Source organism: Saccopteryx bilineata, chromosome 3, assembly GCF_036850765.1.
Source record: "Saccopteryx bilineata isolate mSacBil1 chromosome 3, mSacBil1_pri_phased_curated, whole genome shotgun sequence".
NCBI classification, from domain to species: Eukaryota; Metazoa; Chordata; class Mammalia; order Chiroptera; family Emballonuridae; genus Saccopteryx; species Saccopteryx bilineata.
The window spans coordinates 255588684-255658732 of NC_089492.1; the positions used below are offsets into that span (position 1 = coordinate 255588684).

Sequence of the window (70049 nt, forward strand, 5' to 3'; positions counted from 1 at the left end):
CCCATCCCTGTCCCCGTAGGAGTTCCCTTTCCCAAGAACTTTCAGCAGGTCTGCACCAAGATCCTGACCCGCCTCTTCCGCGTCTTTGTCCACGTTTACATCCACCACTTCGACAGCATCCTCAGCATGGGAGCTGAGGCGCATGTCAACACCTGCTACAAGCACTTCTACTATTTCATCCGCGAATTCAGCCTCGTGGACCAGCGGGAGCTGGAGCCACTGGTGAGGCCAAGCCCCTACTACTCTCGCCCACCAGGGCCAGCCTCTGAGTTTTCAGATCCAAAGGCTACCTGCTTTAAGAACATCCAATACCTAAGGGGATAAATTAGGGCAAGGCAATTCATTTAACAATCCCTCTGTACTTTCATAGAGAATTCGTTCAAATGTCAGTTTACAAACCCAGATCTGCAGCCTGGAGTTGGGGTGGGGTTGGAAAGGGGCCAGGTTCAGGGAGAAGAGCAGCCAGTCCCTACGGTTTGCGAAGGGGTTGCCTGGCAGGTTGAGTTTTGATTAACTCTCCATCCCCTCCCCACCCCCCAACCTTGTGTCTCTACAGAGAGAGATGACAGAGCGGATCTGTCACTGAGCCCAGGCCTGGACATTATTGCTCGTCAGATCATCTGAACATAGAGTGGCTAGGGGAGGGGAACCTCGGGAGTCTGGTGGCAAAGGAACTTGAAGGCTCTGGGACCCCTCCACACACCCAAAGCCCCTGGACTTCTGGTTCTTAGGAGTCTGCCCACATGTTCCCCTGACTGCTTGTGAGTGGAGAAGGGGAGAATTTAAAGGTGGGCAAACAGAAGGAAAGGGGGAGCTAAACCTCCAACATGAAGTCTGGAGGCGGGGTAGACTAGTTTTCCACTCCTTTCTGTAGTCACCTTTCTGTGGTGGTTCCCAAGGCTATCTGGGCACTGTGGATGCAGTTGAGGTGATGGCAAGAAAGGTACAAGAGAGTGAACAGGCTGTGTGTGAGTGAGCACAGATGACTGTGTGTATGTGTGTGTGTGTATGTGTGTGATTTTGACTATAGGATGTATCTGCGAGAGCTAGCCACCTTAGACCCTCCCTGGCACATAGTAGAACCTCATAAATGTTAGGCAAATGGATTGATGGAAGGAACAAAGGAATGAGGGAAGGAGGGTGGAGGAATTGGGACCATCAGGCTATGACCACTGTAGGAGTGATGACAGTTCACTGTCCCCACTCTGTGCATCCAACAACGTGTGTAAGTATACAAAATGTGGTTGTAGATGGATGCAGCTCTATGTTTGAATCTTCTAGTCTACCCTCTTCCATCAGCCTGAATTCTAGAGAGCAGGTAGGAAGGGGAGCCTTGCCCTGGGCACCTCAATCCCTGGCCCACCACAGACAGGGGTTTCAATTACTCAGCCAGAGATGCCCATCAGCTGTCATTTCACTCATTCCTCTGCCTCCAAAAGGGCCTGATTATAGACAGCCTCTGGTGGTTGGGGGTGGTCCCTTCTTGTCCACACTGGTCCTCTGGTTCTTAAATTGGGAATCACATATTCCAATCTAGCTCCTAGAATTTATAAATTTGGTTTCCAGGGTCTGAAACCCAGCACAGAATAATCATCCAACCCAAGGATCTAGTGGAACTTGAGTTGGGAAATTCTTGAGTCTTGTCCCCATTCCAGGACATTGAGGGCCACGTGGCTAGTGAATGGACTCTTCCTGCAAGTACTTGCCTCCTTCCCATCTATCCTGAGACATTCCAGTGGGTTGGCTCTCAGAGCCTCGCTGCTCACAGAGAAACTAGAATGTTCATTCAGTACTCCATTACTCAGCACCCCCATGCCCAGACCTACAGATGGGGAAATTAGGTAGGGACAAGGCCCTACCTCCCAGAGGCCAAGATGGAGATCCAGAAACAACCTGAGGATTATCTAGTTTCGTTCACAGAATCTTCCACGTATATAAGAGGAAACTGAAGCCAGGAGGAGAAGAGGGAGAAACTGTCCTAGGCTTCACAGAAAGGCTTTGTGAAGCTGGAGTAGAAACCAGGGCTCTGAGTCCCACCGTGGGGCCTGTGGATTGCTACATTGAGAAATGAGAAGCACATGAAAAGAGGGTTTGACAGCCCCTCTCCAGGATACAACTGTTTCTGCTTTGAGCAGGGATTTCTAGCCTAATGCCAGAGTGCCCCACTGTCCCTCAGGTCTGCTAGGGTTATCTGCTGGCCAAGCCTCCAAAATCATGCCCCTCTCTCCATGGCCCAGCAGCTGCCTGATCTCTGGGGAAACAGATGGGACTCCTGGAGGCAGCCAGCTGGACCTGGGACAGCTGCCTCCAGAGACGTTCCCAAAGGCTCTGGATTGGGGTGGGGTGAGGTGGAGGGATGATGTTCAAAGATTTCCCCAGGGAGAGCTGTGGATTGGAAGATGGATTCTAGGCTGTGGCCGGTGTTGATTGCAGAAGGGGGTGGGTAGGGTGGGAAAGAAGGGGGGATATCTATTTTTGTGAAACAGAGGGAAGACTTTATTGTTATTTTTGGTAAAATAAAGGAGACAAACTAAAGCAGCACTGGTGGGAATCTGTGGTCTGGGTGCCACATGGCTCCTGGGCAGGCAGTGGAAGGAACTGTGCCAGAAGGGGACAGACAGGGAGGGCTTTTTTGGTCCTGGGCCATGTGGAGTGCTGGCTGGGATGGTCATGTCTGGCCCAGCTCTCCAGGGTGGAGACACCAAGATTTTCCCAGGGTTCTGGGAACTCTGGATCTAGGATTTCTGGGCAAGGCTAGGATCCTAGGAGTTGGGAAGACTGACCCTTACCTTCAGGAAACTCAGTCTCTTGGGAGAGTCTTTTCTTGTTTCAGCTCAGATCACCTGGCACTGGCTGTTCTCACCCCCTTAATCTGGGTGGTTTATTGGAGTTAACCGATTAAGGAACGGGGCAGAAACACAGTCCTAACCCTAGTCACAGCAGAGGAAGCCCTCCTCAAGAAAAGGCAGTTTGTTGGGGAGAGCAGGACATAGGGCTGATTCCTGAGCTTATTCCCCAGGAGACACTGGAGTCTCTAAGCTCAAGTCTTGCCTTCATTCCACTGCTCCTTACTCTCAACTTCCCAGATGAGTTGAAAATAGCTCACTTAAGTAGAGCTCTCTCCTCTACCTAAGAAGGAGACAGGCTGGCTTTGTGCAGCTGCTCTCCTAGAAGTCAGAGGCCTAGGTTACAGTCTTAGCCCAGACTGGAACTATGGCAGGCCCCTCCAGACCTCAGTTTCCTCTATTTCATGACCAGGAGTGGGAGCGAGGAAATGATTGATTCTGATTCTAAGGTTCAGTTTTTGCAATCTCTGAATCATTCACAATAATAGCAATAATAACTAATACTATGTGTCAGGTACAGTTCTAAATGCTTGACATATAATAGCTTGTTAAATCAAATCTCTTTGGCTAGCTGCCTAGCTCCCTTCTTGGTACCCAGTATACCTCCTTTCATCGCTCTATGATCTAAAAGACCTCCACTATGCTGCCCCTTCTTCTAGCTCACCAAAGAGGCCCCACTTCAGCTTTCTAACAGGTGGCTCTTCTTGCACATTTCCTATGACAGATCACTCACACCTCCTCAACTACAGCTCAGACTCTTAGAAAGTTCAGGTTCTGGGATCATAGTTGTTTTGAAATATACCATGGCAGTGAGGGTAGATAAGGCCTGTTCCTTACAAGCTCTCACAAAACTGCTTTGAGAAATTCAGAGAGGAATGCTTAGAGAAGACAGAGGTAGAGAGGAAGGAGGATACAGAAGAGAGAAAAGAGTCCCCTCCCCCTTACATAGGGCAAAACTTGGCAGAAGACGGTAAAGGGAGAGACAATGTATTAGGAGTAGAGGAACAGTTTGGTTGAGCAGCCAGGCTGTGGAAGGCTTTGTTTTCCTGGATCCACAAAACTATTTGGAACAGGGAATAAGAAAGCAAGCCAGTCTGACCAGGCAGTGGCGCAGTGTATAGAGCATCCGACTGGGACTCAGAGGACCCAGGTTCTAAACCCTGAGGTTGCTGGCTTGAGCACAGGCTTACCAGCTTGAGCATGGGTCACTGGCTAGAGGCTGGGATCATAGGCATGACCCTATGGTTGCTGGCTTGAGCCCAAAGGTCGCTGGCTTGAAGCCCAAGGTTGCTGGCTTGAGCAAGGGGTCACTCACTCTGCTCTAGTCCCCCCCCCCCATCAAGGCACTAATGAGAAAGCAAACAATGAACAACTAAGGTGCTGCAACGAAGAATTGATGCTCCTCATCTTTCTCCCTTCCTGTCTGTCTGTCCCTATCTGTCCCACTCACCCCCTCTTTCTGTCACAAAAGAAAAGAAAGAAGAAAGGAAGGAAGAAAAAGAAGAAAGAAAGAAAGAAAATAAAGAGAAAAAGAAGAAAGAAAGAAAGAAAAAGCCATTCTCCCCACACCTTGGTGCAAATGAGTAAAGGCTGCCCTACCACCCTTGGCCCTCATGAACCTGTGGCCTCTTTGAGGTTTCCTGCTGCCACTGCCACTTCTCCAGGACCTGTAGGTAGCATGTGGTGAAGGGAGCCACAAGCATGGCTGGAACTCCACATGCTTTGAGGGAGCCCTTCTTGAGCCCTTCCTGAGTTCCCCAGAGTCCTTTCTGGTATTAACTGAACTTTTTTGCCATAGGGGATACATAACAATTTTGAGAACCTGGATTAGAACATGGGCCTGAGTGGCTCAGGAGCAGCTGGTTATAAGGACATTCAGGGAACAGAATGGGAACAGGCCAGCATGGCCTCTGAGGACATGAAACTTGGATGGGCCCAGAAAGTGATGGTAGCAGAAATCAGATATACAGGGGACTTCAGGTTGGACTGAAGGATTCTGGAAGTGACTGAATACAGACACTTGGGAGAAGAATCCCTGCTCCAGCCTTTACCTAGAATAGGAATTCTAGCAAAGCTGTGAATGTTCTCTAATGTTCCAGACCTCCTTCCATTATACAGATGAGAAGACTGAGTCCAGAAGGGGAAAGGGAACAAATGTTTTTCAAATGGATGACAGGGAAAGAAGTCCTAAGGGGCTCTTTAACAAGCATTGCTTACCAAACTCTCACAACAATCCTGAGACAGGCAGGGAAGGGTTGGTTATTTACTTGCATTTCACAACAGGAAACACACTCGAGTCAGAACCTGAATCAAACCCAAGTCAGCACTCTCATTACCTCATCACATTTGCATCCTGGGAGAGGACTGGGGAATGGTTTTTGCAGTTGATTTTCTCCTAGAAATGAACTTTTAATTCTTTTTATTTTGAACGACTGGAGGAATGCTTTACTCAAGAAGAAATTCTCATGGTGAAATTATAGGCACTCAAACCTTGTAAGACTGACAGCATATCCCCGTATGTTAAAGACATTTTAAAAATTCCTTCCTGGCATGCAGAAGCTCTTGGTAAATGTTAATTACACCTGCTGTTTCCTGGCCTCCTCCCTTCTAGCGCTTCCCTGGCTTCCCGACCTTCACTAGGAAAAGAGCATCAAAGAACCTAAGCCCCACCCCCGTACCAGCAATCTCCCGCCTGCCCCCTATCCCGCCTGCGCCGTTTACTCTTCTCGCCCCACCCTCTCCCTGGGCGGAGCCATCAGGGAGCAGGCGCAGGTCCGCCCCCTCGCGCTCCTCCTCCGCCGGGCCCGCCCCTCAGGTTTAGTACCGCCTCTTTCGTGTTTCTTGGCGGAGCGATCTGCAGGTGGGAGCGCGAGACCAACCCAGTAACGAGTCCACTGAGGGGAACACCAGGCATTGAGGTATCTCTGCGAGTGAAACAAGGTTTGGGGCGGGAGCGGCACATCTCTTGAGTCTGTGCCCCGGGACGGAGAAATGAGGGCCTTCACAACAGCCCGAGGTCACTACTCCCTTCTGCTGTGGCGTCAGCCAAGGGGACGTTTCTTTGAGGCTCCGTCTTCTCAGGGCTCCGTCTGTGACGAGCTCAGGGCACGGCGTGTATCCCCGGTCAGAGCTTAGGTCGTGACAGGTGCCGTACGTCGGAACTCGGTCTGAGACGGAGCCCCTGCCAGACTGTATGGCTGAGTTCAAGTGTCAGGCAGTCCAACATCGTGAATAGTTTTCTCTGTGAGGAACTCCTCCTGTTTTGTAGTACATTATTTTAAAGTTAACTGTTTTCATTTTAAAGCTCCTGACATGCGCTGTGTGGGTCGCTGTACAGTGAGGAGAGAATAGTGTCAGGTGTGATCTCTGTCCTTAAGGAGGGAGTTTCCAGGCTTCCTGTCAGTAGCTGGGCCAGCACGGGTGACAGGAATGAAGTGTTGAAAGTGCTTGGTTCTGGGTCAGGCAGTCCTGGGTTCAGATCCTACCTCTGCCACTTCCTATCCGTGCGTCCTCAGGCAAGTCATTTACCCTCTCAGGGCTTTAATTTCTCCTATATAAAAAGGGCAAAGTAGGGTCATTGTGAAAGTTGAATAAAATTACATGTCACCTAGTATGCCACCTGTCATGAAATAGGTGTGAGTTATGTGAATTAGGTCACTTTGGAGAGGCCTTGCTGGGAGACAAGGTGACCTGAGTCCTCCTGAAGTCTTGATGGGATTTTTAGGTGGAACCGACCTTGCAGAATGGGAAGAGAACTGATGCTTATTAACCATTGCCAACGTGCCGAATGACATGCTGGGCAGTTGATCTATATTGTCTCATGAGCTCTTCAGCCATCAGCCAGGTGCTTTCAGCCCCACTACCATTAGCATCAGCTTCTCTAACAGGGGCTAAGCTGTAAGTGATGTAAAGTAGAGAACCAGGGTTGGGTTTTTATATGGAGCTGGACCCGCTGAAGACCTGCACACCCCACGTTTCCAACTTATTCCACATCAGTTCTTCCCTCACAGAGATCCAGAGGGAAATTGGGTTCTTTTTTTTTTTCTTTTTTCTTTTTTTTTTCTTCCATTTTTCTAAAGCTGGAAACAGGGAGAGACAGTCAGACAGACTCCCGCATGCGCCCGACCGGGATCCACCCTGCACGCCCACCAGGGGGCGACGCTCTGCCCATCAGGGGGCGATGCTCTGCCCATCCTGGGCGTCGCCATGTTGCGACCAGAGCCACTCCAGCGCCTGAGGCAGAGGCCACAGGGCCATCCCCAGCGCCCGGGCCATCTTTGCTCCAATGGAGCCTTGGCTGCGGGAGGGGAAGAGAGAGACAGAGAGGAAAGTGCGGCGGAGGGGTGGAGAAGCAAATGGGCGCTTCTCCTGTGTGCCCTGGCCGGGAATCGAACCTGGGTCCTCCGCACGCTAGGCCGACGCTCTACTGCTGAGCCAACCGGCCAGGGCCGGAAATTGGGTTCTTGACTTGGATTGGAAGCCTGTTTTAGTTCTCTAGAAGATTTTAACAGTTAGAGTGCCTGGCAAGCGATCATCTCTTGAAGTCAGATTGCATGAAGCTGTACCACGGCAGAAACTCTGTGAACAGGAGCTGATGGATTCCAGCACATGCTTCCGAAGTGCATAGTAATCTAGTAACTTGATTCCTTTTGCATCCTCTTTATGGGTGCTCATATGATCTTCCTGAGACACTGTTCTCATCATTTTCTTTTTTTTTCTTTTTTTATTTTTTATTTATTCATTTTAGAGAGGAGAGAGAGGACAGAGAGAGAGGGGGGAGGAGCTGGAGGCATCAACTCCCACATGTGCCTTGACCAGGCAAGCCCAGGGTTTCGAACCGGCGACCTCAGCATTTCCAGGTCGACGCTTTTATCCACTGCGCCACCACAGGTCAGGCTGTTCTCATCATTTTCTATCTCTACTCAGAAACCTTGGTGAGCTTCATTGCCTACTATATAGAGTTTGGACTAACCTCCCTGTGACCCACTCAAAACAAACTACTTTTTCTTATTCAAACGCTCCATGCATTTTTCCTTTGCTTATATTCCCGCTTTCAGAAGTTCCCTGCTCCTTCTCATCTTTCAAGGCCCATGTCTCATGTGATCTGTCAGTGACACTTCTCTAAAGCCCCTGCTGGATTAGTTGCCCCTTCTCATCTTCTGTAGCAAAGGACACAGCTCGAATATAGCACTGTTCACTCTCTGCCTTGGGGTACATCATTTCAGATGCACTCTGAGTGCATTGGTGGCAAGTGACTATATCTGTTTCATCCCTCCTCTGCTGGGCACATAGTAGGCCTCTGTAGTGTTTGTGGGTTGGATGAGTCAGTGAAATTTTTTATTTACTCGCTTTGGTTTTTGTTCTATGAGCTTTCAGGTTCAGAGTGGGCCTCTGTGGTTTTCCTTCCCTTTGTGCCTAAGGAGAGCCCCTGGTATAGACTGATTATGCCCTAATTACAGACCTCAGTGGCAAGAAAGTGCAGGTATTCTGCACAAGAAAGAATTCTTCTTTGCTGCTGTTGTTTTCAGGCTCTTGTCTTGACTTTGCTGTGAGTTTTGTTGGAAGGGAGGTGGTGCTCTCTTCAGGGACCTGCATTGAGTATGATACAGTTCACAAACGGGAAAGCGCACAGGTGTTTTACTAAACAGTTGTCCTGTCCTTGGCCTTGGCCCCTTCCATCTGGGACCAGCAGCTACACATTCATATTTTTCCTTGACAACAGCTTCAGCATATGGAACAGAAAAGGCTCTTTGTTGTTCAAGAAAAATATACATCATTGAAAGTAGAAGGGGCAAAGGAACCATCTGGTTCTACCTCTTTACTTTTACACAAACGGAAAGGCCCAGATCAGGATTGCACAAAGAATCAGTAAGTGGTGGAAATAGACTGGAAGCAAGAAGTCCTGGCTCTTTGTTTTTTCCAGTCTAACTATTAATATAGCTAACATTTATTGAGTGCTTACTATGTGACAGATACTATTTACTGGTAAGTGCTTTATACAGGGTGGGGCAAAAGTAGGTTAATAGTTGTGACTACTTGAAACACAGAGTTTATTCTTGTATTATTACTTATTTTATTATATTATTTTCAATGTGAACAACTGTAAAACCTGCTTTTGCTCCACCATGTATGTAACATCTCAAAATTCTTATTTTATAAATTTGGAAACAAGCAGGTAGAAATTATTCAGATCTACTTAGGATTCTACAACTCTGTTTTTTTTTTGTTTGTTTGTTTGTTTTACAGAGACAGAGAGTCAGAGAGGGATAGACAGGGACAGACAGACAGGAACAGAGAGATGAGAAGCATCAATCATTGGTTTTTCGTTGTGCATTGCAACATCTTAGTTGTTCATTGATTGCTTTCTCATATGTGCCTTGATTGTGGGGCTTCAGCAGACCGAGTAACCCCTTGCTCGAGCCAGCGACCTTGGGTCCAAGCTGGTGAGCTTTTGCTCAAACCAGATGAGCCCGCGCTCAAGCTGGCGACCTCGGGGTCTCAAACTTGGGTCCTCTGCATCCCAGTCTGATGCTCTATCCACTGCACCACTGCCTGGTCAGGCGACACAACTCTGGTTTTTAATATGGTTTTAATGGCAGTCATCCCATAACCAGCTGAGTGGAACAGTTCTCCAAAGAGCCTGCTCCCAAGTCCCCCTACCTGTGAAAGAGTGCTGTCCTCCCAGTTATATCCTGGAAGGATTCATGGGAGCAATCCAGAGTGTGTTGAAAGGAATGAAGCAAGCTGACATGGGTATTAGAGGATCTTAGTTTAGGAACATTAGTATACTTTTAAAATTGCATGTTTATCAAGTCAGGCGATAAATGTAGAGTTTTAAAGTAAACTTAGTCCAGAACCTTTCTTTAAAGATTCCCAGTCAAGGGTGGCAAGATTCCATTTGATAGACAAATATTGAAGTCTTGCAAGTACAAGACCCTGCTATTGAGAACTATACACAGGAAAACCTCACATTTCCTGTCCTCCTTTAAGTAACTGTCTTCATAGAGCCTTCTCCCTCCAGTGTAGTTGGGAAGATAGATAAGGACATAAATAACTGAAATCAGACTGACTGTGGTAAATGCAGTAAAAGAATGTAAACAAAGTGGGAGTTTGGGAGAAGGAGAAATCAATCCCAACACGACCAAAGGGGGTCCAGAGAAGGATTCCTAAAGGTGAAAAATTTATGTTGAGCCTTAGAGAAAGTTAATTCCTGTGAGAAAGGAGCTGCTTGATCAGAGGCCTAGAAGTAGAAATGAAATGAATGTGTGTGTGTGTTTTGGGAAAGAGGAATGGATTTGCTGAGGAGTGAAAATAAGCTGAAGTGGTGGTTTGTGCCCAAAATGTAGAAAAGGGAGTGGGAAGAACACTGACATTACCGAGTGCCTGCTCTGCTTTGTGGCTTGCAATATGTTAGATGCTTTAGACACTGTAATTTAATTAATCCTCACAATCCCGTAATATGGGGATATTTATCCCCAATTTAAAAATGAAAAAACCAGATCTCCGAAAGATTAAAATGACTTGCCCAAGGTCAAGTGGCTAGGAAGTATCAGAGCTCAGTCCACCCCTACAAGTATTAGATTCAAAGACCTATATTCTTTCTTCCGTTGTGCTACAAGGCTCCACAGGCCATGACTAGGGCGCTGTTTACCTTGGCTGCAGAATGGAGGCTAGACTAAAACAAAGAGGTCCCAGAACGGGAACATCAGTGAGAACGCTGTTGGAATAGTTCAGTTCAGGTTAAACTGGGAAAGATTGACCTACATGGAAAATGCCTGGTCTAGGGCTGCTTGATTGTTTTAATATATGAGCATTATGGCAGCTCCTGTAGTACCATAAATCCGTGTATTTCTGTTCTTAGCTAGTAGGATCTTAGAACCAGTTCATAGAGGCTTCTGGCAGCCTTGTAGTTCAGGCATAGGTGCTAATGTGAGATTAGCTATTCATTAAAAAAGTGTCCAGGGAGGCCTGACCAGGCAGTGGCGCAGTGGATAGAGCGTCGGACTGGGATGCGGAGGACCCAGGTTTGAGACTCCAAGGTCGCCAGCTTGAGCACAGGCTCATCTGGTTTGAGAAAAACTCACCAGCTTGGACCCAAGGTCGCTGGCTCGAGCAAGGGGTTACTCAGTCTGCTGAAGGCCCGCAGTCAAGGCACATATGAGAAAGCAATCAATGAACAACTAAGGTGTCGCAACGAAAAACTGATGATTGATGCTTCTCATCTCTTTCTCCATTCCTGTCTGTCTGCCCCTCTCTCTGACTCTCTCTCTCTCTGAAAAAAAAAAAAAAAAAAAAAAGTGTCCAGGGAGGGACTCATTTGGAACATACTATTCCTTCATTTTCTTACCCTCAAATTCAACAAGAATGTATAATAGAGGAAAGAGTACTATATAGTACTTGGAATCAAGAGGCTGGCATTCAAGTCCTGGCTCTAACTCATTATCATCTGTGAGTCCACAATCTCAGCTTCTTTCTCTGTAATATGGGGGTTTTTTGGGTTCACTTCTGAGCTCTCTTTTCTTGCTAATGTCATGTGTTAAGAAGTTGCTCTTCCTGGCCTCGGGCAGTATAAGGAAGTAGCTGAAAATGTGAATCTGGATTCAGAGAAACTAAGGTTTAAATTCTAGCTTCTCATCCTTCTTATAGTGAGATAGTAGTTAGGTATGTAGACTCTGCCTGGGTTTTAGCCCTGGCTCTATCACTTGCTAGCTATGTGACTTTGGCAAGTTATTTAACCTTCCTGGGTCTCAGTTCTTTCATCTGTAAAGTGGATGTGAAATGGGAATACAGATATTACCTATCTCATGGGGTTGTTGTGAGGATTGAGATAACTTTCAGGCGTCCCCAAACTACGGCCCGTGGGCTGCAATGCGGCCCCCTGAGGCCATTTATCCGGCTCCCGGCTCCCGCCGCACTTCCAGAAGAGGCACCTCTCTCATTGGTGGTCAGTGAGAGGAGCACTGTATGTGGGAGCCCTCCAATGGTCTGAGGGACAGTGAACTGGCCCCCTGTGTAAAAAGTTTGGGGACCCTTGAATATTAAGCATTTAGCACAGTGCCTGGTATAGGTGTTTAGTGAACATTAGCTTTAATGGCAATAATATTAACAATTATTATTTATGCCCAGTTAGACATTGTTTTTATAGAATCTTTACTTATTAGGGCATTTTCCCTACTGTCTTACTCTGACACTGTTGCCTTCTCTTTCTTCCTATTGCCCCATCAGGAAACTTTGAAATACTAGATTGTTCATCACAGGATTACGAAGCATGACATGTAGAAAAGTTCCTGTATGAAAAGGGTCAATACAAAGTCTTTTGGCCCATTAGAAAATTTTACCTGACTTGTGGTTATCCACCTCTCTCCACAGGAAACAGGAACAGAGCCACATACTTATTCCCTTTTGCACAGCCTTCAACAAAAGTGCTAAGCAAGACCTTCCAGTTCACTTACCAAAAAGTACAATAACGGTATCTCTGGAAAAGTGGTGCCTAATTTGGTTTTTCTTCCTCTCCTCCTTAAATCCTAGCATTAACTTAAGCCATTTTTTCTTGTTTCATTTTTCATGAATATGGAAAAGTTTCTTCTGATTATAAAGGGAAGATGAGGTCAAGATTTTCTCATGAGAACCTTTTGTGTACTTAAAGCCAGAATTGAGTTAGGCTTCATCTTCTCTTCTCCAGGCTAAACAGCCTTGGTTTCTTTTACCTCACTCTTAAAACCTATTTTCCGTTGCTTGGATCCCATTGGTCATGCTTCTTTTCTTTCTCTTCAGTTTTTTTCTACTTCTTGGCAATAACCCAGACTGTGCTTACTTAGTCTGCTAATAAAAGTCCAACTAAAGCAGTTTAAGGCAAGAAAAACTTCAGATGTTTCTTTCTCTTCATTTATTCACATTTATTGTTTGCCTCGTGCCAGGCCCTATGTTAGGTATAGGGACCTGGAAATGAATTAGACATAGTTTCCACCCTGCCCCTTGCTCACAGTCTAGGGGGAGATGTTGAATTAAAATTTTGCCCAAGCATGGGAAACTGGAACTTGTTGAGGGCAGTTCACTAGGAACAGTCTATTTTGCCTGAACTGTAGGTCAAGACTTCTGTAGAGGAGCAGTAAGTCATAATGCAAGATGGACGCTCTGGAACAAGTTGTGGAGGCCCTGAGTGACAGCACAGAAGCTTGGGGTTCCAGAAGCAGCACATACAGCATTTGAGCAAGGAAGCGACAGGCTCAAATCTGGCTTTTTGGACCATGGACAGGGATACCACAGCCTTAATCTTATTTGTCCACCACTGACGTTTTCTGTCTTGAAAGTGATATGATGGATCCCTTATTTATATACTTATTTTTTTGTTTGTTTGTTTGTGTCTTTTTTGCTCTAAGACTTCTATAGAAAAACTAGTTCTTGGGCTCTGGAGAACTTTTATTCCCTCTACAGCAGGAACTTTATAAAGAATTAAGAGAGAATTGGGTCCCCAACCTGTATAAGACCCAGCAGCAGGCCAATCTGTGTTGGTTTGGTCTGGCTACGTTCACCCTTCCTCAGCCCTATGCCAACAAGAGGTACAAGAATAAGAAAAGGATTCCAGGGCTCATCTGGGTATTTGGTAAAGAATGCTAAGAAGATGCAGGCAATATGAGAATCAGAAGTTCTTGTTCAGGAGGAAAAGAGGCTCAAAGAAATTTAGAATGTTGCCAGAAGAAATCAGGGCCAACCAAGCACTTAGAGCCTGCATCATGTATCTGAAAACCTCCACATTCTATCTCTTAGCCTTTGTACTTTGCTAATAGTTTATTCCCTCATGTTGTCTAACTGTGGTTTACAGAGTACTTTGACCACAACTGATCTGGCAAGCCATATCCCAAGCTTGACTAATAGTTACTATTTATTTAGCACATACTACAGTATATGTCAGGCACTGTGCCATGAACTGGACCTATATTAGCTCATTTAATTTTCACAACAACTCTGTGATGTAAATGTTATTGCCCCCATTTTATAGAAGATGAGAGTAAAGCACAGAGGAGTTAAGTATTATGTCCAAGGCTACCTTACTAGTATATGGTAAGACCAAAATCAGAATCTGGGCCCTAATGGCTCAAAAGCCCAAGTGCTTCCTACCTCCCAGCCCTAGAGTGGCTCCAAACAGCAGAATAGCACAAAGTCTGTAAAAGGAAGTCTGAGGGTTATTTTTATGATAGACTGCTAAAGGTGGAACAGGGTGTGTGTATGTGTATCTGTGTATGTAGAGGAATGGAGTTGTAAGGAAGGGAAATAGCTGGGTTGGCAAACTTGCCTGCAGGCCATTTCTGGCTCACTACCAGTTTTCATACAGACCACAAGGTAAGAATGTGGTTTACGTTTTTAAATGGTTAAGGGGATGGGGAATCAAAAGAAGATTAATATTTTGTGTCATGAAAATTCAGATTTCAGTATCCATAAATATTTATTGAAATTCAGCCATAATCACTCATTTACATGTTATCTATGGCTGCTCTTTCCCTACAAAGGCAAAATTGAATAGTTGTGACAGAGACCATCTAATACACAAACTCTAAAATAGTTACTATTTGACGGTTTACAGCCAAATTTGCCAACCCCTACGATAGACAACAAGAAGGGACCAAGGAGTTTAATACTGTGGTAAGACGAAAGACAAAGAACCTGACCAGGTGGTTGCACAGTGGATAGAGTGTGGCCTGGAATGCTGAGGCCCCAGGTTTGAAACCCCAGGGTTGCCAGCTTGAGTACGGACTCATCGGCTTGAGTACAGGCTCACCAGCTTGAGTGTGGAGTCACCAGCTTAAGCGTGAGATCATAGATATAACCCCATGGTCACTGGCTTGAGCCCAAAGATCACTGGCTTAAAGCCCAAGGTCACTGGCTTGAGCAAGGGGTCACTTGCTTTGCTGGAGTCCCCTGATCAAGGCACATGTGAGAAAGCAATCAATGAACAACTAAGGTGCCTCAGTGAGGAACTGATGTTTCTCATTGCTCTCCCTATCTCCCTCTCTTTCTCTCTCTCTCTCTCTCTCTCAAATAAAAAAATAAAGACTAAAGGCAAAGAGGTGGAATTCAAAATTGTCTTTGAAAGTGTTGGGGCCATAGGAGAAAGAGTATAACCTGAGCTTCTTTGGGCCCTGGAAATAGTTTCCTTGGGCCACAGAGATTTGTTTAGGAATAAAAATATAATAGGAAGGGTTATTCTGTGTGATAACATTCTCTATTGGACAATAAAGAAATATTTAGTGGATGAAGTAATTTCATTCAGATATTTACTAGATCCCTGTTTTGGTTCTAGATACTGTTAAATGCTGGAAATACATAGATGAAAAAGATAATGCCCCTGCCTTTGGAGAACTTATGGCCTAGTGGGAGAGCCACATATCCATGTGGATAGCTACCTTATAATGTTCTAATAGCATATTGTGGGTTCAGCTAAATGCTGGATGAAGTGTAAAAGAGTTAGGAGCTGCTTCTGTAATTTGTGAAAGGCCTTGAAAAAAGAATAGGTACAATTCTTCAAAGAGCTGTGTAGCGGGCTGAAGGAAAGTCTGACAATATGAATATTTGGAGTTTATGAGATTGGAAGAGAAAGAGACATGAGAGGTTCTGTTGCTGGGCGACTGGCAGAATGATATAATCTGATGGAGAAGGGAAAAGAGGAAGGATGGGGCTGGAGATGAGTTCAGCTAGGGGCACCTGATTTGAGGAAATGGTAAAACACATCCGCTTCCAGTTAGAAAACCTTTTTAGAAATTTTGGCACAAGGTTCTCAGAATTCAGATTTAATCTGCATTTGCAGAGCTTTTCCATTGGGAAAAGGAGAAGTACACATTTGTGTTGTAGAGAAACTCACAAATCTACTTTGACACAAGATAACTAGAGCCACGAGATTAAAAATAGCAGTGGACAGCCCGACCAGGCGGTGGCGCAGTGGATAGAGCGTTGGACTGGGATGTGGAAGGACCCAGGTTCGAGACCCCGAGGTTGCAAGCTTGAGCACGGGCTCATCTGGCTTGAGCAAAAGCTCACCAGCTTGGACCCAGGGGCGCTGGCTCCAGCAAGGGGTTACTCAGTCTGCTGAAGGCCCGCGGTCAAGGCACATATGAGAAATGAGAAAGCAATCAATGAACAACTAAGAAGTCGCAACGCGCAACGAAAAACTAATGATTGATGCTTCTCATCTCTCAGTTCCTATCTGTCTATCCCTCTCTCTCTCTCTGTCTCTGTAAAAAAAAAAAAAAAAAAAAAAAATAGCAGTGGACAGAAAATGAAGCTGACAGATAGAAAACTAGTGCTGATTATGCGTTTAACATAAACCCTTGTTCTTTTTCATACCACCTGCTGTTCTCAGCATGTGCTTTACCTTTCTGGCCCTGTTGCCTCCTGCCTGTGACACTTGGACAACCGAGAAGTGTCAGCTTTTACCCTCTGCATGATACTCCTGAGCAAACAGAGGTGTCCAGATCTGTCATCCAGGTCCAGTATGTCTTTGGTACTGGAATTCCACAGTGGAAACAGATTCTAAAAACTTTTACTCAGACACTTGTTAAGTCATCAAACACTCAATTTCAACATTTTCAAATCCTCAAATGTCTGATTTTAAAGACTGGGGGAATCTTGTATGTATCTACTTACTGGTATAGCACATAGGTTTGGGGAACACTTAGGTTGATCTTTATCGTCTTTGGTTCTTTTAAAGCAGTCAGCATTTTGATATCCTTCCTACTTCTGCTTTTTGAAGATTTTCATGCCAGATGTGATGAAGCAGAGGCTGAACTGAAGCAGAGAACTGAAGAATGTCTGCTACATACAGAGACTGTTGAATCACTTCCGTGGCTGGAAAACAGCAACCCCTTGTCAGAAGCATTATTTTATTTGGAATTTCAAGTTTATAGAGGATTTGTGTTCTAAAAGTTGGGCAAACCTACAGGTAAGATTGGATATGCATTTTACTTAGACTTTTATACTGCTTCAGGTTCAAATTTTCTATTTCCAGAGGAAGGAGTGGGTCAGAGGTTTCAGTATTCATTTGGGCAGCCAGGATTAGCTGGGCTGGCTGGCATGCCTAGGACAGTTACTTAATAGGGAGGAACACATTTCTACAAAATAAAATGGCAGAGAGGCTCATAAGGAAAATTATGCATTAAGTAAAATATTTATTTACTTTTCATTATAAAACAACTATATTGTAACAAAACAAAATACAACAGAAGTATGAAAAGTAAAATTCTGTACCCACCCAATTTTATTCTCCCAAAGTAACCATTGTTAAAATAGCTTGAGATGTATCTTTTCAGGTTTTGGGTTTTTTTTTTTAACTTTTATGTGACATATATGGTGACATTTTAAAGTGTTCTATATAGCATGCTAATCTGAGGTTTTATCAGGCCTGGCAGTTATAAATAATGCCTCATTTGTAGATTGGGTCAGATGAGGTCTGGGTGAGGATGGTCTTAGCCCGATTGGGGAGTTTTCATGCTGTGCTGCTGTGTCATCCTTCATCTGAAGCTTCCCAGTGACACACTGTCTTCCATGGGTCCCCAACCTCAACAAGCTTCCCTTCCTGAATTCTATTCTCCCTTCTTTGATGATCCTGTTGCTCTTAGGGTTATGTGACTTTCATTAATTAACATATATTGAGGGCCTCCTATGTGCCTGGCTGCATACTAGGCCGTAGGGATAGAGGGATTAGACACGGAGGGTAGTAGTAATCTTTGACTCCATCTCCTATTGTTCAGCAGGATCAGTTCTGCTTCTTTCTCTTCTTTTCTGCCTTAGGTATAGACCTTCCTTGCCTTCCTATGGGTTGTTGCAGCAGGTTTACTCCAGCCTCCAGTCCCTCTTAACGTCCAGTTTGTTCTGCACATCACAGGCAGTCTTATGGCCCTAATCCAGCTGTGCCTAGTCCCTCCTGCTGTGAGGAGCAGTGGTTCACAAGTGTGCTCTGCAAGCCTTGCGGGCTCTAGAAACCCTTTAGGAGTATCTATAAGGTCAAAACTATTTTCATAATAATACCAAGACATTGTCTGTTGCTACCAAGCAGCAGTGGACAAGACTGCCTGTGCCTTAGCACAAATCAAGTCAGTGGCACCGAAATATACTAGCAGTCTTTGTGTTCTCACTGCTACACACTTGGGTTTTTTTTTTAAACCTCCATTTTCACTTAAGAATGTCCTCCAGCCAGGCCTGTGGTGGCATAATAGATAGAGTGACAACCTAGAATGCTGAGGTCGCTGGTTCAAAACCCTGGGCTTAACTGGTCAAGCAATGAACAACTAAAGTGAAGCAACTATGAATTAATACTTCTCGCTCCCTGTCTCATTCTTTCCTCCTTCTGTAAAATCTATAAGTAGAAACTTTATTAAAAAAAAAGACTGTCCTTGATTAAACAATAAGAAAAATTAATTTTTTTGAATCTCAACCCTTGAGTATACATCTTTTTTTTTTCTCACTCTTTTTTTTTATTATTCATTTTAGAGAGGAGAGGGAGAGACAGAGAGAGAGAGAGAGAGAGAGAAGGGGGAGGAGCTGGAAGCATCAACTCCCATATGTGCCTTGACCAGGCAAGCCCAGGGTTTCGAACCAGTGACCTCAGCATTTCCAGGTCGACGCTTTATCCACTGCGCCACCACAGGTCAGGCCGAGTATACATCTTTTTAATATAAATATTTTGTGTAACAAAATACAAATGCTCATAAAGCAATTCTGCCTACCAAAGTACCGTGATATTGAGGAAAAGCATGCATGGGATGTTTGAATTGCAAGCTGAACTATCCAGTGGTCATTGTTACTCGAGAGAGTTACTATTAGTGAAGCTGGAATGTAGAGAGGGGCCAAATGTGGGAGGGCCTTGTAGGCCATAAGCTGCAGGGGAACCTGACTTCAGCTTGCCTTTTTCAGCTTTTTATCCTATCCTGCTCACATAAATCCAATCTTTTACTCCTGCTTATTACTTTATTTTTTAAATAAGGATACAATCGACATATGTTTCAGGTATACAAATGATTCAATATTTGTATAAACAGTGTGGGACAAAAGTAAGTTTACAGTTGTTCATATGGAAAAAGACATGCTGGTTATGATTAGTTTAATAGCTTTATTAACTCTGTGTTTTACATACTTACAACTGTAAACCTACCTTTGCCCAACCCTGTATTGTGAAGTGATCACCCCAGTAAGCCAAGCTGACATCTGTCACCATATATAGTTACAGAATTATTTTTTCTTGTGATAAAAATCTACTCTTTTAGCAACTTTCAAATATACAGTACAGTATTACTAACTATAGTCACCTAGCTATACATTACATTCCCATGACTTACTTATTTTATAACTGCACATTCCTACCTTCTGACTCCTGTTATTCATTTCACCTACTCCCCTACTGCCCACCTCTGGCAACCACCAGTTTGTTCCCTGTATCTCTGCGGTAGCTTTGTTCTTTTGTTCTATTGAATAATTTTTTTGATTTCACATATGAGTGAGATTATGTTGTATTTGTCTTTCTCTGACTTATTTCACTTAGCATAATGCCCTCAATGTCTATCCATGTTGTCACAAGTGGCAAGATTTTATTCTTCTTATGTCTGAACAATATTCGTGTGTGTGTGTGTGTGTGTGTGTGTGTGTATGACATTTCTTTTATCCATTTACTTATTGATGGACATTTAAGTTGTTTCCATATCTTGGCTGTTGTAAATAATGTAAATATTGCATTGAATATGGGGGTACATATACCTTTTCAAGTTAGTGTTTTTGTTTTCTTCAGCTAAATACCCAGAAGTGGAATTGCTGGATCATATGGTGATTCTGTTGTCCTGCTTGGCATTTCTTAAACATATACTTTCTTTACACTTCCTGCCCTTTCTCTTGTCATCCCTTCTACCAGAAGATGCAGTGACAGATCTGAAGGCTGCTTGTGATCCCAGAATCAGAGCAGGGGAAGAAGATGGACCTGAATCTAGACCTTTTGCCTCCGAAAATCTTACTATCCTAGCCCTGTTTGAGGCCTGTTGTGAATCACCACCCTGCTGGCACCTGGCAGGCCTCAGATTTCTTTACTGTAGTTGAGTGAGACACTGCAATCTGCATAATGCTTCCCAGCCTTACTATACACAGGACTCATGGGGAAAACCTGTGAAATACCTTAGCCCTGGAATCACACGTACAGACTGTCATTTGATTGAGCTGATTTCACAGGTGGCTCCTCTCATCCATCATGCACTAAGTTTGACTAGCTTCTGTTTGAGTTAACCATTATCTGTGACCTTGTCCCCTATGTTGTAATGATATCATCAGAAACCAAATCAGCCATCTAATAGGTCTGGCAGGAAAAGAATGTGGCCTTGTACTTGATACAAGAACTGCCATGAAATAATCTGGTTGGGTGGGTTTGTAGCTCATCTGACATAATGTGCCAAAACACAAAATACAAAGCTATCTCAGAGCAAGAAGAAACTTCTGATAAATTAGCCTTCAGATTAATACAATAATGATAAAGTGGTAATCATGCCCTTGTATTTATATTAGCTAGAGCAATGCTGACCCAACCTTTTTGACGTCATAGCCTGCATAGAAAGTGATACTGTTCAGCCTGACCAGGTGGTGGCACAGTGTATAGAGCATTGGACCAGGATGCAGAGGACACAGGTTCTAAACCCCAAAGTCATCAGCGTGAGCGCAGGCTCATCTAGATTGAGCAGGACTCACCAGCTTGAGCCAAAGGTTGCTGGCTTGAGCAAGGGATCACTTGGTCTGCTGTAGCCCCTCGGTCAAGGCACATATGAGAAAGCAGTCAATGAACAACTAAGGTGCCGCAACAAAGAATTGATGCTTCTCATCTCCCTCCCTGTCTGTCTGTCCTTATCTGTCCCTCTCTCTGTCTCTTTATCTCTCTGTCTCTGTCACTAAAAAAGAAAAAAGACAGAAAGTGATACTGTTCAGCCTGATGTGAGTGTCACTATCTTATTCATAGCAGCACATCAGTAAGGAATCTCTGGTTAAGGTTTAAGGTTTCTAAAAAAAAAAAATTCTTATTGATATCTGGATAACTGGCTGCCTTTCAGCATTAATGTTTAAATATAATGTAATAGTTTAGTTTGAATTCTAAGCCAGACTATCTAGATTTAAATCTTTGCTCTGCCACTTACTAACTGTGTGACCATAGGCAAATTACTTAATCTCTTTGTTCCTCAGTTTCTTCATCTGTAAAATGTGGCCGTAATTATACTTACCTCATAGAGTTGTGAAGGTTATAGAAGTTAGTATATATAAAATGTGGTATTTGTAAAGTGCTTAGAACATTGCCTGTATATTGTAAGCACCATATAAGCATGTGTGCCATAACTACTTGTAGTAGTAGGTTTATTTTAACTGCTATTATACTGCTTCAGAGAAAAAATGTTCTGGGCTCAGTCTCTCCAGGCCTCTCCTAATCGACTCCTCCTCTGCCTCACATTTCTTAGTCTTGGCCTGTTCCTTAAGAGTGTCCATCCCCCTTCCTTTCATTGCCTCAGTTTTCTTTTGTTTTCTGTTTCCATTTGTTTGGGGGCTCTCAGCCAGCTGATAACTGAGAAAACTGTTGAATCAATAATTATACTCATCAGCTTGCTGTCACCTCTATTCCTTCTCTAGAAAGCTCTTGTGACTGAGGGAAATAAGTCTTACAGAATGGGAAGAGGAGTGAGTGCTACTTTGAACAGTAGCATGACTGGCAGAGGAGCATGAGCCGAGCTAGCCCAACTGTTAGCAAAGTCTCGTTCTTTGTGGGATGTGGGAAAACGATCATCTAATATCACATACCAGATGTAGGAACTGGTTAGTTCTTTGTCAGCTCTACCAAAATATGGAGAACAGAGCTGGTGACTGTGGAGCCACTGTGGCTCATAAGACTTCACGGAGAAATGATACAGTTCTTTCAAAAGGTGGGCCTTGGGGTTAGCTATGGGAAGAGCAGTGGATCAGTACTTGCATGTCAGGAATATCTGTTGCCTTTGTAGTCCCGCCTGGTGAGACTCCTCATCTGCTTTGTGAGTTCTCTGAGGCCCTCTCCGCATGCAGGAGCTAGGTTGGTTGTTGGATCTGTATCTTTAACAGCCGTTATGCTAGCAGTAAAATCAATACTTGTTGATTAACAGATTTTACAAAGAAAGAAGAAAGTGCATTCCTACTCTTATGTTAATGGAGGAAACAAGATAAACTTATGCCTAGAAATAGAAACATTTATTATGATTGATGATGATGATAATACTATGATAGTGAGACCACATATGCTCTGCTTCTGCTTACCCCTTCAGCCAGTTTGCCATCACTCCCCGCATACTCTGCCCCAGCTAGCCTGACCATTTACAGCGGTGCTGACCAGCCGTGCTGCCTCTCCTTCCGGCCATGGCACATGCACTTCCTCTGTCTCTCTCCCCAGCCCCTACCCTGGCCAGTTCTGAGTCATCCTTCAGGATGAGTCCTTAGCTGTCCCTCCCAGACTGAGTTAGATGCCTCTCTTCTGCTCCATAGCACCTGATATGCCCTGTCACAGCACTTTTCCCATTGTATAGAAATTGTTTTATATGTTTGTGGTTTAAATTCCATAAGGACAGAAAATATGTCTTCTCTTGTATTCTCACTGTCCTGTATTGGACAGTTAGTAGGTGCTCTGTAAATGCAGTATAGGGGGAATTAATAAGTCAATAATGCTTTCACTTCTAGGTTCTTATTTGATCCTCACAACAGCCTTGTGATGTAAGCAGCCCAGGCCTTACTGTGATCTCATTTTGTATATGAAGGTGCTCATACTCAGAGAAGCTAAGCAACTTGCCAAAGCTCATGCAGAGAGCCAGGATTTAAACTGGGTGTCTCTCAGACTTGAATATCCAATCTACTGTTTTATTTTTACATTTTTCCTTTTAAAAAATAGCATTGGAGACCTGTGGCGGCGCAGTGGATAAAGCGTCGACCTGGAATGCTGAGGTCACTGGTTTGAAACCCTGGGCTTGCCAAGTCAAGGCACATATGATAAGCAACTATTACTACAAATTGATGCTACCCACTTCTCTCCCCTTCTCTCTCTCCTCTCTCTAAAATCAATAAATAAAATCTTTAAAAATAATAATAATTTAAAAATAAAAATAGCATTGAAAAGATAAATTTTAAAATAGTATTTGTTCTTTTTTTTTTTTTAATTCATTTTAGAGAGGAGAGACAGAGAGAGAGAGGAGAGACAGAGAGAAGGGGGAGGAGCTGGAAGCATCAACTCCCATATGTGCCTTGACCAGGCAAGCCCAGGGTTTCGAACCGGCGACCTCAGCATTTCCAGGTCGATGCTTTATCCACTGCGCCACCACAGGTCAGGCTTGTTCTTTTTTAAGATTATAAAATGTCTTCAAGGCACTGTATTCCTAAAACATTTTTCTTCACCAAATGTAGAATTCTGATACGGAGAAATCTAGATAAGGTTTTTTAAAATGTATAATCAGATTCTAAATGTCAATGTGCATTGGAGAAAAATTTGTATTTTATTGAAAAATAAAATGTGGCCTGACCTGTGGTGGCACAGTGAAAAGCATCGACCTGGAATGATGAAGTCACCAGTTTGAAACCCTGGGCTGCCAGGTCAAGGGACATATGGGAGTTGATGCTGCCTGCTCCTCCCCCCCCCTTCTCTTTAAAATGAATAAAGAAAGTATAGAAAAGAAAAGAAAAATAAAATGTAGCCTGACCAGGTCATGGTACATTGGATAGAGCGTCGACCTGGGGCACTGAGGACCCTGGTTCGAAACGCCGAAGTCACCGGCTTAGTGTGGGCTCATCTGGCTGGAGTGCAGGCTCACTAGCTTGAGTGTGGGGTCACCGGCTTGAGCATGGGATCATAGACACTACCCCATAGTCACTGGCTTGAGCCCAAAGGTCACTGGTTTGAAGGCCAAGTTCTCTGGCTTGAGCAAGGGGGCTCACCTAGAGCCCCCCAGTCAAAGCACATATGAGAAGCAATCAATGAACAACTGAAGTAATGCAACTACAAGTTGATGTTTCTAATCCTTCTCCCTTCCTGTCTCTCTGTGTGTCTCTCTCTCTCGTTTACAAAAAAAAAGTGACTGAAATAATAATAGCATAAAAAGTAATAAATTTTATTGTGTACAATTTGGAGAATACTGAAAAATATGAAGAAAGTAAAAATCACCCCAGCATTCAGAGAAAACTACTACAGGTTAGAAATGACCTGGACTTGGGAGGGCAGCATTGAGTTTGAATCCTAGGACCACTAATTAGATGGTTGGCATTTGGTAAATAATTTAACCTCTTAGTCTCAGTTTCCTTGCTTGAAATATGGTAAAATATTTACCTTTTAGTATTATTGTAAGAGTTAAAGTATGTAAATGCCTGACTTGGTGTCTGGCACATAGTATGTACTCTTTCAAATTGTAGTAATAGTAACATTTTTGTGTATTTCTGTATCATCTCTCTGCTACACTGTTGTGTGTGTATACATGTATGGTTTTTTTTTGTTTGTTTGTTTTTTACAGAGGCAGAGATAGACAAGGACAGACAGACAGGAACGGAGAGAGATGAGAAGCATCAATCATTAGTTTTTCGTTGCGCGTTGCGACTTCTTAGTTGTTCATTGATTGCTTTCTCATATGTGCCTTGACCGCAGGCCTTCAGCAGATCGAGTAACCCCTTGCTGGAGCCAGCGACCTTGGGTCCAAGCTGGTGAGCTTTTTGCTCAAGCCAGATGAGCCCGCGCTCAAGCTGGCGACCTCGGGGTCTCGAACCTGGGTCCTTCTGCATCCCAGTCTGATGCTCTATTCACTGCGCCACCACCTGGTCAGGCTACATGTATGTTTTTTGAAGCATGTTTATAGTAAGTATATCATTGGTTCCTCACAGGATTGCTGGAAAAGGCAGGTATTATTTTTAAACCTATTCTGTAGTTGAGGAAACTCAGAGGCAAATTAACTTAGCCGTGGTGCTATGTCTGCTACTATCTGAACCAGGACTCTGTTTGGTCTCCTGATGCCAAGCCCATGTGCCTTCCCTATCAGCAGTGTGCTTCCTTTCCAGATCCACCTTCCCCAGTACACCAATAGTGGACCACTGATCCTGCCCAAGACGAAGGCAAGGGCAGGAGGCACTGGAAGTGCTGGGAGCCTCCAGCTCTTACAGTCTGAAAACATAAAAGAAGTGCTTATTTCTCTGTAATAACAGACATGTTGCCCAATTCTACAGCAAGCTCCAGACTTCTTGCTAGAAAGTTAAAAACCTTTTGGGTTACAGTGCTCTTTTTAAAAGGAAGTTTATGAGGGAATTCATAAAATGAATAGCTTTACTCAGTGTTGTCTACAGGGCAAAGGTGTGCCCAAATTTCTTTCTGTGTGTACATTTGATACTTGGAGGGCCTGGGGGACATGCACTGTTCCTAACACCTAGTATATATGCATCATTTTAATTCCAGTGCATGTCCACTGATGGCTCATATATGTCTGACCTATACTAGATGCAGAGTAGAACAGGTGACAGTCCTGGCCTTTAGAAACTTGGGGAGATGTCAAGGCCACGTACAATTAGTGCTGTAATAAGAGTTTACAGCAGGGTGTTTGGGAGCTGAGTATGAAGCACTAGAGTCTAGTTCTGTGCAATAATACCATCTATTTGCATAGTGCCTAACTGTTTTTACAAAACTTGAACTCATTCAAAGGGAAGGAGACTTTCAATATGGGTTTGAATGGCTGAGAAGAATTCTTAGGCTAAGGGAAGTGGGTGAGCCAAGGACCTGCTTGATTATAGAACCTTGCCCTCTGAAGAAGCTTTTATCAAGTGATTGCTTGCATAATAAATTAAGGCCTCACAGACTCTGCAAGTGGACTGTTTTGATAAAATAGAGAGTATGGACAGGTTCCAGGGAGGAAACTATCAACCCCTTGGTAAGATAATGACACCTCTCCCTTCCCCCTCCCTCTCCCCCAGTGTAAACAGGGAAGTTAAGCATGTTTTTTCACTTCACTGTCTTCCTACATTTTTTTCTTCCTAGTTTCAAAAACAACTCTCCTTCAACAAGTTCTTTTTCCAAGGAAAGTCTTAACCATTTGTCCCTTTGGCGTACCCTCTTCCAATGAAATCCATGAAGGATAGACCAGGTACTCCATCTTTTTGTGTGTGAAGCCATAAAATCTAATATTGAGTGTGTGGCAGTGCTCAGAGGTATGCTTCTTCCACAAGAGGCTCCCTCAGCCCTTCTGTGGTAAAAACCAAGTATAAATTGTGGCTAACAGGGTTTTCTAGCTAGTCATAAGTATGTCTGAGTATCCCTTGTGAATTAATGCCGCCAGCCCTCTCGCTCCTCCTCTGCATTGCTTGCCTGTTTTGCTTGTCCTTAGGCCTTCCATCACAGTGTGGGCAGGGGAAGGAGAAACAGAAGTGAATCCAAAATCAGTCCTCTCTGCACTTGGCTTGCAGTGCTGGTGAGAAAAGAGATGGGGACAAGGGTTGACACTGGACTGCACATAGAGGCAGAGCAAGCAAGACAACGGTCACTCCTTAGCTTGCTTCCCAATGGTCAGTGTCCACTCCCTAAGCTCTTGAAAATGAGTGACCCTGTGTTTTATTTCTGTAGAATTTCTCACTATGTTAAGCAGCTTTATTCTTTTTAATATATGTTGGTGAGGGTGGATATTTGGATGCTGATATTTAATTTTTTTTTTTTTTTTTTTTTTTTACAGAGGCAGAGATAGACAGGGACAGACAGACAGGAACGGAGAGAGATGAGAAGCATCAATCATCAGTTTCTCGTTGCGCATTGCGACTTCTTAGTTGTTCATTGATTGCTTTCTCACATGTGCCTTGACCATGGGCCTTCAGCAGACCGAGTAACCCCCTGCTGGAGCCAGCGACCTTGGGTCTAAGCTGGTGAGCTCTTTGCTCAAGCCAGATGAGCCCGTGCTCAAGCTGGCGACCTCAGGGTCTCAAACCTGGGTCCTTCCGCATCCCAGTCCGACGCTCTATCCACTGCACCACCACCTGGTCAGGCTGATATTTAATTTTTTGAGTTCATAGCGTGGTGCACAAGATATGTCTTGTGCTTGAAGCTGTTGGCTAGAGGAATATTTTGAGATTTTCTGTGGATTCTTCTTATCCATGTGTTTATCTGTTCTGTAAAGTATAATTGAAAGTCTGCTGCCATCAGATCCTAAAAATAGAAGGAAGAATGCGCCTGCATTGAACTGTCAAACACTGGCTGCCTAACCATGCTTTCTGGACTGGGCTGTCGAAAAGGGCTGTTGTTCTGTGTGCTTTCTCCTAACGGCCGTGTGTACTTGCTTCTGAGAACAGTGCATAGAAGACGTGCATCGGCTCTAATCAATCTTCCTGAGCAGACTTGCCATTTCTCTGAGCGTGTTCAGCTGGAGTCCTCTGAGAAGAGAGTGGGCCTTTTCCCTCAATGGGCAAAGAGCCAGCTTGCATTTCAAAATCTCCCAGAAAAAAAAAATCCAGCAACCCAGAGCCTGTGTTTATTGAAGGTTGGTCTAAAAGTCTCTCACATTGTATGCCCCGTCAGCACTCGAGTGCCTCTATTTTAGAAGGATGTAAAGGTTTAATCACCCTGGTGGGGATTTAGACCCAGAGACTTCAGAGAAATCTTATTATTTCTAACTGCAGGCAAAGAGTATTAAGGCTCCACTCTGGATCAGGGGCATGACATGTTCTATAAGTAATTTATCTTTACCAGGGGAAGGCCCTTACTAGATAGAGTGTCTTAGAAACAGTACTATGATTGGGTACTGGCTCATTTTTCCTCCTTTCTCTTTCACCTTCTCAGTCTCTTGCTTATTCTTTCTACCCCTACTTTTACTGCCCAATCTGTCCAATGTCCAAGTATCTGCCTCCCAAATCTTCCCTTTAACAAGGGGCTCCTGGTGCTTGCCAATGAGAGAGAATGCTTTTGCAGTAAATGAGCTCATCCAGCAGCCTGGTGTAGACCTGTCAGCTGCAGACTTCTGGATGGACCCTACCTGCATCCTCTCAAATAAGGAGCAGAGGAAAGAAGAGTATGCTGTGGCTCCATTGGCTCTCGTCTGCGCCCTTCAGCGTGAAGTAATCTAATCCTCAGACCCACCCCCTGCCCTATTGTACTGTCACAGAAGCAGTCTCCACTGAAGGCCTTTGAATCCCTGTGCACATCCACACAGGATGTTACTAATCATATGATTTTATTTGTATAGACCCCCCTCCCAACCCTACCCCCCTTCCTGTCTTTCTGGTCTGAAACTGGTGGTGTCACAGGTGGGATTCTGCTGATGGATTCATTGTTCTGTTTGGAGACTATAGTTAGACTGGTGGCAGATCTAAATCCATGTGCTAATGAGCTTGGTCAAAGCAGGCTTCTGCTCTCCTCTTTTAATCTAGCCTCTCTGTCTGAGTTTCTTTCCACAGTTAATGATCTCCTATAATGGTTTTGCCTTTAGTTTTGCCTCCTGGGTCAAAACAAATCAATAGTCCTCACAAATATTTAAAAACCATCAATGTAAAGCTCCTGGGTCTCTCCCACCCTCCTTTTCCCCCCCTCCTGGGTGAACTTACAGCTTGATCAGTATAGTGATATTTCTTTATATCTCCACTTTTATTCTAGAGATGGGCAGCAGTGAACCCCTTCCCATTGCAGAAAGTGACAAGAGGAAGAAGAAGAAGCGAAAGGCCCGGGCCACTGATTCCTTGCCCGGAAAGTTTGAAGGTTGGTCACACAACTCTCTTAGATCAGGGCCTGTGGCACCCCAAGCCTGGGAGGAGCATCCTGAAAGTCTGTGGGGCTAGATCACAGGATATGTGTCATCTCACGGTCATGTGTGTGATAAGAATGAAAGATACGGTGCAAGAGTCTACACAAAGGAGTGAATGAGAGAGAGACAGCAGAGCTGGAAAAGACCTGGATGATCACAGGCCTCCTCTGAGTGGTTAAGGGACAGAAAGACCAGTGTGTCAGGCTGTAGGTGGAGTGAGATTGCCTGGTGTGTTTCAACCCCTTTCAGATGTGCTCTTTCCCTCAGCTGTTCCTGGAGGGACTGCTGAGAGGTAGGACAACCATGTAAGAGGAAGAGAGGTACATGGCTGCACATGAAACTTCAGTCTTCTATAAGTAGAGAACTTGACTCCAAGAGATTGAAGCTGCTTGTGTTGTATGAGTTTGACAACATTTTAAGAGTGAATGTTGTGTTCAGAGGACCAGTGTTGGTTATCAAACATTTTGAACACTATGTGAGGCACAAGGCTCAGTGCTGGTCCCGTTATCACTGGGCATGTGATGGCATGAAGTAAATCAATGTACTCTCTGCAAAGGACAAAAAGGATTAGTAGCCACTCCTAGGAGTGACATGTCCCTTCATCTATTTTGTTTCTTTTGTGAAACCTGAAGTAGCTTCCCCTCATGGTCTCTCTTTCCAATACTGCAGATATATAATACTAATGAATTGATTGTTTTGTTGAGTAGTTCTAGTAACAAGTGGACCTCCAACTCCAACCTATCCTGACATATGTAAAAATATTCACTATGGGTTAAGCATGTTATTTAAAATACTTAGAAATGACAGCATGTATTTTTTTCTTTTAAAAAATTTGTAGCCCTGGCCGGTTGGCTCAGTGGTAGAGCGTCAGCCTGGCGTGCGGAAGTCCCAGGTTCGATTCCCGGCCAGGGCACACAGGAGAGGCGCCCATCTGCTTCTCTACCCCTCCCCCTCCCCTTCCTCTCTGTCTCTCTCTTCCCCTCCCACAGCCGAGGCTCCATTGGAGCAAAGATGGCCCGGGCGCTGGGGATGGCTCCTTGGCCTCTGCCCCAGGTGCTAGAGTGGCTCTGGTTGCAACAGAGCGACGCCCCCTGGTGGGCAGAGCATCTCCCCCTGGTGGGCAGAGCGTCGCCCCCTGGTGGGCGTGCCGGGTGGATCCCGGTCGGGCACATGCGGGAGTCTGTCTGACTGTCTCTCCCCGTTTCCAGCTTCAGAAAAATACAAAAAAAAAAAATTTGTATTAGGCCCTGGCCCGTTGGCTCAGTGGTAGAGCGTCGGCCTGGCGTGCAGGAGTCTTGGGTTCGATTCCCGGCCAGGGCACACAGGAGAAGCGCCCATCTGCTTCTCCACCCTTCCCCCTCTCCTTCCTCTCTGTCTCTCTCTTCCCCTCCCGCAGCGAGGCTCCATTGGAGCAAGGATGGCCCGGGTGCTGGGGATGGCTCCTTGGCTTCTGCCCCAGGCGCTGGAGTGGCTCTGGTCGCGACAGAGCGACGCCCAGGAGGGCAGAGCATCGCCCCCTGGTGGGCAGAGCGTCGCCCCCTGGTGGGCGTGCCGGGTGGATCCCGGTCGGGCACATGCGGGAGTCTGTCTGACTGTCTCTCCCCGTTTCCCGCTTCAGAGGACTACAGAAAGAAAAAAAAAATTTTTGTATTAAATTTATTGGGGTGATATTGGTTAATAAAATTGTAAAGTTGTATTATATAATTCTGTAATATAAATATATCATCTGTATATTGTATTATGTGTTCACCATCCAAAATCAAGTTGCTTTTCATCACCATTTTCCCCCTTTACCCTCTTCTACCTCCCCCTTTTCCCTCTCATAGTCACCATACTGCTGCTGTCTAGGGTTTTTTTTTTTGTTTTTTGTTTTTTTTTTTTATTTTATAATTTTATTTTTTTAATGGGGTGACATCAATAAATCAGGATACATATATTCAAAGATAACAAGTCCAGGTTATCTTGTCTTTCAATTATGTTGCATACCCACCACCCAAAGTCAGATTGTCCTCTGTCACCTTCTATCTTGTTTTCTTTGTGCCCCTCCCACCCCCTATCCCTCTCCCATTCCCCCCTCCCCCCCGTAACCACCACACTCTTATCAATGTCTCTTAGTTTCACTATTATGTCCCACCTACGTATGGAATAATACAGTTCCTGTTTTTTTCTGATTTACTTATTTCGCTTCGTATCATGTTATCAAGATCCCACCATTTTGCTGTAAATGTTCCGATGTCATCATTTCTTATGGCTGAGTAGTATTCCATAGTGTATATGTGCCACATCTTCTTTATCCAGTCATCTATTGATGGGCTTTTTGGTTGTTTCCATGTCCTGGCCACTGTGAACAATGCTGCAATAAACATGGGGCTGCATGTGTCTTTATAGGGTTTTTTATTGGGGGGGTTGCTTAACCTTTTTAGCAAGCCTTCCAACTCCTCTCCCCTCTGACAGCTGTCATTCTGTTTTCTGTATGCATGAGTCTGTTTCTGTTTTGTTCATTTGTTTTGTTTTGTTTATTAGATTCCACATATAAGTGAAATCATATGGTACTTGTCTTTCTCTGACTGGCTTATTTCACTTAGCATAATACTGTCCAGGTCCATCCATGCTATTGCAAAAGGTAAAGTTTCCATCTTTTTTTTTTTTTTTTTGTATTTTTCTGTAGTTGGAAACGAGAAAGCAGTCAGATTCCCGGATGCACCCAACCGGGATCCACCCGACACGCCCACCAGGGGGTGATGCTCTGCCCATCTGTGGCGTTGCTCCATTGCAACCAGAGCCATTCTAGCATCTGAGGCAGAGGCCATAGAGCCATCCCCGGTGCCTGGGCAAACTTTGCTCCAATGGAGCCTTGGCTGTGGGAGGGGAAGAGAGAGACAGAGAGGAAGGAGAGGGGGAGGGGTGGAGAAGCAGATGGGCGCTTCTCCTGTGTGCCCTGGCCGGGAATCAAACCCGAGACTCCTGCATGCCAGGCCAATGCTCTACCACTGAGCCAACCGGCCAGTGCCCATCTTTTTTATAGCTGAGTAGTATTCCATTGTGTAAATGTACCACAGCTTTTTTTTCCTTCTTTCCAAGTGAGAGGAGGAGAGATACAGAGATAGACTCCCGCATGTGCCCCAACTGGGATACACCCAGCAACCTCTATCTGGGACCAAATGCTCTGCTATCTGGGGTCATTCTCGCAACCGAGCTATTTTTAGCAACTGAGGAGCTATCCTCAGTGCCCAGGGCCAATGTGCTTGAACCAATAGAGCCATGGCTGCAGAAGGGTCAAGAGAGAGAAGAGGTTGGGGGAAGCAGATGGTTGCTTCTTCTGTGTGCCCTGACCAGGAATCAAACCCAGAATATCCACACGCTGGGCTGACACTGTACCCCTGAGCCAGCCTGCCAGTGCTACCACAGCTTTTTTTTTTTTTTTTTTACAGAGACAGAGAAAGAGTCAGAGAGAGGGATAGATAGGGACAGACAGACAGGAACGGAGAGAGATGAGAAGCATCAATCATCAGTTTTTCGTTGCGACACCTTAGTTGTTCATTGATTGCTTTCTCATATGTGCCTTGACTGAGGGCCTTCAGCAGAACGAGTAACTCCTTGCTCAAGCTAACAACCTTGGTTCCAAACTAGTGAGCCTTGCTCAAACCAGATGAGCCTGCGCTTAAGCTGGTGACCTTGGGTCCTCGAACATGGGTCCTCTGCATCCCAGTCCAGCGTTCTATTCACTGCGCCACCGCCTGGTCAGGCACTACCACAACTTTTTTATCCACTCATCTATTGATGAGCACTTAAGCTGCTTCTAAATCTTGGCTATTGTAAATAATGCTGCGATAAACATAGAGGTGCAACAGTATATATTCTTACAAACAGCTTCACGACCAAAAAACCGTGATAAAACCAAGAAGGTACTTAGTGCAGGGTTTTGTCTGTTTGTTTGTCTCTAACTCAAGCAGTGGGTGGTGTGTGTATGAGGTGGAGGGGATAAGGCGAGAAGGGATGGACAAAAGTCCCAAAGATTTTAGAATAGTTTCCAAATCAATAGGCCTTGCTCTTTCAATGAACAGAGTATTTCTTATTAATCAAGGATGACTTGTGTAATTATAGGGCTTCTTATAACTCAGGGTGATAAAAAATCTAATTTCATAGTTAAAATATGTTCCGCTCAGTCTGTGGGTTCAAGTGCTAGTCCGCCTCACGAGGAAAGAGTGAGGGAATGGAGGCCAAGGGAGAGGAGGTCAGCTCAGCAGAGGCCATGATGGAGCTGTGGTTTCCTTTGGAAGGGCTCAAAGAGTTTGTGCTTTTGTGAGCTTGGGCAGGTCACCTAAATGATGTTTCAACCCAAGCCTATTACTCTGTTAGAACCGCTCTGACTCAGCCCCTAAAAACCTCATGGTATCCATTTGCATTTATGTCTTGTCTCCTGTTTCCTGTGGATGACTTCTGGAAACTTCTCAAAAACCTCCAATGAGTACCTTTGTGTTTGGTATAAAATAAAAGTGTTTTATTCCCCTTTGTATCACTAATGCCTAACACAGAGTTGGGCACATAGTGTGGGTATTCAGCAAATGAGTAAATGAATGCATTATGTCCATTCAAATTACACCCCTTCTATGAGGATCCCCCAGATTCACTGAACAGATAGATGTAATCTTTCCCTTCCCTGGCTCCGTTACTGTGTCTTGTCTCTCTATGATAGTACTTTTCTCTCTCTTGCTTTTTCTGGGGTCACTTGTGTACATGTCTGCCTTCCCCATTGAACTGTGACCCTCAAAGGGCAGGGACTAGATTTTATTCCTCTGTCCCTATTATGAGTCTCATATATTGCCTGACACATAGTAGGTACTCAGTAAGTAGGTGTGCCAAATTGAAACCCTTTCACGAACTTCATCTCTAAAATGGGGAACAGGTCTAGTTGTTGAGAAACTGAGTCCTGAGACAGCTGGGAAAGCTAGTGGTCTTGCCGTCACTGTGCTGAGGAGTCATTGTGTGCCTGTGTCATCAGACCGAGGATGCTGAGTGCATCTTAACATGAAAAGGGTGACTCATGTTGTTATTCCTTCATCTGTTTCTTCTCTAGATATGTACAAGCTGACCTCTGAACTGCTTGGAGAGGGAGCCTATGCCAAAGTTCAAGGTGCCGTGAGCCTGCAGAATGGCAAAGAATATGCTGTCAAAGTGAGTGTCTCCTCTGGATGCCAGGTGTTACTTCACATTGTCCTCAACTGAATAATTTTATAGCCCCCAATATGGTGGCTCAATAATACGGTGGCTCAATAAGAACTGGGGTCCAAAGCTGTACTCACAGGATTCAAATGTTGGCTTCTCTACTTGCTATGTAACATTAGGCAAGCTACTTATCAGTTTTCTCATCTGTAAAGTAAATGTAATAATAAAACTTACATAGTATTACCGTGAGGATTAAAAGAGTTAATATGTGTAAAGTGCTTAAAACAATACCTAGCTCATAGTAAGCTACTTCTTATTAATCTGACAAATGAAGTTAGCTTCAGGGAGCAGATTTGGAATTAGATGACCTACCTGAATCTGTTTTGACAAACACTACTATTTGACTTTGGGAAAGTCACTGAACCTACTTAAGCTTCAGTTACCACATCTCTAAAGTGAAAATAATAATACCTTCCCTTCCTGTCTCATGGGTTGGTTATGAAGATGAAAATAAAAATGAACTGGTGTCAGTAGAAACAGTTTACGGTTACAAATGCTGTACAACGATGTCTGTACATATTAATGAGGACGGTGCACCCAGCTGTTCTACCTGTGTGACCTTGAACTGGGTCAGTTCATCCCTCTGTGCTTTCATTTGCTGACTTCCTGTGGAAGAAGAGCTGGATCTAGAGCAGTGGTTCTCACATTGTGGTCCCTGCATCATGGTCTTGGTAGTTCTACCAAGTTTCCAAGTCATTCTCATACCCGCCAAAGTTTTAGAACCACTAATCTAGAAACAAGGTCTTATTAAATCCAAGGGGGCATTCAAACTTATTTCCAATCATCCACCTCAGCCACCAGGTCTAAGCACTGCCTCGCATGGGCAAGCTCAGCCATATTGACTCCTGAAAGAAGTGTTTCTTTTTTTAACCAACTGGCTATACTCTCAGCTGTGGATTTATAAAGGAGAACACTTCTGCTAAGCCATGTTCCTTTTTGCTGGAATATTGCTTCTTATGGTAACAAAAACACTACCTCAATTCCTTTTTTGAAATAGAGCAGTATAAATTACAAGTAATTTTTAAAAATATGCCTTAAGTGTGGTAAAAACTACAAATGTCAATTGATTTTCAAAGATCTAAATACATTTTTGGATGACAGACCTATTTCTTCAAAGTTGGGTCACAAGAGAAAAACCGAGTCCTTCCTCCATGTTCCCTGGCATCTTTTGGCAAAGATGGACCCTGGCTTAGGAATTCTTGGATTTTAGCAGTTCTGCCTGTGTCTCATGTCTCTCCTGTTCTTTGAAAGCTTCCTTCATCCCCATTGCTCTTCCTCCAGCACTGGGAGATCCTTCGGTAAAGCTTGTAAATTCTTATTCAAAAAGCAGAAAGAAATATCCTTGGAGGAAGAGTTGGGTAGAGGTAGCTCTTTGTTTCTCTGGCTGCCTCAGTCTCCCCTGGGCTGCTGGGTAGAGCCCTCAGAGGCGTCCATGGTGTTGGACTCAGCCAGAGTCCAACAGGCCCAGCCAGGCTGGGAAGCCCTCGGGCCAGTCTGCTGCTTTGCTGACAGAGCCACAGTGCCTAAGTCACCAAGGCCTACTTCAGACTTGTGCTGGAAACTGATTTGGGCTAGATTTGGCCTTCGTTCTGCCAGAGGGCTCCTGCTGAGGGATGTTTTGAGGTCAGGTGAGTATATTTGACAGATGTTATTCTTCCCACAGATCATCGAAAAACAAGCAGGGCACAGTCGGAGTAGGGTGTTTCGAGAGGTGGAGACACTTTATCAGTGTCAAGGAAATAAGTGAGTATAGTGTCCGATTACTTGCTGCTTTTCTCGGGGGATGCTTGGTGGCCTAAAGGAGGTTATTTCTTACCGTCTCCTGACCCCAGTTCTCACTCTTTCCCCCTCAACTGTGTATAACTCCTTCCATCTTTTGGTGTTTAAAAAAAAGAGATGCCCTGGCCAGGTGGCTCAGTAAATAGTGTCATCTTGGTCCCCAGTAAGAGCATATACAAGAAGAACCAAGGAATGCACGACTAAATGGAACAACTAAGTGGATGAGTTGACTCTCTCTCTCTCTCAAATCAATGGAAAATTTTTTTTAAAAAGATAAAAAGAGAGGAGAAATAACAGCAGCAAAGAAGCTATCTCCTGTTCAGGCTGAAATATTATAAATATCAGCTGGCCAGGCATATTAGAGTACTAAGCAATCTGAATTAGTGCCTGAGGAAAAAAATGAGGTTTTGTTTCTTTTAAATACCTGTGAAAACTAGGCTGACTGAGTGTTGCCTACTGGAAACATTTAGGAACCTGCTTTGGTTAATAGATGAGAATGATGAGCACTATTAAGAATATTTGCGCCTGACCTGTGGTGGCACAGTGGATAAAGCGTCGACCTGGAAATGCTGAGGTTGCCGGTTCGAAGCCCTGGGCTTGCCTGGTCAAGGCACATAGGGGAGTTGATGCTTCCAGCTCCTCCCCCCCCCCTTCTGTCTCTCCTCTCTCTCTATCCTCTCTAAAATGAATAAATAAAAAAATTAAAAAAAAATATTTGCTGCTGTTTTCTGTTCCTAGAACAGTCACATATGTGCAGCTACTACTGAGGGTCCTATGACCTGGTCTTACCCTCTGTGCCTGATAACTGGGCCAAGGTGCTCTATAGCCCCTTCTTAGCCTGCTCACCACCAGCTCCAAATGAGTGGCTCTCCCGCTGTGGCTTTAAATCAGGGTCACCTCTAAGAGCTTCCCCCACTCTTTCCCTCCATGGCAGGGTCAGCAGGGAGCCAGTGGCCCGGTATTGATGGCTTTGTCATTAAGCTTGGAGGATGGGCGCTGCTGTTGATTTAACTCCAGGCACTGCCTCTACAATCTTCTTTCAAATTAGGCCATTTTGGCCATCTTATTTGGACGCCTTCACACTAGTAAAAGCCTCGTATCTCCCAAAGTGGTCAGCATTTTTTTATGAGGGACAGATTTTTATTTTCAGCCTGCAGCTTCTGAGTTCAGCATTAGAGACTCTACTTGGTTTATTTCATTCTTTAAAAGAAAAAAGCCCCCAACACCTCCAATATCCAGGCTGGTGGCTTCCCTACTGAGTTACAAGACGACCTTGTTGGCAGAGCACCGTAATGCTCAGGCAGACAGAGAGTGCTCACCGGGGAAGGCCACAAGTGCTACGGTGGCCGGGAACACGGCCGTTTCATTAAGCAGCGCTTAGCAGTTAGGGTCTAGCGGTGCCCACGTTAGGCCCCAAGTCTATTTGACAGATGTTTCCATTTTCTCCAGGCAATGTAAATACTGCCCCGTGATTTATGGGCAAGAGGGAGGGCAAGTAATTATTTGCTGCTTGCCTCCAGGACACACACCTACTATTCAGTGTTATTAGCCGCAATTGCTTCCAGTCGGCTGCAGATTTTATTCAGTTTAATGTGACTGGGACTTTTTTATAACTCTACCTAGTGGGTTTTAGGGTTGGGGTTTGACAGCACCGACTTGGTGAAAACACCAGAGACTAAACATTATGGAAAGATAAGGTGACCTGAGTCTTGCTAACACCATTGGCTACTTTTCAAACATGGGTCTTTAATAAGCATTCTGATTTCAGGTTGGTTTCTGCCCTGTTATAGGGCGTTGCTATTATTTTTCATTGTATATTTGTAAATGGGCTTTAATATATAATACCATTTCTCCTTTTCCTTTTTCTCCTGTTTTTCCCTATTTAAGAAACATTTTGGAGCTGATCGAGTTCTTTGAAGATGACACAAGGTTTTACTTGGTCTTTGAGAAATTGCAAGGAGGTACTTACTATTGAGTATGTGTTTGGACTTCTGATTAAGACCCAGGGTGGTGATCATCCATCATGAATCCCAGAGACTTCTAAAACGAGTCAAGCTAATAAAACGGATGAAGGACTTAAAACTGCCCTTGATTTGGGAGAAGGGAGGCCGGAGGGAAGGATGATAATTAGCATTTTGCAGAGCTTAGAATGTCACCTGTGTGGGCATTCTATAAATGCTTTCTCATTATAATAGGGCTCATATATAGATACCTGTAGACATCAATTTATCAGTCCGTGTTTTGACATGTTCACCATTTAACTGAATTAATTGTGGGGTGGAAGCTCTAATATACATTGTGAAGTCCAGAAAGACTCACCAGGAGAGAGGAGGGTCCCATTGTTGACACAGACCCAGGATAGAGAGGAGGCCTGAAAATATGCCATCCTTCACATAGAAAGACGAAGGTGCCACTCTTGACCATTACCAGTACTGTCATCACCTACATACGTAATCCCCAGGATGTATATTGAAGTTACTGTTCTGACAGAGAGAACAGAGAAGCCCTTGTCCTCCCCGTCACTCACTCTGCCCTAGGACACATTTGCAAGGTGAAGGTTAGGGAGGATATCTGGAGCTGAGTAGGAGGCTACACAAGGGGCTTGGTGTTTAAGGACTGTGCTTTAGAAACCAGCAAAGCTAAGTTGAAGTCTAGCTCCATCACTTACTAGCTGAGTGACCTTAGGCAAGCCGTTTAACCTTTCCAAAGGGTGTTTTCTTATCTGTGAAATAGGGATAATGACAGCACCTACTTCCTTGGATTGCTGTGATGGTTAAATGAAATAATTGATATGAAATGCTTAGCACAGTGCCTGGTAGGCACTAAGGGTTCAATAATTGTCAGCAGTTAATATTATTAAAACAGTTGGGTGTGGTGGGGACTAGATGAGAAGTATGTAAAATGTTACACTCCACCTTCCTTTGTGACAAATTTGGAAATAGGAAAATCACTGCAATAAAGCAAAACTGAGACCTAGCCAAGAGCTGGTTTTCTCGGAATGTTTCCTAGCATGTTGGGATCCCTTGATAGTTTAATCTGGCAAGTGAAAGATCTTTTATCCCCTGTCCATGCCCAAAACCAGAGATAATAAATAAACATGTACTATTTTTAAGACACAAGGATGACACCTTCAGCCCAGAAATACAGGCTTCCAATCGTGAGCATAGACCACATGGAGCCAAACCATATGTTCATGCCTGTGCCTGCCCTGCCCCACCCAGCAACACTAGGATTGTGAATTACATATTTGAAATGCTAGACACAGCTGGGGTCATCTGTAACTATAGCACTCAGAACGCAGCTCTATTGAGGCCAGACCCAGTGGGTAAAGGGAGTATGGTTGGCTCAGGGCACCCCATTCTCAAGCATTCAGGCCACAGGTCCCCCTAAGGGGAAATCTGCACAGGTTGTGATGCCAACACTTACTGGTGTATGATCGTAAGCAAGTTGCTCTTGGCTTCAGGTGCCCCATCTATAAAATGGGGATAACTATATTTTATACATTTTGTACAGTTGTGGTGAAGCTAAGATAATCTACTTTAAAAGTATTGCACAGTGCTTGGCACATAGTAACTGCTCAATAAATGTTAGCCCACAAAACTTTTTTAGCCTTTGAGAAATTGCAAGGAGGTACTTACTGTTGAGTATGTGTTTGAACTTCTGATTAAGGCCCAGGGTGATGATCATCCATCATATATCCCAGAGACTTCTCAAACAAGTTGTCAATAATAATAATAATAGGGAAAGTTCAGGAGGAAAGCAGTTTTTTCTCTTTTTCTGGACCTTTACATATCCTGTGAGGTTGTAGAATTTCTGTTTGTAGGCTGTGCTCTCGTTTTTATCTGAGATCAGAGGCAAAGGGGGAAAAGTTCCTACAGAGAGACTCCCAACTTGAGATGGATTCAATTTTTAGTTCTGATTCCAGAAGCCAAATGTCATTTATACCTTTTGGCCATATAAATATTGTTCTCACTTCCTTCTGTACTCATCATAGACAGGTGGAAGGTAGCAGTTCAATTCTGTTCAGTACAGTGTTGTGTTGGTATCTCCTCTGTGCTAGGAACCACACTTGGTGCTAGATATTCAGAAATGAATAAGCCAATATCCCCACCTCAAACTTGTGGAAACTTGGCCTCTGAGAAATTATACTTAATAGAGCCTGAAAAGGCATCAATCACCCTGTGTCCCCTCTGCTTCCCAGGCTCCATCCTGGCCCACATCCAGAAGCGGAAGCACTTCAATGAGCGAGAAGCCAGTCAAGTGGTGCAGGATGTTGCTGCTGCCCTTGACTTCCTGCACACCAAAGGTGAGCCAGGCCTCTGCCGTGGTGGGTGGGCTGGGTGACCAGCCTCTGGGGACCAAGGGAGAAAGGCAGGCCTGCCCATGAGGTTGAGAAGGGAAACCAGGGTGGCTCTCATATTTCTGAAGTGAATGGTGGGTAGATATGGAGCTGTTGAGAATGATAAGGATTACAGAAGGAAACAGGGAAGAAAACAAATTTTATGTTGTTTAAGGTATATGTGAGTGTGTGGATGTGGATATAACCATTCTACTCTAAATATTGGGATGTTATTCTTTCTAGCCTTTCAGAATACATGACCTATGTTGGCATGATAGTATTATATATGTGTAGTTTTATATCTTGTTCACAATAAATGGGAAATGCATTTTTCTATTAACATGATAAGTTCAAGGTACCTCTTAAACCTTACAGTGGTAAAGGGCAAGATTGCTGTTGTTTGAATTACACTTTGGTTTACAGTCCTTATTTAAGACTAATTCTTAAAGAACTTTTGTAGTAAATTAAATATGTTTGTAAATTGGGTGTTTTTGCATTTCCATAAATATGTTTAATTACTATATAGATTTTTTAAATTTGCCAAACAACAGTCCCATGGAAAAAATGAATCTGTTTTTACCTTTTTACTGGTTATGTGCTCCCTTAGTAATAATGCCTACCCCACCGAGTATAGTGAGAATTAAGAGAGACATATCACCAACAGCGATTAACACTTAGATAGCTGTTGTTATGTGCTATGCACTATTCTAAGCCTTTCCTCTGTACCTACTGGCTTACATAATTGTGTGTGGTCTGTATGTGTATTGTATATGTGTACCATAGTGTTATTTTCTCCATCCTTATCCCCACCTGGCAGAAAGCATTCTTATTCTTAATATTAATTCCCTTAAAGCATTCTGCTGGGTGTGGGGTAGAGCGAATAATTTGTGACCTAGCTCTGCTCCCTTCACTTGTGGATATAGGCCAGCCCCCCTGGTTGTGAATGCGCAGGACCACTTGTAGGCATCCTGTTCAGGCACCCCACCTTGTGCCAGCAACACAGTGCAGACTGGTGTGGCCTGGATGCGGGAGGTTCAGGTTCACTGATTCTACCTCGTTTCCTCCAGTGGCTGGAGAGAGATCTGCAAACTGACAGTGCCCATGTTGGGGGCCTGACTGGTACATGGGATGAAAATTCCTAGAAGGGGGTGTCTGTACTTTCCATAGCATGATGAATAGCAGTGCTTCTGTTTCTGAGAGCTGGGATGCATGTAGGTAACACCTGCCTGACAAAGATTTACAACTGCTCCCCAAGCTGCCTCTGTAGATTGCAAAAGTGGGTCACGCTTTTTACAAGATCCATACCTTAGAGGAGGGTAAAGGCGGTTTTATTTTTTATTTATTTATTTATTTATTACAAGAATGCACTAAAGGGAACAGAGGCTGGTGGTGTCTGAGGAGTTCTGAAGTGCTTGTTAACATCTAGCTGGCCAGCTGCCCATGTGCCTAGAAGTTGGAGGGGATGAAAAACGATTTCCAGCTGAACTTAGCTGTTTTCTAAATAACTTCACACTGGGAAGATGAATTGGGCAAGAATGGGCCAGCCTGGAAACAAGTTCCATACTTTTAAATACTGGACACACTGCTGCTTAACCTCTGGGAAATGAACCGGAGCAGCTCGATGGCTGGTGTGCTCACAGAGGCAGGCCTATTATTACACATGGCTCTCAGTGCTCGGGCTGGGGGACGACTGGGCCATCAGCACCTATTTGGAGAGCAAGGCTCCATGAGTGGCTCATGATCCTTCTGTGGGAGCACTTGCTGTAATGGAAAATATCTTTCACTTTTAGTGCGGCGAGCTGTAGCCTGACTCAATTTGTGCAGCCTGGACTGAGTTGCTCTGGGTTCTCATTCAATTAGGTGACTGATGAAGTCACTGAGCCTGCTGGAGCTCAGGTTTTTCCTCCAGTGAAGGGTCTCCAGTGGGCTGGGCCTCTGTCACCTACGAGGGAGTTGGAGGGCTGCCTGAGATACTGATCATCCAGGGAGTTTCAGTAAAGCAGACTCTGCTTTTCCCGCTTACCCAAGAATCCTCTGCTGCTTTCCAGTACTTCCAAGAAGTAGCTACTCAGCTTTTGCTCAGCCTGGTGGCCCCTCTGTCTCTGCCTCATACATTCTGCAGGAGGAAAGAGGAATGGGAGTATCCAGATCCACCACTAAAACTCCATGGCCCTCTGAGTTGGTTCTTTGTTTCTGTCTTGATTAGAAGGTGGTTTTCCCACGGGTGTCCTCTTGGCCAGGTCAGCAGCTTTTAACCCCTCATGTGGTCACCTGCTATCTGCATTCTCCTTCAGGGCTGGCCAAAATGCAGGGAGACAGGGGCTTATCTGAAGAACAGGACCCATCGACCAAAGCAGTCGCTGCTGTGCTTCTGGTAGGACTGTCTTGGATATGCAGAGCAGGAGAGAAGGGAATTGGACAAGCTTTGGGGAATTTGTTCACTAACACTTGATCCTCTGAATTAAGGAAGTCTCATTGAAGGAATCTTTTTTTTTTAATCGGCCACACAAGAAGAAATGAGGTAGAGCAGTCTCAGCCCCTTGAGATGCTCTTAAACAAGGCACTCATTATTTCTGCATTGCTGTTCCAAGCATGGCCATTTGCAGAGCCTTCTGCTCTGCTTCCTATTAGGCTTCTTATTCTTGGTTGTCCCTGCAGTGCTGAGAAGTAGGCTGGCTGGGATTCATTTAGCCCTTCTCATCCCTGCCAGACTTCTAAAGCTTCTCCTTCAAAAGAACTTGCAGCTTCAACTGTGCTTTTGGTTTGTCTCTGGTTACTTCTGCCTCCTGCAGCTCGTTGACTTTTTAATGTACCATAATTGGGAATTAATCTGCGAACAACAGCATTTGGAAAAAATTAATTGTGTGTGGAGTGTTTGATAATTATGTGCATATGTTAACCATCTCCTTGCTCTTTGTCATTTCAGGCATTGCACACCGTGATCTAAAGCCAGAAAATATATTGTGTGAATCTTCAGAAAAGGTACTTAGGGCCCCATTTAGGATGTTACAGTTTTTACCCTGATGTGGGAAGCCACCTTGCTTTCGATGTAGCTTGTTAGTAGTTCCGTTGGCCTCTGGGACCAACTTAAACTGACTATTATGGACACGTGAGTATGTTATATCCAGTGTGTAGTGGTGTTTCTATATTTCAAGTAGGATTAATCCTTCTTTGCTGTTTTCAGCAGTGCGATCGGTGTAAGCCTGAGAGTTTAGAAAATATATGAGACCCACACAAAATGAATGTTTTCTAGTCCAATGCACCTTCCTTTAGGGTAGTTGCTGGGAGTCATAAACAACAACTCAATCTTATATGAAGCAAATCTTCACCTGTAAATGATGTTTATGGTATATATGCCACTAGAAGTCATCATTAGGAAGCAGGTTCTTAAAAAGGGTTTCTGTTTCTATTTATGTTGCCCATTAAAAGAAAACATTTATACTTAGTGTTGAACAAATGCTGTCTTTTTAAAACTTTCCCTTAACTCAATCTAGTAAATGAAAGTGTTTGCATTTACATAAGCATGTATGAATTTGACAAATTCTGTGTTTGTTAGGAGGGATTAGGCCCTGGTGTTTTGATGGCCTACATTAATAGTTTGTGTGTGTGTGCATGAACACAGTTGTCTTTGTCTAAATTAAGGGATGGTTCATAAATAAGGAATAGCTATGAGTGAATATATGAGTCAACTTGGTACTTAAAACTCTTGTAGGGAATAGTAATGTATTAGCTCCAGTAAGATCTTGTGCCTTCCTATCAGTGGCTCTAGCATTAAACTATATAATCCACATTATTATCATAATGATTATTAATGGTAATTATAGTTAACATTTTTTGAGTGCTTACCATGTGCCAGCACTTTGTTTAGTATTTATAAAATCTCATGAAGTAGATATTATCATTATCTTCATTTTCTGAATGAGGAAACCGAAACTTGGATTCAGAAACTTGCCCAAAGTCATTCAGCTGCTAAACAGTAAAATATAGATTAGAACTCAGGCAGCCTGACCCAGAATTCCCTGGGCACTCTGAACTCCTGTTAAATTACCTGTTTACAATGTGCTTTCATGCCCTTTGTTTCATTTGATCTTCATGGCACCAATTTGTTGCCCCTTTGCTATGGCTGAAAAATAAAATTAAGGAAGACTGAGAGTCAAAAGACATTATCAAAAAAAATAGAATAGCCTGACCAGGCGGTGGCGCAGTGGATAGAGCGTCGGACTGGGATGCGGAAGTACCCAGGTTCGAGACCCCAGAGGTCGCGCGCGGGCTCATCTGGCTTGAGCAAAGAGCTCGCCAGCTTGGACCCAAGGTCGCTGGCTCCAGCAGGGGGTTACTCGGTCTGCTGAAGGCCCGTGGTCAAGGCACGTGTGAGAAAGCAATCAATGAACAACTAAGAAGTCGCAAGGCGCAACGAGAAACTGATGATTGATGCTTCTCATCTCTCTCTGTTCCTGTCTGTCTGTCCCTGTCTATCTCTGCCTCTAAAAAAAAAAAAAAAAAAAATAGAATAAAGTGGGGGATAAATGGTGTTGGAAGGATTTGACTTTGCATGGTAAACACACAATACAATATACAGATGACGTATTATAGAATTTTACACTTGAAACCTATATAATTTGATTAAGCAATGTTGACCCAATAGATTCAATAAAAAATTTTTAAAAAGAAAGAGGCCTGGCTGATTGGCTCAGTGGTAGAGTGTTGGCCCCGCGTGTGGAAGTCCCAGGTTTGATTCCTGGCCAGGGCACACAGGAGAAGCACCATCTGCTTCTCCATCTTTCCTCTCTCCTTTCTCTTTATCTCTTTCTTCCCCTCCCGCAGCTAAGGCTCCATTGGAGCAAAGGTGGCCTGGGCGCTAAGGATGGCTCGACTGCCTTGGCCTCAGGTGCTAGAATGGCTCCAATTGTAGTAGAGCAATGCCCCAGAGGGGCAGAGCATCACCCCCTGGTGGGCATGCCGGGTGGATCCTGGTCGGGCACATGCGGGAGTGTTTCTGCCTCCTCCCACCCCTGCTTCTCACTTTGGAAAAATACAAAAACAAACAAAAATAATAATAAATAAAAATTTTAAAAAGAAAATAAAAGGATAACCCATAGTATGAGAAAAAAAATTGCAAATCATGTATCTGATGAGTTTAATATCCAAAATATATAAAGAACTTTTAGCCTGACCTGTGGTGGCACAGAGGATAAAGTGTCGACCTGGAACGCTGAGGTCACTGGTTCAAAACCCTGGGCTTGCCTGGTCAAGGCACATATGGTAGTTGATACTTCCTCCTCCTCCCCCCTTTCTCTCTCTTCTTCCTCTCTCTTCTCCTCCCTTCCTAAAAGGAATAAGTAGAATCTTAAAAAAAAAACACAACTTCTAACATCAAAAAGACAATCTGGCCTGACCTGTGATGGCACAGTGGATCAAGCATCGACCTGGAATGCTGAGGTCGCCAGTTCAAAACCCTGGACTTGCCTGGTCAAGGCACGTGTGAGAGTTGACACTCCCTGCTCCTCCCCCCTTCTCTCTCTCTCTCTGTTTCCTCTAAAATGAATAAATAAATTTTTAAAAAAAACAACAGTCCAGTTAAAAAACAGGCAAAAGTCTGGAATAGACGTTTCTCCAAAGAAGATATACAAATAGCCAATGAGCACATAAAAAAATACTCAACATCGTCAGTCATTAGGGAAATGCAATGAGATACCACCTCTCACCTACTAGGATAGTTATAATAAAAGAAATGGAAAGTAACAAGTGTTGATGAGGATATGGAGAAATTGGAACCCTTGTGTATTGCTGATGAGAATGTAAATGGTGCAGCCACTGTCAAAAACAGTTTGTTAGTTCCTCAAAAAGCTAAACATAGGGTTACCATAGCACTCAGCAGTTCTGCACCTGTGTGTATACCCAAAAGAACTGAAGACAGAAACTTGAACACCAGTGTTCATTGCAGCATTATTCACAATAGCCAAAAGCTGGAAGAAACCCAAGTGTCCATCAATAGAATGTGGGTATATACATACAATGGAATATTATTCAACCATAAAACAGAATGAAGTTCTCATACATGGCTACAACATGAGTGAGCCTTGAAAACATTATGATAAGTGAAATGACCCAGATATAAAAGAACAAAGGTTATATGATTCCACTTATATGCAATATCTGGGATAAAGTCATAGAGATGGAAAGTAGATTAGATGTTACTGGGTCTGGAGAGTGGGGCAAATGGACTTACTGCTTAATGGGTAAGTTCCTGTTTGGGATCATGGAAAAGTTTTGCAAACAGAGTTGTACACTTAATTTATATATACCACTGAGTTGTACACTTAATTTATATATAAATAACAAAAATATGCCATTAAACCATTTTTTTGGGTATGTGACAGAGTCAGACAGAGGGACAGATAGGGACAGACAGGAAGGGAGAGAGATGAGAAGCATCAATTCTTTGTTGGGACACCTTAGTTCATTGATTGATTTCTCATATGTGTCTTGACGGGGGGGGGGGGGAGGCGGCGGCTACAACGGACCAAGTGACCCCTTGCTCAAGCCAGCGACCTTGGGTTCAAGCTGGTGAGCTTTGCTCAAACCAGATGAGCCCGCGCTCAAGCTGGCTACCTCGGGGTCTCGAACTGGGTCTTCCGCATCCCAGTCCGACGCTCTATCCACTGCACCACCGCCTAGTCAGGCCATTAAACCATTTTTAAGTGTAACTTATATGCGGATATAATCACAATGAAGAAGAGAGGCTAAGTGGAAAAAGAAAAGAAGAAAGAATGTAAGAGAAATAAAAGAGGCAAAGAGGGAGGAAAGAAGGAGCAGCTGAGACTTGCCCAGCCAGGCTCCCGCAGCAGGTCTGAGCATTTCTGACTCACCACTGCTGCTTTCGCCAGGCAGGCCATTCTCATGCGTGCTCACAAACTGCCCTGCTGATTGCTCCAGAGGTAACTCATGCTGTCTGTGGTCTCAGAAGTAACATCCAGTTCTGGTGGGTTTGGCTGCTATGTTGATGCCACCGGAGTGACCAGCTATCCCAGTTTACTCTGGCCTGAGGAGTTTCCTGAAATGCAGGACGTACAGTGCTTAAACCGACAAAGTCCCCAGCAAGCAAAGACAAGTTGGTCACTCTAAGCCATCTGAGGTGGTCAGGGGTTTTACACATAACTCCTTTGTCCTCCACCAAATGGTCTGCAAGGACTGTCTAAGGAATACATACTAACTTCTCTAACTTCAGTGTTGCACCCTACACCTTTGTCAGCAAGAGTTCCACAGGTTTGCTACTTGTTTTATACTAACTTCACAGTATCTGAACCATGTAGTACACACATTTTTCTCTTGTCGGGAAATATGGAAAGAACATGGGGAAGGGGACACCTTATAAATCCTCAGATTTCTAATTAACTCAAGAAGAGTAAACAAGGCCTGATGGGTAAAGCCGGGTCTCAGTGTGGCAGCCACATAACTATGCACCCACATGGTCACCTTGGTCTCCTCGTGCCCTTTGGTTTCTTATACTTGTAATTTTGCCGTCTGCTTTCCTTTTCAGGTGTCTCCAGTGAAAATCTGTGACTTTGACTTGGGCAGTGGAGTGAAACTGAACAACTCCTATACCCCCATCACTACACCAGAGCTGACCACTCCAGTATGTATGGCTGGGCACCCTGTGCCACCTCCTTCTGAGCCTCTATGCATTTGGCGTGCCCGTGACCCAAAGCTCTGGGGTCCAGAACGGAGGGAAAAACGAGCGTTATCTATATCTCTTCCTGCCGCCTGAGCTGTCATTTGGCTCACTGCTTTATACTGATAACGACCTCCCTGCCCCAGTGCTCAGTTGATAATGAAACTAACATTAGATCTTTTAGCTTGGGTTGGGTCCTCTGCCAATGATGAGACACATTATATATATAAGAACAGGCTGAGCCCTGGGTCCTGCCCCAGGTGAAGACAGACACCGTTCCCGGGCCAGCCCTTTGGCATATGAGCGTGTGATAGCTCTGAGAGTCCTCTTCCCACTGCCGAAGTTGTGGCACGTTGCCCTGTGTGGGAAGATGGTGAGTGCAGTCTCTCTGGGACGAGAACTGAGCTCTCAGGCTCTCTGCACATAAGCTTACTTGGCTAAGTTGTCCTGTTGCTTCTCTCACTTCACACTTCATGCCCAGATGGTGCTGCTGGGAGCTATTCTTCCTAAGACGTCTCTACATACTTGGTATACTATAATATAATAATGATCTCTTTTGAGATTTGCTTGCTTATAAGTGAATTTTGCTCATAACCTCTTTTTAATACATGCATTTGATTATGCCCATGTCTTATTCTAAGCAACATTATTAGAAATGTTTGTATATTAGCTTTTATGACACTGAGCTACCTTGTTTTCAAAGTCATTAACTCTAATTGCCAATAACAAAGAAAATGTCCTTTCTCCACTTACCATCTTTGCATCAAATTAGTTGTGTGTGTTGGAGGTGGGGGTGTGTGTCTCTTGGTGAACCTGAAGTAATGAAGAGGGGAACAAAAAGAATTCTTTACTTTTATCACCGTTTTCTCTGAAGGATGGGAGGAAAGAATCCTGGGGCCTAGGTTTGCCACTGATGTGGTTCAGCAGACCCCTGTCCGGTTCTGGTGCCTGGTCTTCCATCTATAGATGGGATAACAGTGTGGTGATTGCAAGAAGGGGCGGGTGGGAGAGGAGGGCAGCGGGGGCTAGATGGTGATGGACACAAACTTGACTTGCAGGGGGAACACACAATACCGTGCACAGAGATGTGTTGTAGAATTGGGCACCGGAAACCTGTATAACTATGTTAACCAGTGTCACCTCAATAAAATTCAATTAAAAAAACACATTTATTAGTTCTTGTGAACTGAGAGTTCATTATGATAATCATAGTTATTAAAGTCTAGTAGGTATAATTTGTCTCTGGTTCAAACATTTATGAGTCAAGAGTCATTAATCGTAGATTGTTCTTATTTTTATCTAAGATTATGAGAAGAAAATATACTTTTTAATAGTTCATTTGATATAAAAGCATGTTTTACAACTAGCTATATGTTTCTTTTGAAAAGGTGTTTATTTTAGAAAATCAAACATAACATTTTCTCTGCCAGTGTAATAAATGAGTGGTTAATATGCTTTAAAAAAAAAGAAAGAATTGCTCTCCACAGATGTCCCTCCCACAGCCGTGCTCCTGCTGCACAGCAGTACCTGTACGTTAAGTGGCTATGTGCAGAGAGCTGAGGCAGGGAGAGGTTCCTGGAGCTTCTTGACCAGGGTCTCTGCCTACTGGAGCAGGACCTGAGAAGATAAGGAGGTGACCTGGAACTAGTCAGGTGGACCACAGGGAATGACAGGACTCCGTTTCCAAATGCTCATTTGGCCCAGCTTTTCTAAGTTCCCTGGTGGCATCAGGCGAGCTCTCTGGCTGGCTGGTTTTATGGCTTCTTGCTCTACAAGTCTGTGCTTTTGCTTAAGTCCCATTACATTCTGCTCTTTGCCATCCCCTCTCCCTGTGACTAAGTCTTACTCTTCTCTGCCACTTCGCCCTCCCCGACCCTGGCCCTCACAGTGCGGCTCAGCAGAATACATGGCCCCGGAGGTGGTGGAGGTCTTCACGGATGAGGCCACATTTTACGACAAGCGCTGTGACCTGTGGAGCCTGGGTGTTGTCCTCTACATCATGCTGAGTGGCTACCCCCCCTTTGTAGGTCACTGTGGGGCTGACTGTGGCTGGGACCGGGGAGAGGTCTGCAGAGTATGCCAGGTGAGCACAATCCCAGAACCCATTGCAGAGGCTGGCTGGAGAGCAGCGTGGTTGTGGGATGCCACACAGGACTGGGTTTGGGACTTGTTCCTGACCTAGAAAGGAGTACATAGTGCCCCTTCCTCTTGTGTCCAAGGGCAGCCACAAGGTGAAATGGAGATAACTGGGCACTTAGCCCAGCCAGCAGTTCAGGGGAGGGTGTTAGAGAAGATCATACCCAGAACTGAGTCTGAAGAGATGAGTCTAGCTTCAGAGGAAGAGGACCAAGTAGGAGAACTGCACAAGCACAGACACAGAGCTTGTCAACAGCTGAGTGTGCAGAGGGAAGAAGAGTGGGAGTACAGGGGGTTAGTCCTCAGGTTACAACAGTATCGACATATAGCGTTTTGAGTTTACAACGCCTACTGCCATAAAAAACTTTTAAAAATTGAGATGGGAGTGTTTTGACTTATGCCATTAGCATTGTACATTTTTTTACACTAATTTTTTGTCATTTTTTTCTGTTACTATAGTACAGTATATTTATGTCCTTTTCCTATTTCTGTGGCTTGGTTGTGTTTTTACGTTCTAGATTATGATTTTATAACTTTAGGATAGGTAAGTAACTTAGGTTAGGGTGTGGTTTTTTGTTGGGGTTTTTTTTTGTATTTTTCTGAAGCTGGAAACGGGGAGGCAGACAGACTCCCGCATGTGCCCGACCGGGATCCACCCGGCACGCCCACCAGGGGGCGATGCTCTGCCCATCTGGGGCGTCGCTCTGTTGCGATCAGAGCCACTCTAGCGCCTGAGGCAGAGGCCACGGAGCCATCCTCAGTGCCCGGGCCAACTTTGCTCCAATGGAGCCTTGGCTGCGGGAGAGGAAGAGAGAGACAGAGAAGAAGGAGAGGGGGAGGGGTGGAGAAGCAGGTGGGCACTTCTCCTGTGTGCCCTGGCCAGGAATCGAACCCAGGACTCCTGCACGCCAGGCCAACACTCTACCACTGAGCCAACCGGTCAGGGCCAAGGCGTGTTTTGATTTACATCAAAATTTGGGTTACGTCACTGTCATAGGAACCCAAGGAGCCCCTGTATAAGGCTAATAGTGGTGGGAGATGAGACCTGAGAGGTTACCAGGAGCCCATTCCTGAGTTCCCTGTAGGGATCCAGGCTTTGCTCTGTTGTTGATATTTCCCACACATTACCACCCAGCCTGCCAGATACCACAGCCATCCTGCCTGCCAAGGGCATTCTGTGTCATTTGTGGATTTAGGGCGAGAGTATGGAATGAGAGTGTCCAGATCAATGACAGGCACATCCTGCCCATCCTGGGCCAGTGCCATCTCAAGAGGAATCTTCTTTACCTAGAGCAAGCTGTTTGAGAGCATCCAGGAAGGCAAGTACGAGTTTCCTGACAAGGACTGGGCACACATCTCCAGTGAGGCCAAAGACCTCATCTCTAAGCTCCTGGTTCGAGATGCAAAGCAGAGGCTGAGCGCTGCCCAAGTTCTGCAGCACCCGTGGGTGCAGGGGGTGAGTGACCGTGGGAGGCGTGGCCTGCAGCATGGCCCTGAGGAATCTCTCATACCTGGGTGGCTGAGCTCAGCTGGGGGCAGATTGTGCAGCAGTTTTAGTTCCTATACACATAGCGTGAACTGACTCCTAAGCCAGCCCCAGACTGAGTCCCATTCTGGTCATAGACTTAGCTCTAGCCTTGGTCACAGACTAAGGCCCTAGCTGACCCATGCTTCTCAGGAACAAACAGGCCTCGGGGACTCGGCACATGCGTCCCACTATTGGCAGAGGCACGGAGCCCAGGAAGCAGCCTGGTGTTGTCACGGGGGCCTCTAGTCTGTCCCCATGTACAAAAAGATCACTAGCTGAGAGTACCCAGAAGTGAGGCCTTGCTGTCCTGCCTGCTGTGTGGCTCCATTAGGGGTACATACGTGTGTGGTTCTGTGGTCTGGGTCTGGCTTGCCTAAAAGGGTCTGGCTTCACCAGACTAAGGATCCAAGTCCTCACTAGAAAACACTTTTAACCATCCTCCTTAGTTAGTCATGGGACCTGACTTCTACCCCATCAGGAGGTCTGCCAGACCTCTTGTGAATCACTGTCTCCTTGGTGTGCCTGGCCCTAGCCAGCCTCAGTAGCCCCAACAGTCCCATGTTGCAGTTGGGGACCCAATCCAAGTGCCACTCAAGAGTTGCTGTCTTTACTGAGTGCCTCTATGTCAGTTGCTGGTCAGAGTGGGATGAGTTAGACCCAGTCCCTGCATCCACGTTCTAGAGAAGAGAGGGAGCAAGGGAATGAATGACAGGATAATGTGGCAGATGCTTGGGGCACCAACGAACAATGACCCACCTCTGCTCAGAACAGGCAGGGGTTGGGAGGTGGCAGGGAAGGGGGAATGCCACACAGGGGAAGGGACCCTAAAGCTGGGTCTTAGAGGATGATTAAGACTTTGCCAGACAAGGAGAGGGCTCTCCATGGAGAGGCAGCTGGGTTGAGGGCTGTTCCTTGCTTGCTCTCTCCTTGGAAGATCTGACCCTGTAGACAAGCCTGGCCAAGTCCTTGTGCTGGGCCAGAGCGTGGGTGGGGCAGCTCCTGAAGGAGGAGCAGCGCTTACCCACACATCTGTCCTTCCCATTCTAGCAAGCTCCAGAAAGGGGACTCCCCACGCCGCAAGTCCTCCAGAGGTAAATGCTTCCACCATACGCAGCAGCCTTCCTTCTTTGGCTTTGACTTCTCTCAAGCTCTCAGCCACATTGGGATGGAGGTGGGGGATAGGGAACCCATCTCTAGGCTCAGGTATCTTCCTCCTGAAGTGGCTGCTGGCCTGCCTTCGCCCTGTTTCTCTTCCTCTCTACCTCCTGCAGTAAATGTCTCCCTCTCTTCTTCCACCAGGATGGCTTCCCAGGCCTCCAGCAACTTCAAGGCCCCTTCCTGTGCTGTGTACAGGAGAAAACTGTTTTTGCATAAACACGTGAATCCTAACTGGAAATCACCATTTGCAGCCCCCAAACAGACCTTATCTATGAGTTATTACCCCAAGGTTTCCTTCTGTTGCGTGCTTTGGGAAAGTAGCAGGAATCAGGGACACGTTAGACAGTGGGATCAGTTCTGATATATATACTACTAGACAAACAATAATAATAATGGCCACGGTATAGAAAATACCACATGCCAGATACTGTTCAAAGGGTTTTATGTAGATTATACTCATAATCTTCATGATTAACTTGCTCAGGGCCACACAGTTGTCGTGGGAGTTGGACTGTGAACCCGGATCTGTTTGACTTTAGTGCCTTTTAACACTTAGTGACACTGCCCTATTCCCGCGAGGCCAGGGCTGAAGCATTGTGGGAACCCCTCCAGGAACCAACCTCATGGACAGTTCCTACGTTACACAGGGAAGTCTTACACCTTTCTAATCTCCATTCATTTGAGAGAGAATGCTACTGCCCAGCTTGGGTTCCTACCTGATTCTCTAGAGCTGCATCCAGATGCCTTGCAGCTCCAAACCTCAGATCCACCTTAGCAGATTTATTCAGCAGACTCAAAGGGCCTGTTCTGTGCCTGCCTCGAGCTGGCTTCTGGGACCCCGACACAAAGGCACAGCCCCTGCTCTTGGAGCTCCCTGCCTTGACCAGGGAGAGGGATATACGTGGGTGGGTTTCACGGGCTGAGGCTCCTTCCTCTGATAGAGCTCTGTGCAGAGCCGTGGGGCTGAGAGGAGGGTACTCCGAGTGAAAGAAGTATTTGTTCCTCTATAGTCCAGGAACAGTCATTGAGGTTCAAAGCCATTGCGACCTCAGTTAAGTCAGATTCCAAACCCACGCAAGAACGACTTTGGAGAGAACAGCCAGCTCAGAAAAACCCGGTGGGAGTAGGAGCTGTAGCAGTTGGTGGGGGTGTCAAGGAGCTGGCCTGGCTGAGGCCGCTGAGTCCTGCCAACCTCTCTTCTCTGCTTTTCCTTCTGTCCCTGCAGAAATAGCAGCACAACGGACCTGACGCTCTTCGCGGCGGAGGCCATTGCCCTTAACCGCCAGCTGTCTCAGCACGAGGAGAATGAACTGGCAGAGGAGTCACAGGCACTGGCCCAGGGTTTCTGCTCTGTGAGGCTTTCCCCTCCCTCCAAGTCACGCCTGGCTCGTCGGAGGGCCCTGGCCCAGGCAGGCCGCAGTGGAGATGGAGACGAGGAACTCGAGGGACTGTGCCCAACACCCGCGGCTCTCTGACAGACTCTGGTCACACCTTTCAGGCCCTAGGTCTGTCTAGGTGTTGGCCGTTGGGAACCTGTGAGGCAGCGATCAGGCTTCCTCATCCACTGTGGCCCTGAGGTTCCCACCCAACCCCCCATTTCCCTCGAGACCTCAAGGAAAAAGCTTTTTTCCAAAGGGGTTGTCTTTGAAAAGGAAAGCAATCACTTGTCACTTTGCATAATCGCCTGAGGCTGGGACATCTCTGCTGGGCTCCTGCCCACCTGCTCACCGCCTGCAGATCCTGGATCCAGCCTGCTCTCGTGAATGGTGAATGGGCGGCAGGCGCTGGGGCGGCAGCCTTCAGGGAGCCAGCCTTGAGAAGCGGCAGCTGACAGAGGCTCTTCCCTGTCACCCCCTCAGTCGGTCCTTCCACCTTCCTCTGTCCTCTGGATGTCCTCCCCCTGGGCTGAGTAAAGCCATCCCCTCAATTCAGGGAAGGGCAGAGAGACTGCATTCCGGAAGCCAGCCCAGTCTTCCAGTCTGCAGCACAGAGAAGCACATAATCTTTCTTTGCCGTGACCGAAGTGTGTCCCTCATTTATCATCCTCCTCCTCGTTTGGGATTGCTACTAAAGTCAGTGTTACTTTGTTTTTAAAAATGTTTGTTTTTATTCTTGACCATGCTCTTCCAGCAAAGATGGGAGTTTAAACGCCCACTGCAAGCCCATGGACTTGTCAGAGCAGGCAAAGCTCGCTCTTTTTCTTAACGCATGCATTTGAAAGGTGTTAATCACCTTAATCCTATTATTTTATCTGGTTTTAAACTATTCCCAGTATGAGGCCCAGTCTGCTGCTGCATCGCTCAGGCTTAGTGTGGAAGGCAGCACAGGCCTGGGGCAGTTAAGGAGTTCTGGGTCCATGAAGTAGAGTAGAGCCGGGATGCAAGGCAGTCCAGCTGCCCTGGTCTGAGCGGTCTGTGCCTGCCGGAGCATGAAGGCGAAAACCTAGCATCAGATAAGCTGAGCTGCTGAGTTACCTACAGAAAATTAGCATATCTCAGATGTTTATACAAGATGCTTGTTTTAATAAAACTTAAATTGTAGATGTGGCCTTCCTGGCAGTCCTTTTTTCACTTGCACACCTGAAGAAATGGGCCTTCTGAGGAGCTGAGCCCTGCCCGTTGGGGAGAAGGCGCCCCCGTCGGGACCTCTAGATACAGCACCTCATTGGATTCGCAAAACAAGGTGGAGATAGGATTGCTTTTCTTTTCTAGGTAAGGAAATGAAATTCATCAAACATTTGTCAAGCTCCTGGTCTGTGCCAAGCCCCAGAAATGAGTAAGAAACAGCCTTTGCCTCTTACGATCTCCCCATCAAGTAAAAGAGGCGGTGTCAACAACCATCACAAAAGTGGCTTCAAGACAGGCTTTAACAGATGTGCCCTGTACACAGCCCACCCACACAGTGGGAACAAAGCTCCCCTGCCTAAGCAGCTCTGAGCCCTTCGTGAGGTCCATTGTGCGCCAGGGACTGCACTTGTCCTGCTAGAGTTGGCCTCAGAGGAACGTGGTGCCTCACACCACAGCCTGCGTGGTGATCATGGAGGGGCTTTCATGCGCGTTTGTCCCGTGTAATCCTCAGATCCAGGCTGGGAACGGGTACGGCAGGACAAGCCTTTTTAGGTTCCCAAGGAGGTATCAAGAGGGAGGTCTGAGTGTCAGGGCAGTGGCCTGGGTGTCCTGGCAGCTTTGCACCCCAGGGAGACCAGAGCGGGAGCTGGGGTCCGGGGCTCTTCACTCTGGGGGCAGGGGATGGGCCAGCCACCACATGTCCTGGACTATGAATGCCTCCATGTCGGAGATGACGTGCTGTCTGTTGGCAGTCTTTCCTCTGCAGGAACCCTTACCACCCTCACATCCCGTCTTCATCGGCCCAGAGCGGGGCGGGCTAGACAGAACATCAGGCCTGTAGAATCTGAGCCTTTTGGCCCAAAGTCTCCCAGTCCCTGAGGACTTGGAACAAGGGTATAAGATTTGCCTCCGGAGTCCAACCCCAGCCTGGTCAGTCCCTCAGGTTGGCCCACAGGGATGTAACTTCCAGGGTCTTCCTGGACCAAGAACTCCCCACACCCACCCTGCCCTGCACGCAGCTCCAGCTGGCCTCTCCTGCCTCTATGCCTTTGCTCAGGCTGTGTCCTCTACCCCACCCTGCCCCCAGTCTGCCTAGCAAGGCCCCTCCCGTCCTCCTCTGCATAAATGCTACTGTGCCTATTCTGGTTTTGTTAGCATTAGTGTGCAGTTACTAAGTAACAGATTCTTTCTGAGAAGCTTATAGGCATTATCTCATTTAATTCTCACAGCAGTCCTATGCGGTAAGGTACTATTATTTTACCCTATTTAACATGAGAAATCAAGCAGAAAAAGGAAAACATAGTTTGCCTGAAACTGTACAACTAAGAAGGTGGAATTAGAATTCTTTCCAGAGAGACTTGGGACCCAGAGTTGTGCTGCCTGGGGTTCAAATCCCAGCTCTGCCACTTACTAGCTTTGGGCCTTGGGCAAGTTACTCAATCTCTTAGGATCTTGGTTTCTTTAACCAAAAATTGGGCAGGCTGTTGTGAAAATAACAAGTTATAATTGTAAAGTGTTTAGGGCAGTTCCAGGCACAGGCTGTAAGAACTCAGTAATTGTTAGCTATGATAGTTTTGGTTATTTTTATTATTACCTCCTGGGGCAGAATTACTCAATTAGGTCCCAGTGATGGAGATGAGCTTACCCTCTTTCCCTGGTTTATGTGGGTGGAGAGAGGACTGGGCTTTCCACATGGACCTGGCCTCTGGCCCTTTGTGGGATCCTTCTGCTGAAAGGCTGCTCTGGCCCTCTGGGGTGGGGTCCCTGCCCCACAGGGCAGCTGTAGAAGCAGGGTCCCTGGGTCCTAGTCCGTCCTCTGCCACTGTTCACTAAGCAGCCTAAGGAAATGCCTTACCCCTCCTGAGGACCAGGCCTGTGCCTGTCCCCGCTAGGCTGAGGCAGGTGTGACAGACACACTGAGGGAGGTGCGGGGCCTGGAGCTGGGGCAGCCGGTCCCCAGGCTCTAAGTTTTTTTTTGTTTTGTTATTTTGGGGTTTTTTTGGCAAAGACAGAGAGAGGGACAGATAGGGACAGACAGACAGGAAGGGAGAGAGATGAGAAACATCAATTCTTCATTGCGGTTCTTAGTTGTTCATTGATCGATCTCTCACATATGCCTTGACGGGGGTGGGGGGGCGACAGCAGACCGAGTAACCCCTTGCCCAAGCCAGCGACCTTGGGCCCAAGCTGGTGAGCTTTTGCTCAAACCAGATGAGCCCGCACTCAAGCTGGCGACCTCGGGGTCTCGAACCTAGGTCCTTCCGCATCCCAGCCCAACACTCCATCCACTGTGCCACCGCCTGGTCAGGCCCCAGGCTCTAAGTTTTACACTTGGCTTGAACCTTAGGAGAGAGCTGGTCCCAGACAATGCAGTGTCCCAGACCCAGGCCTGAGCCCCAGCCTATCCTGATTCAAGCAGGACCTGAAGGTTTCTCTATGAGCCCCATCTGGGGCCCGGGCAAAGGGATCAAATCTTTGTCCCTCCAGGTATCTATCGTTCTGAGCTCTGGGACCCCTCCTCCCTCCTGGCTGACTCCCCCTCACCAAACCTAGCGCCATGAACAGCAGTGCCTGGGTCCCATGCCAACTGCTCCAGCTACTTAGATCTGGAAGGGATGAAGGAGCAAATTTCCCCCATGGCTGGCACTCTTGTTGCCATGGCAGCAGTTGCCTTGGAAGCTGCCTCCCGACTTCAGCTTCCAAACAGCCCAGTAAGCTGTTGGTCCCCCAGGGGATCAGTGAATTAATCATGCTCTTTTGTAGGGTACTCACCCCTCAAGGAAAATAAACAGAACTAAACCAGACTGAGGCCTTTTGCCCATTCCTCCTCCTTACCCCTATGCCACCTTTGGATCTAGGAAGGAAATACTCAAAGGCAGACTCTCCAGTCTTCACCTCACCTGGAGACAAAGAAACAGACTGTGTGACAGAACTCAGCAGTGACCCAATGGCCTAGCCACACCCTGAGTCTGCAGCCTGGAGGACCCAGGCTTCAGGGAGGATGACTCTGATGCTTGCGGGGTGGGGGCAGTGAGTGAATCTAGCTCTAGTGCCTTGCGCTTTCATCGCCCAAGGATAAATATATATTTCCTTTTGCAGAGATGATACAGCCTATAAGGAGATAAGAACTGGCAAGACTTCTCTCCATATGTAATCAACGGAGGAGCACGCATCACAGAAGTTCTGAGTAGCTCTTAAAGATGCTCTCCAGTGACGAGGGAAAAGATGCAGGCCTGGACTGATTCTTCTGAATATAGTGTCTCCCTCTGATGGCATGGTTGCCAATTCCTCCCATCTCAAAATAATTTAGAAATTCAGGGGCAGAAATATGCCTGAGCCCTGGTCAGCAAACTGCAGCTCTTTGGCCCCTTGAGTGTGGCTCTTCCACAAAATACCACATGTGGGCGCTACCTCAATAAGGAATGTACCTACCTATATAGTTTAAGTTTTAAAAATTTGGCTCTCAAAAGAAATTTCAATCGTTGTACTGTTGATATTTGGCTCTGTTGACTAATGAGTTTGCCGACCACTGTGCTAGAGTACTTCACAGTTGAGAGGGGAATCTGGACACCAATGTCTTATCAGAGACTCTGGGACAATCTTTCCACTCCCACATCTCAGTTTCCTCATCTGTTCTAGAAAGGAGCTGGCATGGTTCTGTGGTTCTGTGATCTTGTAACTGACAATGGCTTAATGTGTCTCTCCTCCGTATTTTAGCCTCTGATTTGTGCCCTGGAGGATTTAACAATGCCAAAGAAAAACTCTAATTTGGAATTTGGTCTCCAGTTTCTAAAGGGCAGAGAGTTCTTCTGGAATCTGAAACTCACAATGCACAGGCAACCCTGACTCCAGTATCTGTTATTCCCAATCCCATTCACAAGATGAGCAATGTAAAGCTTAGGCAGATGGTGTGGCTGGCCCAAGTCCCACAGGGCGACGTGGAAGACATGGCCCAAGAGCCTCTGTTCCGCTGCAGGTGCAGGAGCACCACCCTCAGCCTTACACTGTGAGAACAGCCAGCACAAGCCCCGCCCATCTGGGGCTATGCAGACACATCATGGAAATGATGGCTCTGCGGAGAGTGTTCAGATTTCCAAAGCTCAACATCTCAGGAACATATTTTCATGGACAATTATTTTGACTGCTCCTTCTAAAACTAGTCTGTGGGGGATCACTTACGTGTAACAGAGACATGGTCTGTCATTTGATGCCTAATTAGAAGAATAATCAGACTTCATCCTGGTAAGAGGCACAAGGATGTTGGCAGCAGTGGTCATGGCTGGGGAATGTCCACCTCCAAGGGCTTTCTCTTATGGGCCAGGATCCAGCCCGGGGGCCCATCGGTGCTCTGTAGGCACCACTCCTCTCTACACACCCTTTGAGATCACACCTGTCCCAACCCGGGCCTCTCCCCAACCTCTGGGCAGTGCCTTCCTTCAGCTGAAGCTCAGTTGGGTGACCCTGGCCTTCCTAGGCTCCCATCCTCACCACGCCCACAGCGCTCTCAGCCCTCCTCTTTGCCAACCTGAGAGGAGTATGAGGGTCCAAACCTTCCCTGAGCTCTGCCTTGTGTCCAGAAGCCTAACCCAGGTCCCCTCTAGGCATGGTGTTGTGTGGGGCTCACTCCCTGCAGCTGCCCTCAAGAGGACCACAGTCTGCTGAGCGGACACAGAGTGAATGAGGGCTCACGGTGGGCACTTTGGGACGTGGCAGCAGCGATAGGCAGCCCACCCACTCAGGCACCATGGGAAATGGCTTCACAAAGTTAAGGCTGGCTGAGCATGGTCCTGCAGGATGAGGAAGTGTTCTCCTGACTGTAGGGATGAGGCAGACACTCAGGAGGAGGACAGCAGGGGGGAAGAGGAGGGGTGAAGTCAGGGAGCAGCCTTGGAGGCAAAGGCCATGGGCCCAGCTGTGCCAGACAGCAGATGGGGTGGGGAGAGATGGGGAATGCAAAGAGAAGCCAGTGGGGCCAGTGATGGCACCCTGGGGACGATGCCTAGGTGTCTAGGTGCAGGGCCAAGGCCAGAGCCATATTCTGGGACCAGAGTGGCCCTGATCCTTTTGCGGCCAGAGGATGAAATTAGTGATGAGGGCTAGAACAGGGGCGTGTGACAGGGCTGGCTGCGCTGGGTGAGTGCTGCCTGGCCTCAAGTTGGTGGGTCCTACGGAGAGACCAGATGGGCTGGGCAGAGAGGCCCAGGCCAGAGGTCAGGAGGGGCAAGCCATGTTCCAGTCTCTTGACCCAGGCCACAGACACTGAGCCTCCACTTAGTCTGACTCCAATTCCCATTCCCCTCCCAGCCCTAGCCCATTAGTGCTTCCTCCTCCCCCATGGTCCCCTCCACCGTTCTTCCCTATCTGCCCTCAGCCAGAGTTCCCCGGAGGCTAGAGGGCTCACCCTCTCAGCCCCCTAAAAACTAAAGGGATGTGGGTACTGTGGGTACCAAGCCTAACTGAGAAGAAGGGCAGTCTCAAACTAGGACCCTTCCGCCCTGGCTGGGAGCCGGAGGATGCAGGATGGGGAGGGAGGGAGGGAGGGAGGGAGGGAGGGAGGGAGGGAGGGAGGGAGGGAGGAGCAGGGATACATAGTGGATTTGACAGAACTTCACTCCTCCTCCTGTCCTAGCTGGTGTTCCTATATCTTGAGTCTCCTACAGGTCTCCTTCCATAGCTCTGACTCAAGTCCCCAAGCAGAGACCCCAGGTGCATCTCCAAGCAAAAGATACAGTAGAGGGTCCTGAGCACGTGGCCGGGGAGCCTCCTCACATCCCTGGCTACCAAACCTCACATGAAGCCAGTGGCTCCTCCTGCCCCATTGGGACCAGCAGTGGAACCTGGGCTGACTGCCCTCCTGGGCCTCTGGGACCCAAGCAGCAGCTCACGTTGCAACCTCATGAATAACTCAGCACCTCCCTGCTGCCTGCATCTCAGAGGAACCTGGCCCTTGGACCAACCTCCCCCACTCCTTTAAATTTTAATAGGCCAAGGCTCAGTGGTAGCTGAACAGGCTCCAGGGAGCTGGGGCAGGATGTCCCAGGCAGGGGAACACGGGCTGAGCTCTCCCAAGAGGGGGTTGGCAGGGGAGGGCCCTGTGGGGCAGGCCAGGCTCTCCAGAACTATGGTGGCCACAGCCAGATGTGGCTAGGCAGGAGTCCCCAAAGTGGTTTCCAGCTTCAGGGGCCCTTGGGGAAGAAGCAGTTAGCTGGGGTGACCTGGAAGAGATCTTAGGTCAAGGTGGGGTGGGGGGACACCAAGGAGAGCTGTGGGATAGGGTTGCAGATAAATCGAAGGGTTACAAGACCAGAATCTAACTGCCCAGAAACTCCCTCCCTAAAGCTCCAACAAGGGACAACCAAGAGGACCAAGGCCTCCGGGATCCTTCTGGGGGCAGGCTGTACTGGCTGGACACGGTCCCCTGGGCAGGTCCGCATGGACGTCCCCATCAGCAGCAGGGACTTCGGCTGTCTGCAGCTGGCCTGCGTGGCCCTGGGCCTGGTGGCCGGCAGCATCATCATCGGCGTCTCCGTGTCCAAAGCTGCAGCTGCCTTGGGTGGTATCTTCATTGGCGCCGCTGGCCTGGGTGAGTTGGTGCTGGGCTCAGAGAGGGCATGGGCATGGGCCGGAGAACAGGAAACGGAGGGAAGGGCTGGGACAACAGGAATTGGTTGTGGGGGGTGGAAGCTAGAGGTGTGAGCGAGGCGGCTTTGGGGGGTACGGGGAGGGAGAGGAATGTTGGGTGAGGTACCCTCCATGGACTGCCAGAGCGGAGATGGGAAAGAGAGAGTGGTGTCACTCTCCTCTCTGGCTGCTCCCCCGATGGCTCCCCAGTCTCCGGCCTGGGCTCTCAGGTTTGTGGTGGGATTCATCAGCCTGCTGGATGTGGGTTGATGGGAGCAGGTAAAAGGGGACAGAGTTCCTGGAGCCAAGACAGGATGAAGATCAGACAAAGGGTTTCCTTTATTTTCCCAGCATGTCTCAGCAGCAGATCTGTCTGTCCAGGCATCTGTGCATCTGTCTATCTGGGCCAGTCACATTGCTGTCCCCACAGCAATGCTGAGTAGCATCCCGGGTCCCACTCCACCACCCCGGGCCAAAAACAGCACCAGAAGCACTAGGTCCGTGGGCTCTGGGTGCCTGTACCCGCAGACCCTGGCCAACGCCAGAGTGGGGTGGCAGGGCAGGACCCACTCTCCTGCGACCTCGTCCCCAGGTCTGGGTGAAAAGGAACAAGCCATAGGAGCCCCTCAGTCCCACTCTGGGGGCCCTAGAGGAGGGTCGGGTGGGGGAGAGCTGGTAGTAGTGGTGGCAGCTGGGCCCATTGGGTGAAGGGAGGCAGGAGCCTGGGCCGACAGAGCCTGTAGCCCCTTCCCCACTGTTCTCTGCCCCTCTTGGCTGTCAGGGAGTGGCCCCCATGCACATACTCACAGGGTCACATTTACACACCCACAGTCCCAGCCTGCACACTCGTGCCCCTTCATGCTCACCCAGTATCACCCTCATAAACCACCCAGGCTCACAGCCCGCCCACAGCTTCATACAGCTCCCACTCACCAGGTCCTGCCCCATCACAGAGACCCCTCATGTCTCCTGCTCCAGGGCTCCTTATCTTGGCCTACCCCTTCCTGAAGGCTCGGTTCAACCTGGACCACATCCTGCCTAACATAGGTGAGTCTTCCCATGGCCCTCAGTAGTCTCTGCCGAAGACTGTGAGATCCCCTGTGTGTGAGTCTGTGGCCCACTGTGTGGGGGAACACAGCCCACATGTGTGACTGTGGCTATGTATGTATTGGAGTTGGGGTGTGTGTATGTATGTGTGTGTGTATGCACACACACACGTGGGCTTGAGTGTGTGGTGCTGGTGTTGCTATGACTACAATACAGCAGCCTCCATCCTGCAGCAAAAGTGCCTGAACCAGCTCAGAGCACCTGAAACTCCCATTTCCCTTGATAGGTTTTCCATCTTCCCCAAACCTCCAAGATCTCCAGATCGCCCCACTTCATCCCTGAGCCACCATAAAGACCTTCTGTCTCCCTCAAGACCCTGTGTAGCACCCCAATTCACCTCACCTCCTCACATACACGCACCCCTCTCCATTAATCCTGTGCGGCTTTACATGTGCCCAGTTCTCCCCAGACCCCCATCTCCTTAAAATAATCTTCCATCTTCTCCTTCAAGGGCCCATATTTTCCGACCCCCATTCTCCACCCCCCCACCCCCTCACACACCAGCCCAGATCATGTGGGAAACCTAAAGGAATGCAGTGGAGCAAACACAGCAGCAGGAATGGAGCTTAGCAGAAAAGACTTCCCTTACCAAAGCTGGACTTGATTTGAGAATGGTTTAGTAACTAGGGGCTTGGGGTGGTCTCATCCTGCAGGGAACCTGAGAGTCCAGCCCCATCCAGGACCAGATCATGGGGAAGGAAGTTCCAATGCCAATGGCAATAAAGAGGGTAAGTTCCAGAAATTCCAGAATCCATCTTCCACCTTTCTTCTCTGGCTGAGCATCTAACTCAATGGGACCTACAAGAAACCTCAAGGGATATGCAGAAGGGGCCTCCCCAGTCCCAGAGAGCCCGGAGAGCTGGGTAGTTCTTCCATGTGTTTAGTCAACACCTTTCTTGCTCCAAGCTCCTCTTCTTTGTCCCCAGGGCCTCTCTGTCCTGCCCAGCACAGAAAGTGGGACAGAGGGCACCTCACTTCCCTTGCCCTCCCCTCCATCCCCCACACACTGTAAAGTACACGGCCAGCCGAACTTTCTCAAAGAGCCCCAGCCCGCAGGGTGTGCCACCAGCTGAAGAATGCCCACTCAGGGCAAAGAGTCCTGTGCCAGACACTGTTCCAAGTATTTTACATGTATTAATTTGTTCCATTCTCAGAACAACCATGTGAGGAGGGTACTATAATTAGCCCCACTTTATATATGGGGCACAGGAAAATTAAGTGACACAGCTTGGAAGTAGCGAGGCCAGAACTTAGACCAGGCAGTCAGCCCGAGTCCTGCCTCCGACCCCACGCCAGGCTGCTGTCCTCTGTGAGGGTCATTCTGAAACATCCATGCCTCTGTACAGGAGGCTGAAACTGCCTCTTGGGACTCCCCTCTCTCCCTAGTCTACCCCACTCTGCCCCTGAGGCCCTTTGGGTTGCTCTGACCCAGAGATCTGTCTACTCAGGCAGCCCTGTCCTGGTCTCTCCCCCAGGAGTCCGCAGCACCCTGTCCACTGTGAGCAGAACCTTGGAGAAGCTGAAGCCAGGGGGCCGGGGCACCGGGGAGGGCTGATGTCAGGGCCGGGGGCTGCCCCTGCCCTGCCCTGCCCTCCCTTCCTGCCCACCACTTCGATTTCAGAGCCCTCCTGGAACCAAACCAGAGATGAACCAGGCCCTGGAGATGCCAGACCTGCACTCACTTAGCCAAGGCTCTTGGCAACAGAATCCATGGAGTGGGGGAGGGGGGGTGCTGAAGCAACTTGTCACTGAAAGCCCCACAGGGGACCTTTTTCCAGGCTCTTGACCTGGATTTTCTCTCTGGACTGAGGCTCAGCTTCTTTCCCTTTCTGATTTAATGACTGGTTTCTCTGGAATTTAGGGTACAGGGATACCTCAAATCCCTTACGCCACCTTGGCTATAGAAATGAGCCACAGGCCCACAGGAACCACAGACAGGGTCCTGGTTGAGCCCTTCAGCCCCAAGGCCTGGCCCTGGGGTCTTTAGTGCTCACTGACTGGATCAGATTATTTTTGGAATATCAAAACTCTGGGGCCCTGGCCGGTTGGCTCAGTGGTAGAGCGTCAGCCTGGTGTGCAGGAGTCCCGGGTTCGATTCCTGGCCAGTGCACACAGGAGAAGCGCCCATCTGCTTCTCCACCCCTCCCCCTCTCCTTCCTCTCTGTCTCTCTCTTCCCCTCCCACAGCCGAGGCTCCATTGGAGCAAAGTTGGTCCAGGCGCTGAGGATGGCTCTGTGGCCTCTGCCTCAGGCGATAGAATGGCTCTGGTCGCAACAGAGCCACGCCCCAGATGGGCAGAGCATCGCCCCCTGGTGGGCATGCTGGGTGGAATCCTGCCAGGCGCATGCAGGAGTCTGTCTGACTGCCTCCCCGTTTCCAACTTCAGAAAAATACAAATAAATAAATAAATAAATAAATAAAATTAAAAAAACAAAAAACTCTGGACAACTCCTCAGGGACCTTAGCAGCAGTGAACCAGATTGGCGGGAGGGGGGGAGGGCAGAGGGTAGGGGTATCCTAGACAAACAAAATGGTCACTGTATGACAGGAGGCTTCCAGGAGGAGGTGGCTCCTGAGCTGAGCCCCCCACCTCTGAGACTCTTGGTATTTGACTCCAAACAAGACCTCTAGTCTTCCTTGTCCCTCACCCCCCCAACCCTCTCACTGCCTCTAAACAACTAAACATATTCCAGCCTCCAAGCTTTGGCTTATATTCTCCTGGAGGCCCTGCTGCTCCTCTCTGCCTATCAACCCCCCACCTTTAAAGGCCTGGTTCCAAGAATCCCCTTAACCATGGTACCCTCCTGGTTCTCTTCCACCAGCCTGTGTCTCCCTCCCAACAGTCGCTAGGCAAGTTGAAGTCTTCTTTTTCATAAACCAATTATTAATCTTATTTTAGGCAACATACCTACTATATGTTGCCTTCTTCCAGTCACCATCAGGACACACAGTAGGTGGTCAATGGCTTAAATTTAATAGAAAAACCATCCCCCAGGATTTCTCTAGAGAGCCACATCCAGGCCCCACGCACCCACAGGGTTCGGGGTGAAGAGGACCCGGCACAGGTACCTGTGGCTGTGCAGGAAACAATTCCTCCGTCCACACTGCTCTTCATACACCTGCGCCTTCATGATAGCTTCAGAGGCACGTGCTCCTTGTGGCCTCTGTCCTGGTTTGTTGAGCAGAAGACAAAGCTAGAAAGAGTCTCCATTCTTGAAAGATCAGTGCAGGTGGCACCTCCTCTTGGAAGCCTCCCCTGATTTTACTTTGCTCCTACCACCCCTGGGCTCATTCCAGCACAGCCCACATCACTCTGAGTGGCCCTTGTCTATTTCCCCCTTTTGAGAATAGGGGACAGAGGGCTGGGCATACAGAAGCTACCCAATGGTTGTTAGAAAACCCAACCAAAAGTGGAAGCGACCGTCTCTCTGTACAGATGGGGAAGCTGAGATCCCACAGGAAGCAGACTCATTGAGTCCCACGGTGAGAGATTGTGGAGCCAGGCCTCGCACCGCAGTCTCTGCTCTCTCCCCACCCAAAGCCCCCTCTGCTGTTCTCTGCAGAGGCCACAGGGGCCAACTCCCTGACCACGGAAGGATAGACCTCCATGAAGGGTTCAATTTTACATACTCTGGCCAGTTGTGAATCATTTGGTTCTTCTAGCCTCAGGGTAGTCGACTCCCCTCCTTGCATTTTCCTCCTTTGCTCCTCCTTCCTGCCTGCTCCTGCCCCTTCTCCTTTCACTCACTCTCATTGTCATCAACAGGAACTCAGGCCCGGTGGCCCCTCCTTGACCAACAAGAACCCTCCTCCTGTCTATCCTCAGTCATCACCAGCACCCCCAAAATGTGCCCAGGGTGGAGGAGGTGGGAGCAAGGCAATGAAGCCTGAGCTGTGGGGAGGGTGGTCCCCACACCAGCCTTCCGTCAACCCTCCCCAGACATGATGTCCCCAAGGCAGGGCTATGGTATCCCCAAAGGCTCACCGAGCTGGGTTGAAGATCAGAGTGGAATAAATTAAAGAATGAGCCTGACCTGCGGTGGCTCAGTGGGTAAAAGCATCAACTTGGAACACTGAGGTCACCGGTTCAAAACCCCGGGCTTCCCTGGTCAAGGCACATATGGGAGTTGATGCTTTCTGCTCCTCCCTCCCTTCTCTCTCTCTCTCTCTCTCTCTGTCTCCTCTCTTTAAAATAAATAAAATCTAAAAAAAGAATGAACACACAGAAAGGCAAGAACTATGTCCATTGGAAAGAAGCAGGGTGAGGTTCCTGCTCACCCTGAACAGGAGGAGGGTTCCTTGTTGGTCAAGGAGGGGCCACCGGGCCTGAGTTCCTGTTGATGACAATGAGGGTGAGTGAAAGGAGAAGGGGCAAGAGCAGGCAGGAAGGAGGAGCAGAGGAGGAAAATGCAAGTTCTTGAGGCCTGCCTCTGGTTCCTCATTCTCCCCCTGCCATGGGCTACTTCAATCATTTCCCCCAAGTGTAGGTGAATGTCCAAATACCCCCTCCCCAAGTGTTTCTCCACTCTGGGTACCCTCCCCCCCTCAACTGGTCACAGGAGCAGCCCATGTGGAAACACACACCTTCCCCCATCCATGCTTTGGAATAAGGTGAGGTTGGGCCAGAGGGACAGGGGTGGTGTGGTGAGTAGAGTTAAGGGGAAGTGCCTTCTCACCCCTGAGCAGCTCTCGAACCCTCCAGTATTATGCACTGGAGAGGGTATAAATGAGACAGGTCCTCAAACCCACTCTGCCAGCGGTCTGTTCAATAAACTAAATCAGTTCTGTCCAATAACCCTGTTCTGACCTCCACTGTGGCTGTGCCCTGCAGGTCGCTGGCGGGGAGTTGAAAACAACCAAAGCCAGGGAGTGCCTGGTCCAGGCAGCCTCTAGATGTCACACCCCTGCTGGGCCAACCTTCGGGGACAGACCAGGCTGGGGATGGAGTCTGGGGAAAACTCACATCCTGGCTCTAGCCCCAGGGGGTGGGCAAGACGCTGTGGGGCCTGTACCTCAGTTTCCTCATCTGCAAATGGAGGATTAGGACAGCACCACCCTACAGGGCCACTGTCAAGATGGAAGGCAAGGCACCCACCGCCTGTTCACATCAGGGAGTGTTTGTGAATGGATGGGTGGATGAATGAAGGGGGAAGCTGCAGACACTCCAGGGTCTGAAAGTCTGCACCTTGGATGGCCACCCAGCCCTCTCTAACACAGTCCAGGTGGTGTGGACCTCGGGCCTGGCACCCCCTTCTCATCCTTCAACCCCAAGGGCCCCTTCCCAATCCCCCCAGGAGACAAAGCTCCTTAAGAAGCTGGTGGCCACACCCCTTTCTAGGGCAGGATTGGTGGAGGGTGATTGGGGAAGGGTGATTGCCAACAGAACCAGCACCATCCCTGGAAAAATCTCCCTGCTCCCACAGCTCCATCCCCACCCCCTCCAGGGAAGGAGGGGGATCCGTTTGAGGCTAAAGGCAGAGCCAGTGCGACTTGCATGCCCCTCGCTGTAGTGAGCGGCAGCGTGTCCACCGTGGACTCAGAAAGTCCAGACTGGAGCGCGTGGGCGCCGGGTGTTCTCGCCAGGGGGCTTGAAACCCACAAAACCGAAGAGGGAGGAGAGAAGGCAGTTCGAAGGGGGAGGCAGGATACTTGGTGAGATCGCTGCTCCTCCTGGGGTCAGAGGGGAGCCGAGGGGCAGGACAGCGCTGGAATACGGCCACCAGCCGTGCGCACACCTCTGCGTGTGGCCCTCCCGCCCGCCCGCCCCCGCCGGTGGGGCCAGGGGCTGCTCCGGGGGCCCCACCGCCCCCGCCCACCCACGGAGCCCCGGATCTCCGAACAGCCAGGCGGGTGAGTAAGGGTGACCAGCCCGCCATCCTCCCCCACCCCAAGTCGGCGCACCGCCTTCTCCCTGATCTCTCAGGATTCCTTCCTCTTGCTGGCCCTGGGCGCTCAGGGGGCCACCGACTAGCTCAGGCAAGTGAAAGCCACAAGTTGGAAGAGGCCGGTGGGAGGGCAAAGAGATGAGAGGAAGGGGAGAAGAGTGAGGGCAGAACGTTTTAAGGAATGGGGGAGAGACTCCATCCAGTCCTAAACCCCAGAGGAACTGAGTAGTCCCTAGACAAGAGGTCAGGAACCTGTAAGCCTTGAGACGTGAGATGAGAAAGACAGAGTGGGAAACAGAAGGGGAGACACACAGCCAGAGTTGCTGTCTTGGTTGAGCCCACTCTGCTCTCTACCTTGATCTCTCCCCTCTAACTCAATAAGAATCTGCCCTAGAATCCACCTCCAATCCCCACCCAGCGATCCACCACACCCTCTCAGGCCCAAAGTGAGAAGGGAATCGGAGAGATGTGGCCACAGAGCAACTTCAAAACCAAGAGACAGATGAAGCCAGGAAGACAGGAGACACATCACCTGTCACCATTTATTTAACCAATATTCTCTGGACCCCTGGAAGACTCAGGCACTGCCCCTGGGACCCGGAGACCCGGCTGCAAGGTAGATATAATCCTGGTCCTCATGGAAGACCACTGAGGGATGCAGACCTAGACGCAGGAGTCACCAGTTTCCTGCCAGTTTGGGGGGTTAGGGAAAACTTCCCGAAGGGAGTGATGTCACGGCTGCACTAGGGTGGTTGAGTGGAAGTTAGCAAGGTGAAGGCAGAGTCAACACAAGGTTCAGGCCCAGGGAGCAGCGTGTTCACAAGACCACACCTGGTGAGTTCAGCTCCACTCCCACATAATCACAAGGGCCACCTGGAGGAATCCAGGGCTTCGATTTTAACCAGTAGGGGGAATGGAGAAGAGGGTAGCAGTGAGACCAGAGAGGAAGGGCTGGATTCTAGAGACACCTGGAGGGAAGAGTCTGCAGGGCTTGGTTGGTGGTGGATTGGACTAGAAAAGCTTGGAGGAAAGCCTGAGGGAGAAGGAGGAGCAAGGATGAAACCTGGATTTCTGGCTGGGAGTCTGGGCTTTGTAAGAGAAAATGAAATGTAAGGAGCCTGTTTCCAAGAGGAAGAGAATGTTTCCAGGAGGGAGCATTCAGCGGGGTCAAAGCTGTAAAAAGGTCAAGTTAGCTAAGGATTGAACAGCGTTCACTGAATTCAGCACAAGGAGGTGGCCTTGGAGAGAGCCTAGTGATGGGACAGAAACAGACTTGGGTGGATTGACAATTGGGAAGGGGGTAAAGTAGGGAGTGTAGACAGCACTTTCAAGAAGGGTCAAGAGGCAGATATGGGATTGCAGAAGGGTTTGGTTTTGTTTTAACAGGGAGAGGCTTGGGTGCCTCCAGGAGGAGGT

The 70049-nt window shown here is 47.2% G+C and overlaps 3 protein-coding genes across 13 annotated transcripts in view; all 3 read left to right on the forward strand.

Annotated features, from left to right (window-relative positions):
* MOB3C (MOB kinase activator 3C) overlaps positions 1–2430 on the forward strand; it is an 8488-nt gene extending 6058 nt beyond the window's left edge. For all 4 annotated transcript variants that reach the window (XM_066269290.1, XM_066269293.1, XM_066269291.1 and 1 more), the window contains exons 3-4: positions 20–222; positions 557–2430. In XM_066269290.1, the coding sequence (XP_066125387.1) occupies positions 20–222; positions 557–586 (233 nt within the window). In that variant the 3' untranslated portion in view covers positions 587–2430. The remainder of the gene's footprint in view (positions 1–19; positions 223–556) is intronic.
* A 3220-nt stretch (positions 2431–5650) lies between these two features.
* MKNK1 (MAPK interacting serine/threonine kinase 1) lies at positions 5651–54977 on the forward strand. 8 transcript variants are annotated; one of them, XM_066269283.1, is made up of 15 exons: positions 5672–5764; positions 12216–12315; positions 16591–16779; positions 27171–27358; positions 28468–28569; positions 33693–33790; positions 35505–35584; positions 37508–37581; positions 39822–39926; positions 42886–42941; positions 47500–47595; positions 49520–49714; positions 51059–51223; positions 52343–52386; positions 53679–54977. In XM_066269283.1, the coding sequence occupies exons 4-15, from the start codon at positions 27280–27282 to the stop codon at positions 53926–53928; spliced, it is 1344 nt and encodes a 447-aa protein (XP_066125380.1). In that variant the 5' UTR covers positions 5672–5764; positions 12216–12315; positions 16591–16779; positions 27171–27279; the 3' UTR covers positions 53929–54977. The 8 variants fall into 8 exon arrangements, with proteins under 8 accessions (XP_066125378.1, XP_066125384.1, XP_066125386.1 ...); XM_066269284.1 differs by having other exon boundaries at positions 12216–12304; XM_066269281.1 differs by lacking the exon at positions 12216–12315 and having other exon boundaries at positions 5651–5764.
* Positions 54978–61452: 6475 nt separating this feature from the next.
* KNCN (kinocilin) lies at positions 61453–64303 on the forward strand. The gene is made up of 4 exons (XM_066265024.1): positions 61453–61603; positions 62620–62688; positions 63402–63476; positions 64224–64303. Exons 1-4 carry the CDS (start codon positions 61453–61455, stop codon positions 64301–64303), a joined length of 375 nt encoding a protein of 124 aa, XP_066121121.1.
* Positions 64304–70049: the final 5746 nt, after the last annotated feature.

What these genes read in the sequence shown, in the direction of transcription:
- MKNK1 (XM_066269281.1), top strand. Translation starts at nt 27,280, where the DNA reads ATGGGCAAAGAGCCAGCTTGCATTTCAAAATCTCCCAGAAAAAAAAAA. An exon ending in CTTTGAGAAATTGCAAGGAG is followed by an intron (nt 37,582 to 39,821) that starts GTACTTACTATT and finishes TCTGCTTCCCAG; the next exon opens with GCTCCATCCTGGCCCACATC. An exon ending in TGTGTGAATCTTCAGAAAAG is followed by an intron (nt 42,942 to 47,499) that starts GTACTTAGGGCC and finishes TTTCCTTTTCAG; the next exon opens with GTGTCTCCAGTGAAAATCTG.
- KNCN (XM_066265024.1), top strand. Translation starts at nt 61,453, where the DNA reads ATGGACGTCCCCATCAGCAGCAGGGACTTCGGCTGTCTGCAGCTGGCC. An exon ending in CCACATCCTGCCTAACATAG is followed by an intron (nt 62,689 to 63,401) that starts GTGAGTCTTCCC and finishes CTCATCCTGCAG; the next exon opens with GGAACCTGAGAGTCCAGCCC. An exon ending in TGCCAATGGCAATAAAGAGG is followed by an intron (nt 63,477 to 64,223) that starts GTAAGTTCCAGA and finishes TCTCTCCCCCAG; the next exon opens with GAGTCCGCAGCACCCTGTCC.